At 38.9% G+C, this 72,089-nt stretch overlaps 2 long non-coding RNA genes across 3 annotated transcripts; both read left to right on the forward strand.

The window, feature by feature from the left end:
• The first annotated feature begins 13,904 nt into the window (after nt 1-13,904).
• LOC308619428 lies at nt 13,905-49,903 on the forward strand. Of its 2 annotated transcripts, XR_014016182.1 has the most exons (4): nt 13,905-14,037; nt 44,049-44,270; nt 45,791-45,879; nt 49,479-49,903. It is a non-coding gene; the product is annotated as an uncharacterized lncRNA (long non-coding RNA). The 2 variants fall into 2 exon arrangements; XR_014016183.1 differs by lacking the exon at nt 45,791-45,879 and having other exon boundaries at nt 13,909-14,037; nt 49,479-49,900.
• Nucleotides 49,904-64,698: 14,795 nt separating this feature from the next.
• LOC308619429 lies at nt 64,699-65,687 on the forward strand. The gene is made up of 3 exons (XR_014016184.1): nt 64,699-64,893; nt 65,249-65,309; nt 65,538-65,687. It is a non-coding gene; the product is annotated as an uncharacterized lncRNA (long non-coding RNA).
• The last annotated feature ends 6,402 nt before the right edge of the window (nt 65,688-72,089 follow it).

Raw genomic sequence — 72,089 nt, forward strand, 5'->3', positions numbered from 1 at the left:
TCTGTTGCATGTGAAAATACTATAACCCAGCTGTTGCGGCTAAAGCAGGAGATGGAAGAAGGATACTGGGGCAGTAATAGTGGGATAAAAGAAACTGATAAAGAAGAGAAAAGTCTGTGCGGTCCTTGCTTGTAGTGTGGTCTTTGAAGCAGCATAAATGTCACCTGGAAGAAATCACCTGTTAGAAGTGCAGAATCTCAGGCCTTACCCCAGAATACTGAGTCAGAGTCTGCCTTTTAACGTGATCTGCAGGTGATTCATATGAACATTCCAGTTTAAAAAACTCTTGATCTATGGGCAGCCCTATAGATGCCCATCTAAGTGCTATCAAAGCCAGGGAGACCTATACAATTCAGAGGATATCCACAGCTTCTCAGAAGGCATTTGCAGAGGGCATGCCAGTGGAAGGAATTACACATTCAGTGCTGGTGAAGATAGCAACAAATAGCTAGAGAAATAGAAATTCACAGGAAATCTTTAATTTTTAAAATTTTATTTAAATGTAGTTGACTTACAATGTTGTGTTAATTTCTGCTGTACAGCAGTGACTCAGTTATACATATATCTATTCTTTTCCATTATGGTTTATCACAGGATTTTTTAAAATAAATTTTATTTTATTTAGTTTTTTTTTTAATTTTTGGCTGCATTGAGTCTTCGTTGCTGTGTGCGGGCTTTCTCTAGTTGTGGTGAGCAGGGGCTACTCTTTGTTGCGGTGCATGGGCTTCTCATTGTGGTGGCTTGTTGCGGAGCACAGGCTCTAGGCACACAGGCTCAGTAGTTCTGGCTCGCGGGCTCTAGAGCACAGGCTCAGAAGTTGTGGTGCACGGGCTTAGTTGCCCCGCGGCATGTGGGATCTTCCTGGACCAGGGCTCGAACCCATGTCCCCTGCATTGAATCCCCCAGGCGGATTCTTAACCACTGTGCCACCGGGGAAGTCCCTATCACAGGATATAGAATATAGTTCCCTGTGCTATACAGTAGGACCTTGTTGTTTATCCATTCTGTATATACTAGTTTGTACCTGCTAATCCTAAACTCTCAATACTTCCCTCCCCTACCTCCACTCCCCTTTGGCAACCACAAGTCTGTTCTCTGTCTGTGAGTCTCTGTTTCGTAGATATGTTCATTTGTGTCATGGACAAGAAATTTTTAGAGTTAAGGCAAGAAAGCTCTCTGATTTAAGGACTGAAATGGTGCAGTAGTAGAAAGGAGTTAAAACTCTTTGCAGTATATTTACTTGCGATGAAAAAAGGCACCAAATGATCCAAACAAGGGCAGCATGGCTGAGTGTGAGACGTGGAGCTACTGGAAGCAGAAGGGACACTCAGCACCAGGCAGCAAGACAGGGGTGTGGTCCAGGATAAAGATCTGCTTCTAATCAATTTTTGCTCATAGCTTTTGTAGTGAGGTGGAGTTAACAATAAACCCAGACCATGGTCATCCACGTTAATTCTTAGTAATTTACTGCATATCCTTATCTATTCCCATGTGCACTTAAATTAACTCTTGAATAAACTCTACATAATTTGTTCGTAAATAGGTTTTGTTTCTTCACAAGCGTGGGTTCATTTCCCAGCTTTTATCTGCCGTGTGACTTTGACCACCTGTATCTTAGCCTCACTTGCCTGTTTCTTCAGCTTTAAAATGGGGATAACAGTAGTACTCACCTCAGAGGTTTGTTTGAGAGTTAAATGAATTAGTACATGTTATTTGCTTAAAAGAGCACCTGACATCTAGTTAGGGCTTAATAATTATTAGTTGTGATTATTATAAAGTCTTGAAATAAAAGTATCCATTCAGATACTTAAGGAGAGGCAGCTGAACCAGGAGGATTTAACCAGCACTGGCAATCACTCTGCTAGGACAGGTCACCTCAGTTAGACATACTATTTTTAGATGCTCCAGACCTTAAATATGGATAATAACACAAAAATCAGATAGGATTTTGAGTAGTCATAACTTAAATGTATTCTTATATACCTAAGGAATGAACTCCCTGGAAATGGAAAATCCATTACTTACCTTTGCTTCCAGAAATCTCTTTCATTTTCTTGGGTCCTTTCTATCCTTACTCATAGAAAGTACATGGAAGGCCAAGTCCATACCAGTAGTTCTTGGATAAATAGTGATAGCTGAAGTATTGTGGCTGAATTTCACTCCTTTAAAAATTGACTGAGGAATTGAACTTAATTTGTAGCTGTATTATGCATCTTGATCCATGTGACAGGAATGCTAGAAAATGATGTAGTGAAATTGTAAAATGTTTAGGATCAGCTGGATCTCATTAAGAATGAGCTATTTGTGCTTAAAACCTACTTGAGTGAAAAAATGTTTTTCTCAACTACTTTGCAGTAGTTTTTCACGTGCATTTGGAAGATTTTCCTCTTCCTGCTCCTTCTGCTTTCTTGAGGGGCATTTCTGCAAGGAAATGTCATTATAAACACCATTTGTCATAGGTGATGGCAAGAATCTCCAAAAGCAATGCATTTGAATAGCTCTCCTTGAAGAGGCAGGACAGTGATGGAAAGTAAATAAGTTTGACCCATGTTATAGACCGGATATCTGACAACTTTTCCTTCTGGTCGTGGTTCTGCTCTGACGTTGCTGTCAGCCCCCTTCTCGAAGCCTCTGTGTCCCATCTATGAAATCTGAACTAAAATATAAAATCACATATTCAACCAACTTACAATTCTAGGCCTCTGTGATTAGGACCCTACACAAAGGAATTATGAAAAGCATTTCTAACCGATTAGTTAAATTTCCCCTGGTTTAGGAGAATTGGGGTCAGGGACCAACACGAGACTACCCTGGGGAGACATGCAGGTCTTTTCCTGAATATACTTTACTTGGGTAAATGTAATTTCTGAGAATAATTTCTTTTCTTGATTTTTTTTCCTTCGGTCTGGGGCCATGTTGGTCAGCCTTTTTTTTTTTTTTTTTTTTGCAGTACGCGGGCCTCTCACTCTTGTGGCCTCTCCCGTTGCAGAGCACAGGCTCCGGACGCACAGGCTTAGCGACCATGGCTCACGGGCCTAGCCGCTCCGCGGCATGTGGGATCTTCCCGGACCGGGGCACGAACCAGTGTCCCCTGCATCGGCAGGCAGACTGTGCCACTAGGGAAGCCCGGTCAGCCTTTTCGTAATATGAATTTTTATTTTCAAAATGGACTTTCTCACATCTCTCTCTGTACTACTGAAGATGTTGACAATCTATACAAAACCAGGAGAAAGAGGTCTTTGGGACGCTAATGCATTACACTCAGTCTCTTGGCCCAGGTGGCCCAGGTTTGGTGAGGAGGACATGGCAAAGATGCAAGGAAGTCCTGAGCCAGCAGGGATTACTGTAATTGAATTCCTGGGCAGCCCTTTGCTGCCTTCCAGCCCAGGCACACATCTTTGCCTTTTTTCTATCTTCTGGCTTCCATAAATAATCCGCAAAGTGGACAGTTGGCGGCCAGAAAATCAATTGGCCCTTATATCTTCTCTAATTAATTTCTCATTGCCAAGCATTCGCAAGGCATTTGTAGGGAATAAACTAACTCTTCTACCTGTTACGGTGCTTTTGATAGATGACAAGACATAGATAGATTCAGGGTGGAACAAACAGGTAAAGTTCTATAGCTGAGTACACTCTATCTGGACTTCCTTTTATCTTGTGTAACTGTAGAGGACGATGTTTTCCCAAATACCATATTTTTAATATAAATAATAATTAATTTAAATATGTTATCTTTTTTTAACTCTACTTTTTTAAAACTACATTTGTGTTGTGTGACAGAAACTGTGGGTATTATAAGTAAATAGAAAATAGGGATGACAAAATGAAAAGTAAACTCATAAAGTACATGAACATTCCTAAGGCTTTGAAACATGCCTGTGAGGAGACCAGCAGACACATATATTGGGTGCTCAAGAAATATTTAATGGATGAATGGAATTTTCCAAAACAGTTATTTGTATTTCTTCCCACCGTCAGCTTAGGAGATAACCTATTTGTTTTATACTTGCCAATGTTGTTCAATTCTTTTCCTTTTTTTTAACAATTTAAGTGATATATTCTTACTACACACCTATGAGAATGGCTAAAATTAAAATATTAAAAATACCAAATGCTGGTGAGAATGTAGAGCAACAGGAACTGTCATCCATTGCTGGTGAGAATGCAAAATTGTACAGCAACACTAGAAAACGGCTTGACAGTTTCATATAAAGGTAAACAGATACTTATCATAAGACTCTGCAAGCACACTCCTAGGTATTTGCCCAAGAGGGATGAAGATTCGTGTTGATATAAAAACTCTACACAAATGCTTAGAGTAGCTCTCTTCATAATCACCCTAAACTAGAAACAGCCTAAATGTGGGCTTCAGTGGGCAAGTGAATAAACAGACTGCTGCATTCATGTGATGGAATTCTACTCAGCAGTATAAAGAACAAATTTTTGATGCACATAACAACTTGGATAATCTCAAAGGCACTATGCTGAGTGAAAGAAGCTAACCTCAAAAGACTACATAGAGCATGATTTTCTCAAGGAATCAGAACTACAGTTGACCCTTGAATAATATGGGAATTAGGAATGCCAACCCCCCACAAGTCAAAAATCAGAATATGACTTTAGAGTTAGCCTTCCTCATCCACGGTTTTGCATTGGCAGATTCAACCAACCTTGGATCGTGTAGTACTGTAGAATTTACCATTGAAAAAATAGTCCTATATAAGTGGACCTGCGCCATTCAAACCCATGTTGTTCAAGGGTCATCCGTATAGTGATGGGGAGTAGGTCAGTGGTTGCTAGGGGTTTGAGGCCAAGAGAGTGTGTGACTATAAAGTGAGAGCAATGGGGAGTTTTTTTGGGTGTAATGAAACTGCTCTGTATCCTGACTGTGCTGATGGTTACATGAACCCATACATGTGCTATAATTTATAAAAGTGTACCTCAAAAATGAGCCAATTTTATGGTATCATAATTTTTTTAACAAAATTTTTAATTAATTAATTGATTTATTTTTGCTGTGTTGGGTCTTCGTTTCTGTGCGAGGGCTTTCTCTAGTTGTGGCAAGCGGGGGCTACTTTTCATCGCGGTGCGCGGGCCTCTCACTATCGCGGCCTCTCTTGTTGGGGAGCACAGGCTCCAGACGCGCAGGCTCAGTAGTTGTGGCTCACGGGCCTAGTTGCTCCGCGGCATGTGGGATCCTCCCAGACCATGGCTCGAACCCGTGTCCCCTGCATTAGCAGGCAGATTCTCAACCACTGCGCCACCAGGGAAGCCCCGGTATGATAAGTTTTAAAACAAAGTGAAAAAAATATACATTCTTATTGAAGACTATTAAACAATAGGAAGCGTAAAAGTAAAATGGAGTCTTCACTCCTCACCTCCCTAACTCATACCAGGATGTGTATCCTTTCAGAGCTATCTATGCTGTTCTGACAGGCTGAGAGTTGCTGGGAAAGACATCAACTCAGGAGCCACATGGCCTTGATTTGTCCCAGCCCCTCCACTTAATTGTAGCTTTGTGACTTTGGGCAAGTTACTTAACCTCTCTGTTTCTCATGTTTCTCTTTCTTATGTACAAAATGGTGCTTATAGCTTATTTACATAACAAGCACTGTAAGCATTTGCCATTTTTACTATAGGAACATACGACATGCACACGTAAAATCGGTTTGTATTTGTATCGTTTTGACATCTTTCGTTCATTTGACATTACATAATTAATATCTTTCCATGTCAGTATATAAAGATCTTCCCTACTTCTGGGAATTCCAAAGGCTGCATAGTAGTCTATTATATATATATGAATTAAAATATATTTAATATTACATATTATTTATAAATATATATTTAATACATTCATATTAAATTTAATATTATATATCCTATTTATAATATAATATATTTAATAATGTTCTTATGGATGAAGGCACCCTTTTTAACTTAACCTGGTTTTTTATTTTTGAAAAATTTTCTCTACCAATCGGATCCCAATGTGCTCGCAATCTTCCAGGATTTGTTCACAGTTCATAGTTCACTGCTGGTACCCTTTTCTCCCTTCTCATCCTCTTCTTTCCCTTTCTCCTTCTTTTAAAAATCTTTTCCATAAGTTCCGTGGGCTTTTCGGGAGGCATTGGACGTGATGTGTGTCTTCAGTCCGTCATCTTGAATCAGAAGCTCTTACCCTCCTAACATCCTTTCTTAAACCCATCCTATGAGTCAGGGGAAGTATTGAGGCAGAAGATTGCAGTGCTTAGGGAGAAAACTGAACTTAAGCTGGGAAATTTGAGTGTGAATTCTGCTTAGCCATCCATTAGCTGGCTGAAGGTGGGCATTCACTTCACATTCTCTGGTTCTCAGTTTCAACTGTAAAATGATATGCTTAGACTAGATGAACTCTAAAATTCTGTTACCGGGCTTCCCTGGTGGTGCAGTGGTTGAGAGTCTGCCTGCCGATGCAGGGGACGTGGGTTCGTGCCCCGGTCTGGGAAGATCCCACATGCCACGGAGCGGCTGGGCCCGTGAGCCATGGCCGCTGAGCCTGCGCGTCCGGAGCCTGTGCTCCGCAACGGGAGAGGCCACAACACTGAGAGGCCCGCATACCGCAAAAAAAAAATAACAATAATAAAATAAAATAAAATTCTGTTACCTCCACTTACAAAATGGTGACACTAAGGCTCACAGAAATGATTTGCCAGTGGTCATCCAGGAAGTGAGATGTAGACTTGAGTCTTGAACACGTGTCTTAGGATTTCAAATCACAGGTGCACCAAGCCAACCTGAGCAATGCCACCTCAAGAACTGAGAGTGAAGGGGACACATCTCTCTGAGAGCCATTTCCTACCATGTGTGGATGTGGGCACGTGTGCCCCCACACAGAGGCTGTCCCAGGAGGTCGCCTCGTGGCTCTTATACGCCTGCCCAACAGTGGACAGAGCTGTGTTCTAGAACGTTGCCTGCTCCTCCTCTCGTGGGGTGGGGGCGGGGGTGTAGCTCGGCTTTGGCCCAGCACTGAGAAGCAGCCCTGTACAGATGGTGGTGCGGCTGCGTGCACAGTGGTCGGGCCTCCCAGCACTGGAGAGCATGGTTGAGCTGGTTCCGAACTCGCTCTGACAACATTCCTCTCCTGGCAGCCATGTAATCTCTCGTCCAGCCTTGTGCAAGCAAATGGCTTTGCAGCGGCTCCCCTCAGTCCTGGTGTAAGCAAGGTACAAGTATCAGGGCTGTGCCTTTGTATACATTTCCCTTATTTGGATCTTTCCACAAGGCCTTCCCTAGATGTCAATTTCCTCCTTCCTTTCCACGGATTTCCCTTTGGGTTGTATGAACACGGTTTTCCTTTTTAGTCAATATTAGGATGACTTTTAAAAATTTGCAGCAAAACCCCTAACTCCTCTAAACACACAAACAAACAAGCCAACAGAAAATCAAACCAGCAAACAGACGCATCCTACAAATCCATTAAAAGTGCTTCTTCAACACAATCTCATCAGCCTCTAGTTAGGGGATGGTGTACTTGTTTCTTACGCGGTTTAAGAATTGAGTGCTCGTCTGTTGCCCCACACCTTTAGCTTCTTTGGAACATGAGCTTCTGGAGTGCTGATCTGTCACTTCATTCCTTCTGGCCGCCTCCTTCCTTCTCCTTTACCTGGTTCTGTCCATTCCCTGAGTCTCATGCAATTATACCATCTGGCCGACCTTTTGGTTACTCCAGACCAGCTGTTCTCAACTCTGGCTGCACGTTAGAATCACTTGGGGATTGAATTTGTCTTTGTTGGATTCTAGGTGTGCATATATTTAAACATACCTTAAGTGACCTGTACATAGAGGGGGTAAGAAATGGATAACATCTGTTAAATGGGATCAACTCCTTCCTTTTTCTACCTACCTAATGTAGCTTCTTCCTCTTTTGGTGATTCTCAGAGAGAAAATAGGGGGTTCCCTTGGGCGGTTGTTGGCTTTCAAGCCTTTGATCTGACAATGCATTCATAACTCTCTGGGAGTGTGGTACCCACCCTACAGGCTTATAGTCACTCTTAGAGGTCACAGGATGAACACGAGGTACAGCATGATTTTTCGCTTGCTTTATAATTTTCTCTATATCACTCTTTCATTCATAGTTTAGAAACAGTAGATGAATTATGTAGGCTTTTTAGACTCCTCAATAAAAGGAGAAGGGGAAAGGGAGCTCTAGGTTGAAGAAATTTGCATAGAAAGAAAGTATGCCCCAGTCACTGCACATTTCAAGATATGTGATATTAGTATTTGAAATGTTTTTGAGTCTGGTTCTTTTTAAAATACTTAGGGGCATCCTGGCTGTAAAGACACAAGGCATTTTGCACAGGTTGTATGTTTAAGCTCATGGGAAGAGAGTCATAAAGCCCATCTTCCATATCCACCTTCTGTTGGGTATTGAGAAAACTCTTTTCTCTTCGTCTAAGCACCTGTGTTGAATTTGGTAGCTGTGGTGTTTGGACTGATTCAGCAGTAATTAATCTCCAGGCTAATTATGAGCTCTGTTGTCATTTTGCTAGATGTAATTAAACTGCATAGCTGGAGAAAGTTGGGGATCTCTGGTTTCCAAGAAAACTCTTCCCTGTAACTTGGCAAGGAGCTCAAGAGTGTCAACATAATCAGCCAATTAAATATAAGCTGGAAGCCCGATGTCCTTCAGGATGAGTTTCCATGAAGACAAGTGTATGTTCACAAGAGGCACCTGCTGTTTTACTGCTGCCTTTTTGGAAAGAGCTTGGAGTATTCTAGAGGTTTTCTCTCATTAATCCTCTTGATAGCTTTATTAAACAGGAAGCAGAGCAAACATTTTAGTCCCTTTCAAACAGATGAGATGATTAACATCGTGAAGGTCAACTGCCTTGTCAAAGAGCATAGTGACCACGGGTCAGAAGAAATTTCAGTAATGTATTTCCTTTAAAAATGTGATGATTGTCTACATAGATTTCTATAGCAACCATCAAATACATGATTATACTAGCATAAAGATATGAATTGGTGAATAAATTCTTTAAGTCTTTTGGGGCCAAGGTTCTGTTCCATTTTTTAGTCTAGGGTAAGGAGATACCCTAACAAACGTGGGTGTTGCTGAATCACACTGGCCTTGGCCTTGCTCAGAAGGGCCACTTTGAAGAGATGAGGAAGAAGGTGCATCTGGTCCGTCTTTCCATAAAAATCAGCCCTGGTAACCTGTTTGGCAAATAAGTTGCAGGCTTCCAATGCCTGACATAGGTAGAAAGACATATCGTACTTTGTTATTTTAAACAGGTTTTAATGCTTTACCCTATCTCTGAGCAGACTCTTTGCCTTGGTGTGCACAGAATACATGGTCAAGGAGAAAGCATTTAAAGCATGGGACAGCTACTCTCGTTGCTGTGTTTCCAAAAGCATGTGTGGGTGTGTACATGGGCTCCACCAGTGATACTCAAGAACTCAAGATGATTGGGGGAGGTACATTGACTCATATAGGTAGAGTTTTATACTGTTGGATATTTTTCATAGTTTTATTTATGGCAAGGGATTTCCATTTAAAAGAGTAAGGAATAAGAATGTCCTGTTGAAAATAAATTTATCTACGTAAAACTGTGACCCATATAATTGTTAAATAAATAATGATATGGGTAACGTGTGGGTAGAGGCACAATTATGAAGGTGGCACTCGAATGACTAAGGTTTAGGTCACAGGGGCCTCTATCCGTTCTCTCCTACTCCTGGTAAGAGATTTACCTTCTTGATTCCTTTGCCTCTACAGTAATTCCACTTTGTTAAAGGTGGGTCAGATAAGAAAACTAATGTGTTGTACCATTAAGTCACAAATATGTATTCCGTTGCTATTGCAATAATGAAAAGATAAGGAAAACCACACTTAAACTCTGCCTTGAGTCTCCGAATTAATTTTAGTGCCCAGTCATTTGACTAACAAAAGTTTGGGTCTTACAAACATATGACTTAGTGCCTATAATAACCACAGATTATGATTATTCCCTGAGAGTGTTTCTTCTTTCCCTGCTCTGCTGAAAACAAACAGCCATAGTAAAAACTCGGTTTCTTCCTAACCATGGACAAACTAAATGGCAAGAGATCCAGGCTTTGCATATTGACTTTGGCTTTGGAAAAATAAGGGAAACTCTAAAGGACAATATGCCAGTCCACATTTCCTGACACACACAACACGGATAATCTCACTTACCTTGTGCTAAGTGAAAGAAGCCAAACTCAAAATGTTACATACTTGTTGATTACATTTATATGACTTTCTGGACAAAGTCAAACTATGGGGACAGAAAACTTATTAGTGATTGTCAGGGGGCTACAGGTTGACTTCCAAGGGGCAGGGAAAAATTTTCAGGATGCTGGAACTATTCTCTCTCTTCATTATGGTGGAGGTTGTAAGACTATATCCATTTGTCAAAACTCTTAGAACTGTACGCTAGAAAGGGTGAATTTTACTGGCTGTAAATTATACCTCAATAAACCTGACCGAAGAACAAATAAATGTTCTTAGTGTTCCATAAGAAGAATTACAAGTAAAATATGAAATAATAGTCAAAGCAAAACGAAAAGCCACAAATACCTGCAAATCATTTCTTGAGGGTGGAGAAAATCAGTCTCAAATTGCAAATTGATTTACCTTGATAGACAGCCTCTTAATCTGTATGTCTAGAGTGAAAATATCAAGTGTATCCTTTTATACAAACTGTTTCCATTCAATCTCTTTTTTTGTTCACGACTAGATTCATTTCAGCCCTACTGCTCCTCATAGTTTGAACAATTTATCATGGCAAAGCATGCTTTCTCTGGTCGGGTATTATATTAGTACATCGCTGACAATGATTGCCCTGTAGCAGTTTTTTTCATATAAAACACACTCTACCTTTGGTACAATTAGGGAATGCCTAAGAGTGGAAATGATGGAGAAATTAGGAACATATAAACTTTTGGAGATAACGTACTCCGAATTAGTTCGGAATGGCCAACTTTTAAAATAGTGTGATCAGGTACAGATAAGGTTTGTAGCCCCTCTTACCTTGCATGTCCCCCTGTCCCCATGCTCATGAGATTGTATGGAACATTTTGGCTCCCCTGGGTGTCTTCAGTCTGTGAGTTCCTTAGGAGCAAGAGACATATTCATTTTTGTATCCTATTTCCTAGCACAGTGCTTGTAGGAACTAAAAATTGCTTCTGAATGAATAAGTGAAAACTTATGGCTTTCTAATGATCTTAAATGAATCATTACCATGTAAAAACGGACTTTTGCAAGGAGTTGGGCAAGTGACATGAATTCTGACATGCCAAGATGGACACATGAGGCCATATGTCTGTGATACTATAGGTGTAGCTTTTCTTGGAGGCATGTGGCTGGACTTGAAGTCTTCTTGAAACTTGTTCTAGTTGCTGGTTGGTTAAAGTAAGAACTACTCAAAGCTTTTAATGCATTAATTAAAATTTGTTTAAAGTAGTATAATAATGAAAATTAAGTCATTTAGGAAAAAAATGATGCATTTTTAAAGGTTCCTCTGCCTTGCAAATATAATGAATTATCAAAGGTTACACATATTTTATAGACACTGTTTTCTTTCTTTTTCTTTTTTTTTTTTTGCAGTATGCGGGCCTCTCACTGTTGTGGCCTCTCCCGTTGCGGAGCACAGGCTCCGGACGCGCAAGCTCAGCGGCCATGGCTCACGGGCCCAGCCGCTCCGCGGCACGTGGGATCTTCCCGGACCGGGACACGAACCCGTGTCCCCTGCACCGGCAGGCGGACTCCCAACCACTGCGCCACCAGGGAAGCCCTAGACACTGTTTTTATAGGACTAATTGACTTTCTTTTGAAGCACTGGTATATTGTTGCCAATTCAGATCATTCCATAGTTCAAATAAGAGGTCCCTTTTCCTCATGGCTTTTTAGGGAAGTCTTTTAAAGTAATACATGAAAATCTGATTAATATATAGTCTGGTTTTCATAATTGTATCTGTTGTGATTCAAGGACTGATTTAAGATTTCTATTTCATTTTATTTTTCTTGTTTTGTGGCAATCACAGACAGTTAGCCATGTTCACCTTCTGATACCTATGACACAATTTTCATATCACAGAAGGCAGAACTCACCTTACCAAGCCCTCAGGATTGTTTACTGATTATAGACTCAGTTAATTCTTCTCAAACAGTGCAAACAGTCAAGGTCAGCTCCTTTTTGTTGATTTGTTTCCAAGAGGCCTCGTAGGATACTGCCCACCTCTGTAGCTCCATTTCACAATTGATCTTGGCTGTGTTTCCCTTCACACATTGTATTTATCATCATTTCACTTATCCCAGACTTACTAATCAATACATCAATTAACAAATATTTGCTGAGTTCTTTTTGTGGTGGCACATGATATTTATCTTGCCCAGGAGACATTGCCTTTCCTATGGTAACTACATTTAGGTTTCCCTTTGGGGCGTCTCTCCCTACATCTCTCAGTCATGTGCTTTGGAAGCAGCAGAGCTCCAGCAGTGGGCACATGACTCAGACTGGCCAATCAGTGTAGTCCATTTCTCTGGCCCCAGTGAATTGTGTGGTGATGGGCACACGACATGAAACAGTCCATTAGGAATGAATTCCATGACTTTGGACTAAAACTGTTGGGAAGAGAAGCTGTCTTTCTCCCAGGGTTACTAACCAGGTGCAGTATTTCTGGGGCTATCTTTAATCCCACTATTAGAGGATCTTTGAAGAAGGAAGCCAATATAGAGAAAACCAGACCCAAGGAATGGAGAAAGAAATTCTTATGTCCCTTTAAAAAGCCTGATCCGGGCTTCCCTGGTGGCGCAGTGGTTGAGAGTCTGCCTGCCGATGCAGGGGACATGGGTTCGTGCCCCGGTCTGGGAGGATTCCACATGCCGCGGAGCGGCTGGGCCCGTGAGCCATGGCCGCTGAGCCCGTGCGTCCGGAGCCTGTGCTCCGCAACGGGAGAGGCCACAACAGTGAGAGGCCCGCGTAGCAAAAAAACAAAAAACAAAAAAGCCTGATCCAACTGTGTCTGAAGCTGATATCAGGCTACACGTGTACCTTAGAACATACACAATTTCTGTCCTTCACTAAAAAGGACTACTGATTAAAATACTCACATGTGCAAAGATTCTGAAAAATACAAATTTCTGGTTTCCAAGGGTTTACAATAGATCAGAAAGAATAAAATAGAATCATATCAAGTTAGCATTACTCTTCAAAAGTATGCTATTTTTTCTCTCTATCCCTGAAATTATTCAGGATTGTTTGCATATATTCCTTTCTTCAAAGATAGATTGCAGAGAAGAGAGCCTGGTCTTCTATTCACCTCCTTTTTCTTAATATCTAGCAAAGTGCTTGTACATGGAAAATAGTCGATAAATTTTTATTGAATTTATCTGAAAAGACAACTAATGGTACTCAGGGATTTATGGTAAATGCCAAATGAGTAGTTTAGATCATGACATCCTATTTTATGTTAAATCACATTTTTTGTCCTCTGGGCCAGGTCTTCATTCAGATTGCTACCACTAGATAATTTGTGTTTTGTTTTGCTTTCTTGAGCAAAGCCATGGCTCAATACTAGACAGAGGCAGCTTTGTGGGGATAGAAGAAGGGGAATTGAGAAAGCCTCCAGGGATTTATGTTTTACAAGGAATATGCTCCATTATCAAAATAATGTTAAATTATCTTGTTCACTTAACTTTAAATTGATAAACCATAAAATTTTAATGAGGAAAAGAGAGAGGAAGATTCACTCCCAATAATCAAAAGTATATGCAATAATAACATCTTGATCATAATCATTGTTTTTGACCTTTCCTAGCTCAAATAACTCAGCCACTTTTACATAGTTGCAGTGTAGAACCATTTTGTCACTAGTTAATTAGAACCAAATGCCCTGACAAGGTCTGATTCTTTCTTTATTCTCAGAGCTGTGAATCTTTTTTCTTCCTGGACCAAACTAAAGTGAACTTCGTTCCTGTTTGATATTTATCCAGCTTCAAAAGTGGAAGCACCTGAAGCTACTTTGTTCAAGGTAAGTGAACTAGATATCTGCAGTTAATATTTGTTTCTTTTAAATTTTAATCGATACAGGCATGTGTGGTCTTATATGAGGATGCATATAAAACAATGCTCAAAACAATGCTTTTATTACAGTAGCTAAGATTCACAGAAGGAACTGAAAATGCATGAGTGATATTCAACACCTCTATCTTTTTCTCTTGGGTTATGTCATTCTATAGGATGAAATAATGATGGTTAAAGTTTAATTCATTTCTATGTTTTTTTTAACAACTTTATTGGAGTATAATTGCTTCACAGTGGTGTGCTAGTTTCTGCTCTATAACAAAGTGAATCAGCTATACGTACACATATATCCCCATATCTCCTCCCTCTTGCGTCTCCCTCCCACCCTCCGTTCCCCACCCCTCTAGGTGGTCACAAAGCACTGAGCTGATCTCCCTGTGCTATGCGGCTGCTTCCCACTAGCTATCTATTTGACATTTGATAGTGTATATATGTCCATGCCACACTCTCACTTCACCCAGCTTACCCTTCTCCCTCCCTGGGTCCTCAAGTCCATTCTCTACGTCTGTGTCTTTATTCCTGTCCTGCTCCTAGGTTCTTCAGAACCTTTTTTTTTTTTTTTAGATTCCATATATATGTGTTAGCATACGGTATTTGTTTTTCTCTTTCTGACTTACTTCACTCTGTATGACAGACTCTAGGTCCATCCACCTCACTACAAATAACTCAATTTTGTTTCTTTTTATGGCTGAGTAATATTCCATTGTATATATGTGCCACATCTTCTTTATCCACTCATCTGTCGATGGACACTTAGGTCACTTCCATGTCCTGGCTATTGTAAATAGAGCTGCAATGAACATTGTGGTACATGACTCTTTTTGAATTATGGTTTTCTCAGGGTATATGCCCAGTAGTGGGATTGCTGGGCCATATGGTAGTTCTATTTTTCGTTTTTTAAGGAATCTCCATACTGTTCTCCATAGTGGCTGTATCAATTTACATTCCCACCAACAGTGCAAGAAGATTCCCTTTTCTCCACACCCTCTCCAGCATTTCTTGTTTCTAGATTGTTTGATGATGGCCCCTCTGACTGGTGTGAGGTGATACGTCATTGTAGTTTGGATTTGCATTTCTCTAATGATTAGTGATGTTGAGCATCCTTTCATGTGTTTGTTGGCAATCTGTATATCTTCTTTGGAGAAATGTCTATTTAGGTCTTCTCATTTTTGGATGGGGTTGTTTTTTTGATATTGAGCTGCATGAGCTGCTTGTAAACTTTGGAGATTAATCCTTTGTCAGTTGCTTCAAATATTTGCAAATATTTTCTCCCATTCTGAGGGTTGTCTTTTCATCTTGTTTATGGTTTCCTTTGCTGTGCAAAAGCTTTTAAGTTTCATTAGGTCTCATTTGTTTATTTTTGTTTTTATTTCCATTTGTCTAGGAGGTGGGTCAGAAAGGTTCTTGCTGTGATTTATGTCATAGAGTGTTCTGCCTAGGTTTTCCTCCCTTTCTATGGTTTTATTAGATAACTAACATCATAGGTTTTTCATGAGACGGACCCCTGAAATAAGTTTGAATTTCAGCACCGCCATTTGTCAGAGCTGTTAATTGTAGACAAGTCACTTACCTTTGCCAGCCTGTTTTCTCATCTGTTCCTCATGGAGTTGCTGTGAGGACCAAGTATTCTAATGTACGTGAGGTCAAAGGACAATGGTAGTTGTAGCAAGAGCTACAGATTAGCTGGAGTAGTAATTCTGTACAAGCTTTCCCTATATCCTCCCTAGGAAACTTGATGTAAAGGCAATTCCATTTTTCCCCAATGTTGAATGGGCCATATGTCTGGCTAGGCCCCCTCTTTCTTCACATTCCGCCTGTGTCCCTCAGGGATGTGTATGCGGTTGAACTGGTATCCTTCCAGGATGGACGGAAACTGTTCTTCAGTTCAGGGTACACCTCTAGGAAACATGAGAATGACAAATAATAAAAAAGAACCAGCCCCAAATGCTGTCAAATTGTTAGTACAAAAGTAATGTTGGTTTTCATGTCGCTGAATTTTTTGTTAAAGGAATTAAATTCTAACAAAACTAGCTTTGGTCAAAGAAGTTGACCCAATTTCATACAAGAAATAAGGATGTTACTGGGAATTGAACAGTTTATTGCTAGAATAATAAAGGCGACAAGAGGAAGAATTATGGTCTCTTTTGTTCTCTCTTGAATCCCAGCTAGTAAAGTTGTGCCTGGACTATAAGAGGTGCTCAGTATATAATTATTGAATAAATGAGTGAATGCTGCTAAAAAAAAATAACAGGTGGACTTGGGCTGATTTTTAAGCATGATAAGTGTGCCATGTAAAATAAACTAGATAGAAGCAACATAGTTAAGCCAGGAAGCTGAAATTCCTCTTCTCTGAAGATCTCTAAGAGTAGGTTCAACTCCCATTTCTCCAAGATCCTGTCAGTTTACCTTTTGAAAAGAGGATAGGCCAGATATATTCTGAGGTTGAAAGGCTCTAGAACTCTCATGGGAAGTTCCATATATGTGTGAAAGGTCTTTCGTCATCTTGGAACTTGGAGAGCTTTGCCAGGCACCACAAATATTTATCCACAGTTAGTCTTTTACCCGCAATCATGCCTTAAGACAGATTTTCCTGCTACAGATCCATTTTGCTTCTGACACTCTTTTGTTGCAAGCCACCAGTTACCTGTGTGTGCAGGTGATAATGACCCCAGTGATATTTATTCATAGTTCACTTTTCCTTCACAGAAAGCAGGAAACAGTTCCTCATTAGTATCTGGGCCATATGTAAATAGCTGAATGACATTGTTGCTTTCTGTCCGCAAAGGAGAGAAATTTTGCTCAGGGTTTCACAGATAATACTGATTTTTTTGTGTCCCAGATCATGTTCAGGATATCATCATACATTGTGGTTCTACTTTCCTTTTGAAAATAATGTAGTAGATCAAAGTACTTATTTCTTTTATGTGAATAATACCTTATTCATTTAAACTCCTAATATGAAACAAGAATATTTATTAAAAGATTTCATGGAAATTTGGGGTAGAAAACAGTGCTCCTTTTATAAGCAATTGGAAATCAAATGGTAATTATTTTGAGAAAGAACTTTCTTATTACCATGGTGGGCTACTGACAATTGTTTAGGATAAGGTAACTAATAATTAAGTGACTATATTTGTTGCCCAAATCTCTGAAAATGGACAGGTTTCATGTTAAATGGTCTAATGTATATGAAGCCAAAGCACAATTTTTGTTGTTTTTCTGGTTTGATTACTTAATAGATACAGTACCAGAAACAAACCACAGCCTAGAAGCCCCCATCATAGCTAGAATACGTCTCAGGAAGACATAATTGGAAGATAAGTTTGAACCAATGAAACCCACAGAGCAGAAAGATACCATTACTGATTTAAAGATCATATATCTTATACACTTTAAGATAAAGTTGATGAATCTGAAGGACCCAGATCAGTAAAACCAATTTAGTCACATTGCATATGTAAAGAAAAGACAATGGGTCTAGTGAAACTAAGATGACTAACATAGCAAAAGACTTCAGTGCTCTCTAGTTTGCTTTGAAGGTATAATTTATGAAGATGCTTTAAGGTCATATGTAACACAAATGACAGTATTTCTAGAGATATATTTGTGCTCTGTAGGATTCATGAGTAATAATGCCTGGAGCACTGCAACAAAGGTAGTTGCATGAATTAATGGAGCAATCTGGGCATCAGTCCAATAAAAATGTTGGCTGAATGCTTCCTTGGGGGGAAAAGATGCTGAGAACAGGAGAGTTATAAGCAATTGATGCTGGTTAAATAGAACATCTTCCTTACTCTTTTCAGCTTGCTTCTGAACTAAGTCAGCTGTGTGTCTTTGAGAGAGGAAGAAGAAGACTTTAAGGGGCAAGTTTACTTTAATGCAAAGAGTCAATTTTCAAGTAACGTACTTCTTTTTGGGTAGACTGACCTGAGTATGAAAACCCAGGCTTACTAGCAAGCCCTTAGTTATAAAGTCTCTGCATTTAATGCTGATAGCTCAGATTTATGCTGCACACTTCCTATAAGATCAAAGTACAATATGTAATTCTCAATTTCAATGCAACTACATATTTGAATAAATGTATTTTGTGTTGGGAACAGTGGGAAGAAATGGAGTCAGTTAACCAGGTCTAATAGGAAGAGTTCCCTTCTCTCTTGGCTTGAGGTCTTCCATGGGGACATAAAGAAATAAAAACTCTAGGCTCATAAGAACTTCTGTGTCCCACTTGCCAATCAAAAATAGAAGGCAACTGGTTGTCTTTAAGTGATTGGTAGTGGGCATGGAAGAAAAGAGCATGCTGTGGAATAGCTGGGCTGGGTGGAGTGTCACATGCCTTTTAGAATTGGTCTGAAGGTCACTCTCTCCATTTATAGCCATGGAATGGATGGAGACCAAATTCAGTGTCAGAATGTTTGAAATCCATCCTTATTCTATAACTTTCTAGCCATGTTACTCAGGGCAGGTGGCTTAACTTCTCTGAGGAGAAGTTTAACTTTTTAAATTTACACAATTGGAAAAATAAAACTCTCCTCTGTGTCTTACAATCATTTCCTGAGACGCTATTGAAATAATGTATGCAGATGTGTTTTGCTGGTTGAGGAGAACTATGCCATTGTGAAGTGTGGACATTATTATTCTCTCTAATGGAAAGCTCCCTGAGGGTTTATACCGTTCATAAACCTCTTCCAGCTGCCTACTTTATTCCCCAAACCCTCCTCCTTTGGCTCTTCTTGTTGTTCTAATTACATCCAGGAGGACAACTCCATTAGGAATTAATGAGCTTGAGTACCTTCATTTGCCATCTGCTCCCCTCCCCCTTTTAACAAATGAAGGTGTGTCTCAGCCTCAAGACCTTATGTTGACTGTAGCCAGGCAGATGTAGCCAGAGTGATTCAGATGAGAAAGGTTCTTTATTCCATGGTACCAAGGTCACATTTGGATTTGGTGCTGCTTTTGGAAGCCAGATGACGACTGGAAGGTGAGAAGAGCCTCTGTTTAGAGCCCTGCTATGGAACACACTGGCCCCACTGGCATTCATTTATTCAAGCAGGCGTTTATTCATTCAATTAACGTTTACTGTGTCTGTTATATGCCAGACACTGTGCTAGATGGCAAGGATATAAAGTTGAATGAGACGGACTCTTTTCCTTGAATTGCTCACAGCCTACTGGAGGAGATAAATACATGTATCCAGGTAACTATAGTGCAATATTTGATGTGCTCTAATAGTCCTATAGCACTGAGTCTAGGTTCAGATATAGGGAAAGTTAGAAGAGCTGAATTGCTCTCACAATTGGGGCTTTTCAGAGAAAGGACTGTCTTCTCAGTTGCCTCCATGTCTATTAGCAAAAGGAACTGGTTTGTGGACCAGTAAGTATCTAGCTGATAACCCCCAATTGCACATCTCTCTTTTCCTTTATTCCTATGTCTGCTGTGTCCAGTTTGGGAATCACCTAGGACATAACTGCAATACTGGAAAGATTTGCAAATGTAGAGAATAATAATCTCCCATCTCTATTTATAATAACTGTGTACCATCTATTGTTTAATGAAGAGGGTGGTAATTAGGGTCCTAATAGATAACAGATGGCACACAAAACTGTTACAAGGGTGTGAGTACAGCCCCATAGGAGGGATTGTGCAGGAATCTGGGGCTAGGAGCAGCTGAGCTGAGACAATCTCTATGTCCAAAGGGAAGAAGAGAGGGATCAGTTTCAGGACCGCAGCAGAAAAAGGACCCCTGGAGAATTGGTCTTCTTGAGAGGTACAGTAACCTTCAGTAAAAGGTCATAGTTAGCCCACTTGGAGGCTATCTAGCAGGGAGAAAGCCAGGGAAACAAATCCCCTGCCTTCACTTTCCTCCTCCCTCCCTCCCTCACATCTCTCTGATGCTCTCCATGGCCCAGACCCAGCTAGAAGTCTCAGGGGCTGGGATCCTGTCAACCTCACCCTTCCAGTTCACCAGAGAAGGGTGGAGAGGGGACCTGGGAGGGCAAACAGAAGATAACCACCCAGGAGAGATCAGGATCCTCACCTGTAACATGACTGTGTAAGAATGTAGACTTGCCTGCCCCCAAAAGTTATGTTAATTATGTATATATGCATATATATATGTGTGTGTGAGTGTGTATATATATAACATAACTTTTTATGCACATTTTATTATGCCTATATATACACATATATATGCACATATATACATGTGTGTTTTCTTAAAATAATAGCACACAAGTTCTGTACAGTAAGTCCCCTACATACAAACCTTCAAGTTGTGAACTTTCAAAGATGCAAACATGCATTCTCATGTCCAATCACGTAAGTTCAAGTGTCTGGGGTAAATTGTCACGTGCATGCATCTTCTACGAGTGGTTGTGCTTTTGTGTAGTTTACAGAACTGTATAGAGGACAGTAGTACAGTATCTTTATTTCAAGCCCAGGCTGTCCAGAAGCAATCGTAAAAGCATAGGTAAAGTAGCTGGTACTACTGTACTTTTCAGAGTACTGTACTGTAAGATTAAAAATGTTTTCTTTATTTTTTCTGTTTGTTTTGTATGTATTATTTGTGTGAAAAGTATTATAAACCTATTTCAGTCCCGTACTATATAGCCGAGTTGTTAGTTGGGTACCTAGGCTAACTTTGTTGGATTTGCAAACAATTTGGACTTAAGGAACGCGTTCTCGGAATGGAACTCATTTGTATGTAGGGGACTTATTGTTTAACTTTCTTACTTGAGATGCTTTACCAAACACTCTTTTTCTTTCCTTTTTTAAAATACTTTCTTAGTTATGGAAAATGTCAAACACACACATACATAATAAATCCCTAGATGCCCATTATTTTGCTTTAGTACTTATCAATTCATGACCAATCTTGTTTCATCATGCTCGCGTCCAATCTTCATAATCCTATGATTTTGAAATACATCCCATGTTTGGCTTTTGTTAGGCCAAAGGCATGTTAAAGCTATTTTTTAAAATGAATCCCCTTTCTCAATCACAAATTAAGCATATATTTTTAAGAGCTGAATCATAGGCAGTAATTAATATATTTTAAAAGGTCAGTCAGCCTCTCTTAACCCTAGATTGTTTTAAAATGATAAATGATCGCAAAACACAATGAATAACATGATTTATATAACTGTTTACTGTGTTATAGTTTAAAAATACTGGCTTATACCTTTTTTTTTACCTCTTTTTCTTTTCATTGTTTGGTAGTTAACTAAATTCCTAAATGACGATTTCTTCCGTTTTATTTATCCCCCACCCCTATATTGGGAACCTATCATGGGGTACCATTCAGTATATAGAACATTGTTCCCCTCTGATTTGTAATGTCCCATCTTCCATATATCAGATTTCAATACATGCATGGGCCTGTGTTGGGCACCTCTTTTTATTCTGTTGGTTTATTATTTTTTAAATCATTGTGCCAACATCATAGTTTATAATATACTATAAAGTATCACTTTATAATAATTCTTCATATCTGGCGTTTGGAGTCTTTGGACGTATCCTAGCCTTTCTTGGCCCGCTCTTCCATATAAATAGGTTCAGCTTGTCAAACTCCATGGGGAAAAAATCCTATTGGTATATGGCAGTTGATTTCTAAAATGATCTGAACTACAAAACATATTTGTTGAGAACTTTGAAAGTTTTCTAGAAGTTTATGAACTGAAGGCTTCATGAGGCTTAAGACAAGCAGGAATAAAATATGATTTTCTCTTTGTGCATGTGAAGGCTTGATTAAAAGAAAAAGAATATATTTTTGTAATATTTGTCTGTCAAGCATAGGATCCCTATCTTTTTGTTTAATGTAGTTTTCTACTCACTTTAAGATCTTTCTTTGCAATATGGGCTCTCAGTGACTAAAAAGGCAAGGTTGAGAAGAAATGAGAAATGATTGACAGAAGATCTCAAGAGCTCAATGGTCTCAAAAAATATGCACCATGGACCCAAGGGGCAATGCATAGAAGGAATATATTAATTGGCTGGTGATTTGAAGATATTAATGATGAAGACCATGGCTGCAATACAGCTGAGTCACCAGTCATTTAAAAATGTAGGATCTGAATGCTTAGGAATTGTATTAGTTATCTGTTTGCTGAGTAACAAATGAGTGGCTTAAAACAACCCAGGTTTTATGGGTCCGGAGTCCAGGCACTGGGTCCTCTGCTTGGGGTCTCACCAGGCTCTGATAAACGTGTTGGGTGGACCACATTTTCATGTGGACATCAGCCTGGGGGGGAATGCACTTCCATGCTCATTCAGGTCGTTGGCAGAATTCATATCCTGGTTGCTCCAAGACTGGGGTCCCCAGCTTTTTGCTGATTGTCACTGGAGGCCACCCCAGATCCTAGAGGCAATGCAGTTCCTCCCTGTGGGCTTCTTCGGTGTGGCTGCTTGCTTCAGCCAGCAAGGAGGGTCTCTGGCCTGTAGAAGGCCCGGTGCCTCTTTTATGAGCTTTCACCTGATTAAGGCCACACAGGATAATCTCCTTTTTGATTTACCCTTTTGACTTGGGACCTTTATAACATCTGCCAAACCCCTTCACCTTTGCCATACTCAATTGTTTAGAAAAAAGTCACAGGTCCTGTCTATGCTCAGAGGGAGGTGGTGATCATACAAGGTGTCAACACCAGGCGAACAGAGTCATAGGGCCACGCTAGAGGCTCTTTGCATAGGGCTAAAATAAAATGGCAGAAAAATTGTCATCTGTGGTCACAGTTCTGGCCACCTGGTTCTTTAAAAGGAAAGGGCGTTTCTGGGATGAGACCTGCAGAGGCAGAGGTGTTAGGGTGATGTGGGTGCAGCCCGTTTTGCCTTGTGTTTGTGAGAAGCAGAAGGAACACACATTGGCCTCCCCGAGCTTTCAGGGTATCTGTGCTGTAGGGCTTGGGAGCTTGCTGTGGGCTGTCTCCCCTTCAGAGCAGTAGATGTGGGGACGCAGACACGTGGCTCTGACGGGCAGGCAACACGGATCTCCTTGCAGTCAGCAGCCCAGGAAAGAGTTAAGCCTTGGCTTTTGTTCCTGAGCTAGGAGATTTTGATTAGATGCTTAATTGCTATTGGAACCTCGTGTGTAGGGTACACGCTTAGCGACCTGAGACAGTCAGAGACCGAATTTAGTACCTACTCTTAGGCCTGCTCCCAAGGACGAGAAGAAAAGGAGTTGTGAGGTACATTGTTGGCACAAACGCTGGGTGAACAATCACCTTCCTGGCCCAGCAGCAGTTTCCTGGTGCAGGTGATTCTGTGGCATTTGTGCTGTACAGCTCCCTTCACCTTTCTGGCCCCAGCCTGCAAAAAAATTCTGGCACAGCAGGGAATTAGTGCCTAATGGCAAGAGAAAAGGAAATTAGCATTTCCTAACAGCTAACCAAACACAAAAGCATCCCCCAGCCTTGCACGGAACACCTCTGACCATCCATCCCTCTATGGCCAAGCCCTGCACCTTACAATTTGTGCTTAATTATACAGGAAAAGAGAAATCTGTTTCTCTGGGAGAGCCTCTGAGAACCTGTTGGGGAAAGCTTTCAATTTTAATTACAGAAGAAATACTGGCTGAGGCAATGGTGAGAAGGAATTACCTTTCCTTTTCTTCTGATTTTGCAAAACAGCTGGCAGCAGACACTGGCACATAGAAGGTGTGTAGGAAATGTGGGTCCAATAAATGAATAAATATGTGAATGAAAAAACAAGTGTGAAACACTTACACAAGAATATTCTTCTTTCAAAAGAATAATGAAAAATAATTTCATTCAATAAGAGTCATTCTTAGTTACTGATACATGACTCAGTAGTTCCCATTCAATTTAAAATGTTCCATTTTTTTCTGATACTTAACAAGTCATTAATTGAATGTTGCTCACTTTTAAGGCCAATCTGTGAGACATTATTTATCCTGTCTACTCTAAAGTTCCAGCATCAACGCAGGCGGGGCTTCACCATGTACTGATCATGGGACCTTGGCCTCTCATTGCCTCAGTTTTCTCATTTGTAACATGGGTATAATAATAGGCTTATTTCATAGGCCTATGAGGAGGAAAACCTCATATATATTTGTGTGTGTCTATATATATGTATTTAAACAGTGTCTTAGAATAGTGTCTGGCACATGATAAGCATTACAGAGTATTGACTGCTGCTACTAGTACTGTTATTATGAGAACGAACTGTTGAGAATAATCCTTCATATACTGGTTTATTCCACTCAAGATAAAGGAAACTAATAGAATATTAGAAATCAGATTAAACACAGAAAGCCAGTAAAATATACCAAGACAGAAGATGATGAGAGTGTAAAAGCATAGAAGAAAAAAATACGGTTTTTGTTTTTGTTTTTCTTTTTTAAAGAAGGAAAGAGCCTAGAAATAGGACAAAAACTATTCGTTGGCTATACTGACATGGAGATCGCTGGTGACCTCCATAAGTAAAATTTCAGGACAGTGGGCAAAGAGATTACGGTGAGAGAAGTCAGATGGATGTAACTTATAGAGTAAATGGGACGTGAGGAAATGGAAACAATATATGAAGATAACAATTTTGAAAAGCTCAGACATGAATTGGCTAAAGAAGATATGCAGGGATTAGGGGAGGAGGGAGGCTTTCATGTTGCACGTATAGTTTTTAACATTTTAAGTTGGAGTTACTAGTCTAGAATGAGGTTGAATTTTGGCAAGAATCATTCATAAGGAGTAGATGGGTTGTAGAAAATGCAGTGCTGTGAAGTACTTGAGAAGATGAGAGGAAATGAAATGCTATCTGTAGTGCACATGGACTTTTAACGTTAACTCCTGTAGTAAAAGGGAATACAAAGATCAATGCAAATGCTAATGGATTAATGGATTTGGCAGTGGACTATTTACTGACTTCTGTGTTCTTAATGAGTTATGAAGCACCTCACCGGCTCAGAATGAAGGAAGTAGAGAGGATGGAGGAACATTTGAGGAGGGCAGGTAAAGCTTCTCAGAAAATAGTCCTTAAGGAGAATTAGAAAGAACGTACTATAAGTCAGAGCACTATTTCCAGTCTTGAAAATCCATTTGAAGCTGGTGATTATTAATTTATTGGAATACCAATTTGCCCTGCCACATGATTTTTCTCCAGCTACCTGGATATAAGTTACACAGAGGCAGAAGAGAGTGAGAGATAACAATCGAGAGAAAATACAATTAGTATTTTTTTTACCTTTTTCTACTTCCCCGCTCCAACTCTGGGGAGCCTTCATGGACATGGCTGCCCTCCCAGCCTCCAGCAGCACTCTGTTATCAAAGAATTCAAAGAAATGGAACATAGGTTTCCAACTTATTAATTTAGCAAAATGAAAAATTTTATATAATGTCTTCTGTTGGCAAAGATGTTTGCAATATAATTTGGTTCCATCTTTTCACAAGTAATTTGGCAATGTCTAGCAAGATAAAAATGTTAATAGCTTTTTACACATTAATTCTAATTCTAGATGCTTATGCCAATAAATACTTTATAATCCAGAAAATTATTATATAAAGATGCTCATTGTCATGTCACTTGCAATAACAAAAAATTAGAAACACCTTTAATTGTTAACAGTAGGAAAACAGTTTAGGAAATTATATCCACTTAGTAGAAAATTACACAGTTACTATAGTATAATTACAAGATGATGGAGCAAAATAGAATAATGCTTAATAAAGAAAGAATGAAGAAAGCTGACCTAAAATTGTGTCTTCCTTACGACAGTAATTATGTAAACATATAAATATTTATTAAAACTTAAAACCAAAATAAGGTTTTAAAAGCTCTGTACCAGTAATGGGGATTTTATGTTTCTTTCAAAATATTTTTTAACATAACTCTTATAATTTTGTTTTTTCTACTCCTTTTCTTAAGAATTTCTGATTATTACCTCATTTTTCATTTCATAGTTTCAAATAAAGTCAGCAATTTTATCATCAGAGAAGATTAGACTTATTTGACAGTTCATAATTCCAAGTTATTTGGTTTAAAAAGACCATATACACTTGTAGGTGCTTTCAAAATAAAATTTCGAGAATTTTTTTTTTTTTTTGCTCAGTCTTTCCTAGTATGGAGATTAAGCAAACTACCTAAAATTGCTAGCCATTCTTTTTTCATTTTTGGCATTTTATTCAGTTATTCACAGAAATGATAACCAATGAGTCTGTAGTTGCCTCTGCCAATTTCTTAAATCCTCTATTATCCACAATATGAAACCATACTAATATGAATGCTTCCAGTATTTTCAGAGCTCTTTAGTTATTATACTTGAGCATTCTGTATGAAGTATCTTATGTAAGTGTAAAATTTAGACTCAACTTCTGGAAGCTTTTCATTTCTTAGTTCAAAAGTGAGAGATGCTTAATCCAGCCATATGATTAACAATTACTTGTATAGTAAGAAGCTCCTAAATTATTGTTTTATGGATACCTGGCAGTTTTCTTGCCATTTCTCAGAAGTTCTCTATTAAACATATTCTCTCTCTCTCTCTCTCTCTCTCTCTCTCTCACTCACACACACACACACACACACACACACACACAGTGATTAAAAGCACAGACTTTGGCATTATGAAGTCTAAGGTTCAATTTCCAGTTCTGTAGTTTCTGGGCCACTTCACTTTAGGCAAGTAACCTAATGTCTCTGAACCTTGTTATTTTCATCTGTAAAATGGACATTATAATCATATCAGACAATCCTCAAAACATCCGTAATGATTTTAGAGTTTCAGAGTCAGGTACAAGCAGGCACTCAGTAAATGGCTAGTGCTTTTATCACTTTATTATTATTTAGGTCTTGATTTTCCTTGAGTCTGTGAGTCCCCATAATGAAACGTAATTTCCAGTAGATTAACACCTGTTTTCACCAAAAATTTTAACTGAGTTCATTACTTTCTGTGCAACCCAGATTAGTTTTCTGCCTTTTTTTCTGTGCCGTATGTAGGTGTTCAATAGATTTATTTAATAAATGTATGAATGCATGAATGCATAGATGAATTTTTAAATGCTTCTTTTTGAGAAGGTAGAAGAAATGTGACACAGTAGAACAGATAAGAAAATAGTCCATGGAAAAAATGGCAAAGTCACATATGTGCCCAGGGCCAGCCTAAGAAGAAATGCGTTTTTTTTTTTTTTAAGGGAAAATGTGTTGAATAGCTTATTTTAATTATTTTTAAAAGTTAAGTACAGGGACTTCCCTGGCGGTCCAGTGGTTAAGACTTCGCCTTCCAATGCAGGGGGTGTGTGTTCAATCCCTAGTCGGGGAGCTATGATCCCACATGCCTCGCAGCCAAAATACCAAAACATAAAACTGAAGGAGTATTGTAACAAATTCAATAAAGACTTTAAAAAGTGGTCCACATCAAAAGAAAAGTTAAGTACAAAAATTTGCTGATGATTTACATATTTAGCACCAATAAAATAATGTGAGATTAGCTGTACTAAAACAGAAGGTTGAGCTACATTCGCATTAAGTGACATTATATAGTCTAATTTTGTGGAAAACTTCTGAGATGGCTGATAAAAAGTAAGATGGTGAGTGACCTTTGAGCAGAAAAAGACAGAAAGAGAAATGGCCTTTTCTACATTCTATTGTGCCTCTAAGTAAAATGCTTGGTCATCTAGCTACAAAGCTATATGTCATTTGGCTTTAGGCACCTACTGTGATTTACCTTGTGAAGATCAGATTTTGCCATGGAGAGGATTTGTAAAAGTATCACACATTCCAGTACCATTGGCAACCACAGCTACCAAAAACGCTAATTTAACTTGATGAACCTAATGTCAGATGATAGTATCATTTCTTGTGGGTGTTTTCGGAAAAGGTGGGTAGGAAATGTATAAAAGTGAATACTTTGTTGACTGAAATAACAATTCAACATTTTGAAAACATTAAATACATTAAAGTTGTTATAGCATCAGGCGTTAATATTTCACTGTACTTTAGACATTGCCTACAATCAACGTTTTCTGCCCTTTGAAACAGAATCATGCTTGTGGTATGCATTAATCATATAAAAGATTAAACACTGAAAAGAAATTCAGCCTTTAAAGACAATTTGCTTTGATTTATTCAGTGGGTTCTTCCAAAAAGTTAATACCAAGAATTATTGCTTGTTGAATTGGAGTTACAAATTCTTTCAGGGTTACTTAGTATTTTCTTTAATATCAGTATCAAGGAAGGTAAAGCAAATTTACATATTTTTTAGGAAATACAGGCACATACTCCTAAAACAAGAAACACGATGTTTTTATAGACTTTATTTTTTAGAAATGTTTTAATTTTACAGAAAAATTGAGAAGATAGTATAAAGTGTTTCCATATACACTATACCCATTTCCCTCTATGATGATCCACTTCTATTAGTATGTTACATTGTTACAATCAATTAAAAAATATTGATACATTATCATTTATTATAGCCCATCCATTAGTCCAGTTCCTTAGTTTTTACCTAATGTCCTTTTTCTATTCCAGGATTTCATCCAAAACATCACATTACCTTTAGTTGCCATGTTTCCTTAGGCTCCTCTTGGGTTTGATAGCTTCTCATATTTTCCTTGGATGATCTTGACAATTTTGAGTAGTTAGTTTTTTGTAGGATACCCACTACTAGAATTTGTTTGATGCATTTTTCATGATAATATTGGGATTATGTGTTTTGGGGAGGAAGACCACAGAGTAGAAGGGTCATTCTGTCAGATCACATCAAGTGTACAAAGTATCAATATGCATTATGAATGCTGAGGTCGACCTTGATCACCAGGCTGAGGTAGTGTTTTTCAGGTTTCTCCATCGTAAGATTACTGTTTTCCCATTTTCATGCTGTACTTTTTGGAAGGAAGTCAATATGCTCAGCCCACAACTAAGGAATAGGGAGTTATGCTTCAGATGGAGTACTACATAAACTATTTGGAATTCCTTTGCACTGGAGATTTATCTATTCTCCTGCATTTATTTATGTATCCAATTATTTATTTATATCAGAAGAACTCATGGATTTTTATTTTATACTTTGGGTTATAATCTAATTCTACTTTAGTAGAATTAGTTCCTCAACTTGCTCTAGTCCTGACCCTTGTGAACTCTTTTCAGTTGGCTCTTGTGCCACTCTGAGGTATCCCCATCCTGTATTTTTTTTTTTTTGGAACTTCCTTACTTTCTGACACTATAAGATGGTCTTGTCTATAAATCTTGTATATTTACTGCCCTAGTCCTAGAATCAGCTATTTCTTCAAGGATAACTAGTTCTTTTTAGTGGAGAACGGTATTAGCCAGCAGGATCTGGGTGTAGGGTGTGCTAATTGCTGCTCGGATGTCATTGCTTCTAGATCTTCTCAGCTGACAGAGCAAAGAGATAATATGTGTGTACATGACCCATGTATAGGCACATATCTATAAGTATCTCTCTACATAACCATGTGTATTAAGGTAATATGAAGCAATATTAAGCTAAACATGAACGTATATTGATGTTTCCAACTTTAATCTGTTACCACATAGATCATCTTAGCCTCATCTCTTGCTTATCTTTAAATTTCAACTCCAGCAAAACACTTGGCTTTTAGAAGTATGAAAATCAAATTGTAGCAACTTTGGGAAGCCACATCATCTAGCAGAATAATTCTTAAAGGGCAAGGTGTATATCATCAAATTTTAACTTACAGTCAGCAGTACTTTTTAACATCAGTAGGCCTCCAGACCTCTGCTTCCAAGAAGATGAAGTAGCCCATTTCTCCCAGGTTCTCCCACTTAAAACTAAAACCCTGAACATAACAACAAACAAACATAGGAAGACGCTGAAAGGTGGAAATGAGAAGGCAGACTTAACTAGGGACTTTGGGACTTGAGGAATAACATGGTGATGAGTCCCCTGTGTTTCCTGTTGCTTCCCATACATCCTGGAGAGGGTATTACAGGAACCCCCAATCAATAACCACCAACAGAACAAGAGACAGAAAAGCTTCAGAAAAAAACACAAAACCCTGTTCCCCCTAGCCAAAGTATGAGGAAAGGGGTTGCTAAAGACAGAAGACCATTTGGGCAATAATATACACACTACTCGAGCCAAGTGCCAGTGGAATATACACACTACTCGAGCCAAGTGCCAGTGGAATATTGCACCCATCCCCTATGTCCTGTCGTTTCAGTTGGGCCAAGGTAGGATTTGATCTTCCACACCACCCCACTCCTGCCCTCCAGAAGAGCCAGTGCTCTGATTCCCCACCAGGGTTGTTTCAGTGTGGTCCAGTGGTGAGCTGAGCCTCCACCCCTTTCCATTAGCAAACAGACTTTAAAAGGTGGTGCCTGGGCTTCCCTGGTGGCGCAGTGTTTTAGAATCTGCCTGCCAATGCAGAGGACACAGGTTCGAGCCCTGGTCTGGGAAGATCCCACATGCCACGGAGCAGCTGAGCCCATGAGCCACAGCCACTGAGCCTGCGCTCTGCAAGAAGAGAGGCCGCAACAGTGAGAGGCCCGCACACCACGATGAAGAGTGGCACGCGCTCGCCGCAACTAGAGAAAGCCCTTGCACACAAATGAAGACCCAACACAGCCAAATAAATAAATAAATTTACTTATTAAAAAAAAAAAGGGGGTGCCTGACAGGCTTGTAAACACTGGGCTGCCCTCACACAGTCGTGGGGTCCAATGGTGGGACATAGCGTCCATCTCTCCCTGACATCAATAAGAATAGGATGTTACAGGTTGGAGGGAGTAGGCACCCCACTAACCCCCAACACATGATGTCAGTGAGACCCAGTGGGGTGCTGAATCCCCATAACCATCCTGAGGCAGGGCTAGTTGGCAGTTCTCTTCCTCTTACCTTGGTGTCAGTGGGGCCAGCACGTAGCTGACCCTCTACCCACACCTGGCATCAACAAGAAGGAATGAAGTGGGAGGAAGGACAGCAAACACTTCACTTCTCCCCTCCCCTATGTCAAGAAATCTACTGGGGAGGGCTTCCCTGGTGGCGCGGTGGTTGAGAGTCCGCCTGCCGATGCGGGGGACGCGGGTTCGTGCCCCGGTTCGGGAGGATCCCACATGCCGCGGAGCGGCTGGGCCCGTGAGCCATGGCCGCTGAGCCTGCGCGTCCGCAGCCTGTGCTCCGCAGTGGGAGAGGCCACAACAGTGAGAGGCCCGCGTACTGCCAAAAAAAAAAAAAAAAAAAAAAGAAATCTACTGGGGAGATGAACTTCCACTCCTACTAAAAGGCAACACAATGATACTAATGTTCCCACTTTTGGGGGGAAGGTGTCAGAAGGGCCAGTAGGATAGCTGCACTTCTACTTGATCTGTCTGCAGTGAGACAATGTAAGTGCCCACTTTTGCTGGGGTATCGTCAGTAGGGCCCAATGGAAATCTCTACATAACCCCCCAGTCCTCATACTACACCTCAAATAGGATGATTTCCTTCTAAAAAGTAATAATAAAATTAAATGGGTTACAGAGTCATATAATAACTCACAATGTTTAGAATACAATGGAAAAATACTTATGACACCAAGAACCAGGAAATCACAGAATAAATGAGAAAAGACAATAAACATACACCAACACTGAGATAAAACATCTATTGAAATGATCAGACAAGGATTTTAAATAAGCTGTCACATAAATGCTCCAATTAGCAATTATGTGTTCCTTGACAGAAATGGGAAAAATAGAAAATGTAAACAAAGAACTAGAAGCTATAACAATAAAAACAAATGAGAACAGTAGAACTAAAAAATACAACAATCAAAATCTTTGCTCAAAAAAAAAAAAAAAAACTTTGCTCAAGAGTAGACTGGAGATTACAAAGCATAGAATCATGAACTTAGAAGAGATCAATACAATGTACCAAATGTACAGAGAAAAATAGACTGAGGGGTAAAGATGGGAGAAAGAACAGGATCTCAAGAACCTGTAAACAGTAACAAAAGCACTAACATTCATATCATCAAAGTTCCAGAATGAAAACAGAGGGCAAGTAGGACTGACAAAGTATTCAAAGAAATCATGGCTAAAAAGTTCCCAATTTTTTAGAAGACATAAACACAAATTCAAGAATCTGAACAAACCCAAAGAGGAAAAACGCAAAGATATCCTTGCCAAGACGCGTTACAACGAAACTTCTGAAAAGTAGAGACAAAAAAAATCTCGAAAGTGGACAGGAAGAAACGATGCATTACTTATTGAGAAACACCAATTCCAATGACAGCATATTTCTTGTCTAAAACTTTTTGAAATAATGCAACATAGCTTTCACCATCCATGAATTTCTTGAATCATATTTATGTTTCTAAACTATTTCTTGTATCAGGTGTTCACTTTGTACCAAGTTCATTGTCCTAAAATGGCACATACCAAAGTATCAAGAGGTTCCCTTATTCCTGATAAGCTGTGATTGGATGAAGAAGACCTTGTTACCCTGCCTGTCTGATTTTTATTATAATCAGATGTTAATCTGTACCAGTCTCCATATTCAAAATTCACCTTCAAAATTATATGTTATTTACATGATGGTTGTCTTTATTTCATTTAGCTAGTATCATGACCTTATAAATGCAGTTTTGGTCATTTTCTACTAAAACCTCATATTTATCTGTGTGGAAAAACATCTCCTACTTGTTTGCCCTCTTATAAACTCTTCCTGTAATTTAATCCTCATGAGCTTTATTTCCCCTAATTGTAATTACTTAATATTTTGTAAAACATTTAAGAGATCACTGGTATGCTCTTTTTTTCAATCATCTATACATTTAAACAGTGTGTTGCAATAAGAAATAGTACTGGTAATCAGAAGACCAGAGTCCTAGTTTTACCCGTAAAAATGAACTATATGTGCATTTAAATAAGTTTTATATAAGGTTATATAAGGTTTATTCTGATTCTAAAATTGTTATGATTATTTAGAAAAGTATGTTTGAAATATGGCATTCTTCAAAACCAATAGAGGTTTGAAATCTATTAAAAATCTACAAAGAATTCAACTATTTCACCTTTTTCCCTGATTTGATATTAAACTGTAATCCTTCATCTTTCACTTAACAGCATGCTGTAGCTGCTGTTGACACAAAGACAAAATATAATGTCTAAATATTGTGTACTTGTTTTTTAAATGAATACTTTTGTTTAAAATTGTCTTTTACATAGATTTTTGATTCCCTTTTCACAACTTTTCCATTCCCCATGCTACTGCAATCAATCACTCATGATAGAAAATTATTCTCTTTTCTGTTTGCTAAAGCTCTTTTTAAAATACCAAGTTTCAAATGATCATCAATTCACGAAACTTTGGGAAATGAACCTCATCATTTTCAGAATGAATATTTTGTTTCACTGGCTACCAGGACACCATCCTCTCCTAGATTTCTCCCCTCCTCACTCACCATTCCTTGGCAGTCTCCCTTGGTGATGCCTCCCATCCCTCAATGTCTTTTAGAATGCCCTAAGGCTCATTCCTGGCCCCCTTCACTCTCCATCTACCTTAACTACTCATGAGTTTTAATCTAGTCCCATTACTTGAATGGGAAGATGACTTATGATTCCCCAATTCGTACTTCTAGCCCTAAGCACTCACCTAACCTCCAGACTCCTAATTCCAATTTCCCACTAAATATCTCCAATCTATGCATAATAGACATTTCAAACTTAGCAAATAAAACTAAATATTTTGCTTTGATCCATCCATTGCACTCCCGTTTTTCCTGGCTCCATAACTCATCCAGTTGCTCAGGCCAAAAATGTTAGATTCATCCTTGAACTCTCACTTTCCCACAATTCCTGTGTCCAGTGCATCAGAAATTCTTGCCAGTCTAACTTGAAAATACATCCTGAATCCACCTACCTCTCACCTTACTCTTGCCGTCTTTACTTACTCCAAGCCATCATTGCTTGCCTCATCTAATGCAATAGGCAGCCTCTTCCACAACCTCCTTGCTTCCTCCCCTCTTGCCCCAATCCTTATAGTCTATAACCAATACAATAGCCAGAATAATCACAAAAAAAACATGAATCATATCACATTATTTCCCAAAACCTGTTCCCATCACTTTAGAATAAAAATTAAACTTTTTACCTGTCCCACATGCTTTATTCAGTATTTCTTCTGCCCTACTCTCCAAGCTCGTTTACTACTACTCTTCTCTCACACACACATCCAGATTTTCTTTCTGCAGTGGCTTTCCCAACATCAGGGCCTTTGCACTTGCTATTCCCTAAAACCTGGAAGATTTAAAAAATCTGTAAGGTTCCTCCAAGCAAGATCTTAGAAGGTATTTACATTTCATTTTGTAGAGACATTTGGTAGAAGACATTTTTGCAAAAGATAGATACATTTTACTTTGGCGGCTATTCACACATCTGGCAATTTCCAAGTTGGTTAAATAACAAATGTGAATTGATGAAGCTAAAATAAAAGAACTGTAGTTGGTGAGACCTATGTGTTTTAAACCGTGAACTTTGAGGAATTGTAGACATGCAAACTCCACCATGGTTTCAGTGTTAATGTGTGAGAATTAGCTAAGGTATTTTCCAAATACTCATTACTCTCTAAAGAGCTTCTGAGCAGGAAATCAGAACAGGGCCTGTGGACCTGAATTTTATCTAGTACTACAGTTGATTCTGTTGCAGGTGGTTTTCAGTCAGCCCTTTGAGAGACACCAAGCTGGGGTATTTGCCCAGATATGATTACCAATGGTCATGCAAGTCACCAATGAGATACAATCGAGAATCAACAAATGACTGAAAAGAGTGACAAAAGAAGAAGAGGATCCAGTAAGGATCAGTAGAGACGCTATCCCAAGCACTCTTGGCTAGGAGTTTTACACATCCATTCATATAAATGGATGATAGTTAACAGCCAAATGGCACTGCACATTTTTTTAAGTTGCTGAGTATTAAAGTGTATGGCTAAGCATCATAAGTTTTGTTAAATTATATTTTGGTTGCTATAAAATTAGGTGTACATTGTGTGTCATAGATGTAGGGATACAGATGTGTAAATATATGTCATTGTTTCAGTTCTTCAGCTGCTACTTCATAATGTCTTTGCAACTTCTAAATGAAGGGCCTCTTCAAATATTGTTTAGAAAGGAAAGATACCTGTTCATCCCTGTCCACCTCCCTTTCTTCATCCCCTTCCTTGTCCCTTCCCTTTTTTTTATATCTTTATTGGAGTATAACTGCTTTATAGTGTTGTGATCCCTTCCCTTCTTGAACAAATTAGTCCATTAAGTGAGGTAAAATAACCCTTTGTCAGCATGGGGGAGGTGGGCATTCAAGGAACCAAATGACTTGGCATTGGGTCTCAGAGTCTGAGGAAGGGGAGAGGATGTCTGCATAAGGGAGCCTGGAGTTGACTGCTGAAGTCTGATTCGTGTGAAAGGGCATCCACATGAGGAAGTGGCCTTGGCAACCACTGTGTACAGATTGTCCTAACCCGTGCCAGGTGGAGAAAATGTGTGGATGGGAAAGTGGCAGCTACAAGAATTTACTTAAATACAGGAAGATTGATCAAATAATTAAGGATATTAAGAATATGGTAATCAGTGTTATTTTAATATCTGTGGAGGGAGTTAAAATATGAAAAGGGCAAAAACTAGAATGAAAGGGTGTTGAAAGGGAATGGAGGATGTTAATGTGAACACATGATTTTCAATATAGAGACATTATAGAAAAAACATAGACTATATGTATGCATATGTTTATGAATGTGTTTGTGAATATGTGTAAATGGTTATGAATATGTGTTTTCATATGTGTGTATGTATATATGTACATAAATCCCCTAGCTCTGCCTATTGAGAGTACCTGGGACCACTGCTTCCCAAGAGCAATGAATACACCTAGTGTCCAGATCTTGGTTTCTAAATACAGCTCTCCAACTGAAGGAACTAAAGGTCTTTGGAGAAATGGCTGATTCTAGAACCGCTACAGGGAAAATATAAGATGACCCTAGAACATATTATTGTTTCAAGAAGTAAGGGATCAGCCATAAAAAGAAGCGAAATTGAGTTATTTGTAGTGAGGTGGATGGACCTAGAGTCTGTCATACAGAGTGAAGTAAGTCAGAAAGAGAAAGACAAATACCGTATGCTAACACATATATATGGAATCTAAAAAAAAAAAAATGTCATGAAGAACCTAGGGGTAAGACGGGAATAAAGACACAGACCTACGAGAGAATGGACTTAAGGATATGGGGAGGGGGAAGGATAAGCTGTGACAAAGTGAGAGAGTGGCATGGACATATATACACTAGCAAATGTAAAATAGATAGCTAGTGGGAAGCAGCCGCATAGCACAGGGAGATCAGTTCGGTGCTTTGTGACCTAGAGGGGTGGGATTGGGATGGTGGGAAGGAGAGCGATGCAAGATGGAAGAGATATGAGGATACATGTATAACTGATTCACTTTGTTATAAAGCAGAAACTAACACACCATTGTAAAACAAGTATACTCCAATAAAGATGTTAAAAAAAAAAGAAGGGAGTTATCACAGAATAATTGGGAAACATCAAAGGATATAGAAGCCAAACTGAAGGGGTTTCCACTGGACAAATCTTGAACAATCTCAGCCTCAAAATAAATAATGGCAGAAATATATTATACTCAATTGAATAAAATAGGAGTCTATGAGTTCATACTGATTTAAATACTTAAATTGAGTAAATTATGTTTGATGAGGAACAGGATATTTACATAATTACAAAGTGCCTTACCACAAAAATTATTAATAATGAAGGAGAAAAAAATAACTTTACAATGGAGAAGACTGGGTGATACACCTTAATCAAATGAGTCACATGATATTCCAGTAAGGTTACAGGTTAAAAGTTTGCCAAAATTGTTTGATAGGAAGCAGTGAGAAGAACAGAGCTTCACCACTGTGTTATTCCTGCCAACTACACATATCCTGAATAATCATCAGACAAATACAAACAGCTAAATCCTACAAAATAACTGATCCATATTCTTTAAAACTTTCTAGTTCATGAGATTCAAGGGAAGCCTGAGAAAATTTTCCAGATTAAAAAACTAAAGAGACAGGACAACTAGATGCAACATGTGACACTGGGCTGATCCTTTTATTATGAAGGACATGATGGGGATAATTGACAAAACTTGAAAGGGGTCTGAGGATTAGTAGCTCTGTGGTCATGTGTCAGTGTTAATTTCCTTATTTTCATGATTATATTTGGATATGTGTTTGTAGGAAATACTAGAGGATTTGGGGGAGACATTGCATTGTGTTAGCAACTACTCTCAAATGGTTTGGGAAATAAATTATTTTTATTGTCATTTCAATCTTTCTTTAATTTTCGAGATTGTTAAAAGAAGGCAAAAAAAAGAGGAGTAACCCTCCTTTTCCTGGCGACTGCCATAGTTAAAAGCTCAGTTTACAATGGTGGTCAGTTTTTCAGTCTATTTGTGCTAATTTCTGTTACTAACAACATAGCATCTTATTTTCTATTTGAGGTTTTTGGATTTTTCCGAATTATGCTTTTGCTTTTTATTCGATCAAATGTCTATGAATTTGATAAAGTCCTCGGTATTAACACAAAATCAGTAAGATTCATAAAAATAAAAATAAGTTCTTGGAGAAATTTATAAATTTCTACCTGCATTCAAATTGGAGTAAGTTGGCAAGAAATTTATAAGGGGAAAATACTATAAGGAGCACTCCCATTCAGAAACTCAAAATGGTTGCACGTGTTTATCTTGTAAGAGGTCTGTGATGAAACAGCAGGATGAAGGCTATATGTCCAAACTTAAATGCAATCTTTTAAATCGCCTTTCGTGTCAGGCCATGTAAGAACTGGGCAATTCAAGAAGTAAATTAGAACAATTCTTATTTTCAATAATTTCTTAGGTCAACACTTAGAATAATGAAACACTTATCTTTAACTCCAAGAAATCTGGACAGTTATTAAAGCAAATGTGTTGTCCTACTGGCCTACACCTGGTTACAAACAGCAGTACGACTTCAGAAAACCCTGGACACTGAGTGGGCTTTCTAACTATAGCTTTTTCTTTCTATGAAGGTGCTTTACAAGAATGCTATCTTTTGTGAAAATGTGGCCTTTAGAAAGGGTACACTAAGGTCTGTGACTTTTAGACCTAGAAAAGATTTGAAATATTTTCTTAGCCTGGGAATCCACATTTTAGAGGCATAGAAAGAGAAACCCAATGAAATTAAATATTTTGCCCACCATCAAATGGCAAACAAGTAATAACGACAGCACTCAAGCCTCTGTCTTCTAAATCCATTGAATGCAGCATAAATAGATTTCAATAACTGCTGATTTTCATTGTCCTCAACACTACATTTCTTCTGTGCCTTATCCCTCTTCTTTTAAGAGGGATGACAACATTATCTGCAAACTTTATCTATAACTATTTTTTTTTAATTTTGCTGTTTTGTAAACTTTTTGTTTCTATGTTGAAAACGTGTAAGGACATTTACCTTCTTTCTTGAAACACCTTTGCCTGCATTTATCACATTTTATTGTTGAACTATCGTGTAGCAATAAGTACAAAAGCGCCTCTAGTAGAGGAGATAATATCAGAGGCAACAAGGTGTGTGTATGGGGGGGCGGGGTTAGAGTTGACATACCTTAAGGGAGATGAGGAGAGAGGGAAGAGAATAGAAAGTTTATTTATTTGAAAAAATAGGGCAAGTTAGAGAATTTTGGCTAAACTTAATACAATATAGCTTTCCTTAACTTAAATTCCGGGTTAACTTCCACTCTTTACATTGCCACAGACTAGGGAATAAACAAAGCAAAAAGATTTTTGGTACTACCATTTTGTGTTAATTTCATAAAGATTTCTACAAGACTTTTAAAAAATAAATTGAAAAACGAAAGTCTTGTCTTTAGCTTATTTTCCCTGCATGCTTGCACTTTAATAAGTTGATAAATGGCATTTAAACTCAATAGTTATGATTAATTCTGTCCCACAATTTTTAAAAGCACTGGGGATTGTGTGCGTGTGCATGTGCCCACCTTTACAACCAGTAAAATAAAGTTCTTGATCCAGAAATTATTATCACTTAGACTATTGAATAAAATCAGATATGATAGAGGGGCCAGCTGTTGGTAGGTTTAAAAGTCACCCTAGGTGATTAATTCATGCAGCAGTGTTGCACGTCTCTCTTTAGATGAAGCACTTAGAAGTAGAACCAAGCATGGATCTAATTTCATATCTGAGATGTGTTTTATTTAGAGTTCTTTGGCAAGTGCTTGCTCTATGTGTTTTTATAGTCTTTGGTTGTGCTATAAAAATGTCAAAATTATGAATTAACAGATATGCAAAAGTGAAATCCTAGAAGATAGGATAAACATGAAGTCCTCTAATTATCACTCAAATAAGTTTGGTTGACACAGAGCTGGGAATCAGATAAAGACCTTAATAATTCATAATGCTGAAGTTAAAATCTTCTAGTTACAGTACAAAAGAAATCCTAATTTGTACCACAAGGTAATGAATTCAGTACTTTTCATTTGTTAAACATTTGCTTATTACCCTGCACCGTGCATATAAAACTGTTCCCAAATTTGGAGGGCAAACAGGAAAAACAGACACTCTCTACCCTCAAGTTGTTTATACTGCAGTCAGTGAAATTTCTCTACTTTGAGATCTTTTAATTCCTCAGCTCATTGTAACATCTTCTTCAGATGAATTGTTTTTTATTTGTTAAAACCAATGTTTAGCACTTGAAATAGTTTCTTCAATGTTCCTGATAGTGAAATAGAGTCATCATGGTAATTTCCAATACTAATTATAGAGTTGATAGGAGAAATGCTCAAGATTGATAGTAAAGTGATTTCAATAATCTACAAAATGTCTTGAGGTTTCCCAGATAACAACTTGTCTCCCAGACAAAAATGCACTTATTATTTATCTTCCAAGCTTATAAAAATTTTTGTACTTTAATCATATAGAGATTTTACAACATCTTTTCATTCATATTTTAAGATATTTTGTTCAGTAGATTATCTCATTTAGAAACTATTGATTTATATATACATACTATGTAAATATTAGTATACATTTCCCAATGACTAGATTAGTGCTTTCTTAACTACTTAAATTTGTTTAATTCATATTGTTGTTCTTCAGCATTTCTTTTACTCACTGGAGCCTATCCTACTGACTTCAAAAAGCCTGAAAAATCTGAAAATCCCATTTAAAGTAACTGTATGGAAAATCTTTAAAATAACATATAATAATGGTAGAGAAGAAGTGTATTGAACATTGTGCTGAGATTATTCCATTAATAAAGAGATTAATCAATAATTCTAATATTCAGACATATAATCAAAATGAAAAACAATCATAATACTGAGCAATGACATTTTCAATAAAGGGAGATATTAAATATTGTATAGGAAACTAGAATCTGCAAAGCAGACAAGTTGGCAATGATTATACATATATTTAAAATATGTTGAAACAGTCATAGACAGTTTTTCTTTTTGGCTGAAAAGAGGCATATTGAAGTGTTTAAGCACTACTTCAACTGGAAGAGATATTTAGACACTATACAGAAAACACGATTGCAGAAGAGCAGATATTAGCAGGTGTGTGAATGTGTATGTCTTTTTTGTGTGTGTGTGTGGTACGCGGGCTTCTCACTGCTGTGGCCTCTCCCGTTGCGAAGCACAGGCTCCGGATGCGCAGGCTCAGCGGCCATGGCGCACGGACCCAGCCGCTCCGCGGCATGTGGGATCTTCCCAAACCGGGGCACGAACCCGTGTCCCTTGCATCGGCAGGCGGACTCTCAACCACTGCGCCACCAGGGAAGCCCGTGTATGTCTTTAATTAATGTATTTTCATTCATTCAAAAAGGGAAGAATGCCAAATTTACTTTAAAGGTGGCATTGTGATATGTTAAAGTTCCATTCTTAGACTTTTGCTGCTGTTGCTGTTCCTTTAGTATTCACCAAAGAGTACCGTCCTGTCATTTATCCAAGTTAGAAATCTAGGAGCAATCCTAGGATTCTCATTATAGGGTCCACTACCTTCATGCTCCCCCCTCAATAAGTAACACATTCTTGGCTCTCCTATATAGGAAAGCTGTCTCCAATGTACGCCTGCTCTGTCACTCTCCGGGTCCAGCATCTCTGCCTCAGCCTCCCATTGAAGTCACTTCTAGTTCATTCTGTGCAGGGCCATTTTTAAACCTTCCTCAGTCCTAGGCAATTGCCCTTTTAGAAGCTTTACCCTAAATGTTATCAAATGCATTAAAATGTGCCCAAGTCACATATCCAATATAATTTATAGATAACTATATGAAAGCTGAGTAACATTGCTGTTGTAGTAATATTAGTTGAAAATATTAATTACACAAGTTTTGATCTCCATTTTGCAGATTTGTTTTCATATTCTGGAGCCCTTTTTTTCAGGTTCCAAACAATTTTCTAAGTCCTTCTCAAACTCCTAGTCCCTAGTGAGTGTGCTTTTACTGTCACAGGGTTGAACAGCCCAGACAGCAAGATGTCTGAAGATGAAGACCATCACAGGGATGAGTAAATCAGATACGTGGAAGTTGGAATGCAAAGTGTTTGTAGAAAAAAATATACAAATCAAGGAAGAAATTGCAGTGTCAATTAATATGATGTATATCAGATGATAGTATTAAAAAGCCAGGTGAAAATAAAATAACTTAATAATGTACCTATTTGTCTGATTGTTTACTAGTGATATACTGCTCAGTGTAAGGTGAGAACCACAGATATTATCTTCTGGAAAAAAACCCTTTAAGCCCTAACAGTTTCAGTTTATAAATTTCCTCTCTAATAAATGAGGAATAAAATAATTTACAATAAATTAATTATTTCCTCTTCTGAAGGTACCAATACCACAAATTCAGTCAGAAGATGGATCAAGTTTTTCATACATTTCTCTCATTTCACATTTTTTAAATAAATGAGACTATATTTTGTCTAATGACTACCAGAACAACTATCTGGAAACTGTGACTTCATTATATGTGAGAGAGTATTTTAGGAGATACAGATGTATATTTAGATGGAGATATAAATACATAGCATATATACACAATATTTAATCAGACACAGGAAATGTCGGATAGCTCCAGAGTGGTATACCCTATGTTCTGAGCTGCTCCGAAATGCAGTTCCTTTTTTTTTTTTTTTAACATCTTTATTGGAGTATACTTGCTTTACAGTGGTGTGTTAGTTTCTGCTTTATAACAAAGTGAATCAGTTATACATATACACATGTTCCCATATCACTTCCCTCTTGCGTCTCCCTCCCTCCCACCCTCCCTATCCCACCCCTCTAGGTGGTCACAAAGCACCCAGCTGATCTCCCTGTGCTATGTGGCTGCTTCCCACTAGCTATCTGTTCTAATGGGAGTTCTCTGGGCACAAAGGGCACTATTTTCTGTAATGAGATTAGAAGAAAGGATTTGCTAATAATTGCTTCTATAGCAACTAAAAATCTTGGAATCCCACCTTTCAGCATTTTGAAAATCTTAAAGGGGATGTTGTCAGTAACAAAAAAATTGAAGACTGATTATGTATTTAAATTAATGATTCTTTAAATTCATCTTTTAAATTGATTCATGCTTCTCAGAAAATAAAATATGCTAATCCGTATATCCTTTTTCCACTGCGTAGGGCAACTATATCTAAAAACAAAAATACTATCATTTTACTTTCCTTCACTATATTCCTCCACAACTTGTGTTGTACTTTCATATTTTCTTTTCATTCTGCTAGTGAGATATATATCCATATATGTACGTATACATATATGTTTATATACACATAATATTTAGATTTTAGATATTTGCATTATGCAGGGCAATCCATAAAATGGATAGATGCTTAATTTTAATACCATTGAATACAATTTTCATAATTTTATACTTTAATTATTTTTGGAAGCACAAACCAGAAAGGGTAAAGCAAACTTGAAATGGAAAAAGAAGACCAAGCTGGCATTTTGCATTTCAGACTTTATATTTGGACTACTCAGTGGGACAGATTATAATAACAAAATTTTGCTTTTGCAGGGAGGTCAATCTTTGCTTCTGCATTGCCTCATCTCTTTTAATCCCATCCAGTTTATTTTTCATCTCAGAAACTATATTTTTCATCTCTAGGAACTCAATTTGGGTTATTTTTATATCCTCTGTATGTCTATTTAAGATGTTGACGCTTTCCTTTAAACTTTTTGAACCTATGAAAATTAGTTATAATAACTGTTTGAATGTCTTTGTTTACTGATTGTACCCTTTTTCAGTCTGTTTTCATTAATTAATTTTTCTCCTTGTTATGGGTTATATTTTCCTTCGTCTTTGCATCCCTAGTAATTCTAGATTGCATGTCAGATATTGTGAATTTTACTTTACTGGTTGCAGGGCGTATTTGTATTTTTGTAAATATTTGTAACTTTGCTCAAAGAGGTAGTTAAGAAATAGTTTGATCATTTTGAGGCTTCCTTGTAAGCCTTATTAGGCTGCAAGTGAAACAATTTAGTCTAGGGCTAATTTGGTCCCACTACTAAGCCTATACCCATTGAATACTCTGTGTACTGAATACTCTAGTTGATGCTGCATGTATTAAATTATATCAAAACATATTTTTGTAATCTTAAAGCAATAAATGCAACACATAAAAATATAAAAAATTTTAAAAATTAACTTTTATTAAATAAAACAAAAATGTTTTCTTCTAGTAATTGTAGTATTTTAACATATTTAAATACTGCATCCCTATGAAATTCATTTTGTTAATAAATATGAAAAGAGAATCCACCTTTATTTTTCACAGGTGACCAGGGACTTGTTCAAACACCAACATTTAACTGTATTACACAAAACATTATGCCACTGGTTTTTATGGGTTATCATTATAATTAACAGCTTTATACAACCGTTGTCTTGTGCTGTTTGTTGTTCAATGTCTAAAAGTATTGTTTAATATATATATATTTTTTTACTTTTAGCAGTTTAAGCCAGGAGAGTAAATCCAGTTCCTGTTACTCCATCCTGTCCAGAAGCACAGGTCTTAAGTGAAATTTAATACCAAAGGAACAGTTCCAAATTTTACAACGGATCTATCACTGGTTGTTAGCATATCTTCCCACACCCAAGACACCAAGATACCTTCTACTCACTGTTAAAGCTTTATGATGAGCAAAACTTCCACCACTGTGCTTCCTTAGCATGTGAGTATATTTTTAACTTACTGGTTATATATATTCTCTAATTATCCATTATTTTGTCCTTCTTTTTGATTAGATATTGATATCCACATTTTTTTTCTAATAGCTCACAGAAATTTCTCTCATTAACAACACCAATAGAAATAACAATAAAAATCGCCTTGGGGGACCAAATTTATATCACATTATCAAGTTTTTATTTTGCTCCCATAAATCTTCTGCAAAATACAACCACTGTCTATCATCAGTATCATTAGAACAAAACCAAGTCATTCTAATCTCAAAAGCACAATATTTTATTTAACTTAATAAATTTCACATTATAAAAATTTTCTCATAGCATCATCCTTAATTCCTCAGTATTCACTAATACTGGGGGATTTTTCTTTCAGTTATTTGAGACTAAGGATGATTTTATTCATCTCTACAACCTGGTATATATATATGTACAATGTTTGTCAAAAGGTGGATATTCAAAAAAATTCTTGACTAAATTATGGTAATTCATGTGATCAGTTCTGCAGTTCTTAAAACTTTAAATTACTTGTTAATTCTAAGAGAAAGTCAGATAATTTTTAGAAGGATTTCCAAACCATGCTAAAGTGTCAGCCTTCATTTCCTTCTGTGAGGGAAACAGGAGAGAAATAGATGGTTTTAAAGTTCTCCAAGCTTCTGTGTCCTTTATACATCCACAATTTTAATCCTTATCATTTACAAGATTTGCTAAATTATTTGAGGTGATCCATTCTCTTATTAAAGTTACATATTTTATGTCACATACTGAGCATATTAACAAATAACTTACTGATAAATGACAATGCCCATAACATCAGGTTAATCTGATTTCCATGAAATGAGCTATAACTTCAAGAATATTAATTCATCTAATAAGGGTGATGATTTACATAATGTTGCCTAAAATATTTCTCTTGATTATTTAAGAGAGTTTTCCTAGGGGAAAATAGCTGGGAAGTCTATAGAAAAAAAAAATGACAACCATGATTAATTTAATTCCAGTCTAAAGGACTCCATATATAATGTATTTGAGAAAACCAAGTCACTATTATAGATTCAGATAAATGGTTGTATATCTGAGATATTTTTAATGTAACCCAAATTATAAGAAATAGTTTTTTGGTATAGAAGCAACCACTCTTTTACCTAAAGGAAAATATAAAATCTGAGTTCATTGAAAATTTGCCTCATTGCCCTCTGTTAGTTTGTGCCTGCCCCATCCTTAGGGGCCCAGTTAAGGACTATTCTATCATCCATACATCAGAAGAGAATGTCTGTGTTCTATGTTGATAGTCAGTCTAAACAAATATTTATACAGTTGAGATCAGAGATATAAAATGTCAGTTCCAAATCCACCCATGATGGCACATATACCAGACAGATGACAAAGGTTATAAAGGCCTGTGAAATACTTGAATCATATTTTGCAACCCTTGAAAGAATTCAAGTTGGAGATTAGCAGAAACCAGGCTCAGTTCTGTCCATAATCCCCTTTATCTGTCTTCTAGCCAACAATATGAAAACCTGAAGCCAAGCTGACAAATAGAGTGTGAAGGGCCTTCTACTGCATTTAAGAAAAAACTGAGACTTGCTATAGGTAGAAATTATCTTTTCTATTACTATTATTGTTGATGTTGTTGTTATTCATAGAAATAATGAAAAAAAACCCTAAATAACATTATTCTGCTGGATTCTTTACTATATGCAACACAATAAATTAACTCGCTTCATATTACACTGGGCATATAACATGAAAACATGTGCAGAGAACAGAAATCAGTATCTGTACAGACAAATGCCCCTGTGATAGAGAAATCTATTATTTTAAGTCCAGACAATTAGATCTATTAAGGTGTAAGAGTGTTTCAGTACAGTCCTGCTAAAAGTAAACCTTAAAAGTAAATCGAAAAAAAAAAGGAAAACTGATGCCAGTTAGATACAAAATATAAGATTATGCTATGTATATGGGACAGGATAGAACTCTGAATGCACTCACATGTAGGGAAAGCAATATTAGTGACAAATCAACTAATGTCCTTATTGAGCATAGACGTTCCAAGAAGGGTGAAGAGTACTGTATATTAGATGTAAGACTCATAATATTCAAGTTAGTTGTAAAAGAAACAAGGTAAATGCTTTCGGTCAATAGGATAGGCTGAACTGATATTGAGAATCCTTTCTTGCAATCTGAACACACAGTTTGTTATACTTGTGTTTTCTTTTATATGTTGCTTTTACTTGTAGCAACACATAAAAAGAAAATGAACAAGCTTACAAAAAATGGGGGGGGGGGATCCCCAGTCTCAGGATTTAAGGAGAAAAAACAAATTCAACATTAGAATAGTGAGGAGGAGTTGAAACCAAGAAATTCAAGGGGGCCCTGGAAATAATAAGCCTTGTTTTTGAGGGCTGGCTTTAAATATCTGTTGTCTTATCAGAAAACAGGTAGATGCTGTTGTCTTATCAGAAAACAGGTAGATGCTGGAAAACAATAGAATAATATCTTCAAAGTACTGAGCACATATAGCTGTCCAAATTAAAATTCTACACCTCATTTTAAAAAACTACTCAAGAACAAGAAGTAAAGAAATTTTCATTCATAGACAAAGAGGAATTACCACCCACAAACTGTAACAACAACAACAACAAAATGACTAAAGCAGTAGCAGCAGCTATTGGAATTGTCTGAAGGCATTAAAAAATATTCTGATGCCTGAAGCCAATACTTGGAGATTTTTTTTTTTTAACCAGTGATCTAGGCGGTGTTTCAATAATGGGAGCTTTAAAAAGTTCTCACATAATTCTCATGTGTTTTAGGCAAGATTGGAGACCATTGTACAAAGAATGTTCTTCAGTAAGAAAGAAAATAAGCATAATAAAAAGAAGTAGGAAGGTGCACTGAACAGTGACCAGCAAAGAAATTTGTAATGTTGGAATGAATCTGAATAACGGTTGAGTGTAAAAAATAATAGCCAATGGGGGTATGTACAAAGTAAAACTAAAACACTAGATAATATACTGAAATACTGGAGATCAGATTTAAAATTTGAGGGGTCCATGAACCGCTTAGGAGGAAGATGAGATAATTAGTTTTAGACTTTTTCAAGTTAGAAATATATGTCAAATTTTTCAGAAAACACTAAAAATGAAGACTTCATATATGATTCATAAAAAGGTAGACCATAAAAAGAGAATGAAAAATGTGTTTAAACGAAGTTAGTACCGGGAGGGATGAAACATGGAAAAATAAAGGAGAAATAGATCAATAATCACAATACATTTGATCACAGAGACAATAAAAATAAATTTAAAAATTCCAGTTTATGCTGCTTACAAAAGACATATATAAACTATTTTTAAGATGCAATGCAATACTTCACTCGAAATAATTAATTATATACATGATAAATGATTTTTAAGATTACATATTTGGCATGATGACATGTCTACAAATTTTTAAAACTCAAAGCAATCATGTGTTTTTCATGGATTCATTTGCATATAGTAAAAAGTTCAAGCATGGATTCAAAGTATTTATATTCAATTCATGATACCAGTTATCTAAGAAGAGGAAAAATGGGACTGAAATGAGAATAGAGAGGAGAGAAAAGAAATGTGTGTGTATCTGTGTGTTTGTGTGTGTGTGTGTGAACACACGTACAACAAATGTGTGCTTCTTTCACAGCATGATTCACTGTATTCCATCACAATATTAAGAAGATTTCACACAATATGGGCATCTCTGCAGAAATTAAAATTGTCCCATGCTTATGTGTATTGGGCAATGAGCTCACCTTACTATTTCCATCCATTCTTCAATTAAAATCTAGAAATGTGAATGGGCTGGTAGAATTTAGTTAGTGAGCCAATTATCTTTACAGAACATGCTAGTTATGCACAGCTTTTCCTTGGCTTAACTATGTTTTAAAATAGCAGGCATTCATTTTACGTCTTTAATTGATGGCTATCACACACAATTAGTTTGAAATTTCTTATCAATATGCTTGAAATATACTTGGTTGAATCATTGGAGTAATCTTTTTTGAACTTACCCAAAAGTATGTGTTTAGCCTTCCTAAACACAGTGGCACATTTCCAAGTACAAAGTAGTTGCATTAGAATTATTCCTAATATGAAGACATTCAATATTTGTGGCAACAAATTTTCTCTTGAAAACTTAGCTTCCAGATGGAAGAAAAATAAGGGTAGAAATGTATTTAAAGGCAAATTTGAAGATGAGAAATCAAAATTCACATTCCATAGTGAAAGAAAAAGGGTTAGTAATTACAGAGAGAAAGGCAAATACAATGCAAAAATTATTGGAACATATTTTGCTCAATTACAAACAAACTTACATGGTAAGTTGTAGCTTCCATTATTGCACCAATTTGTAGAGCATATTTTAATATTTTCATTTTGAAAGGAAAATTTTAAAAAGTCATCTATTGTTGTTTTAGAAAGTATCTAGAGTGGTTGAAGTGAAATAACTTTCAGAAAATGTGTTAAAATGGGGCTACAAAAGACTTAGGAGGACATAAGCTTGGTTCTTATTATGGACAGTTTGCAGATCAGCCATGGGGATACACATTATTTCCAGTTTAAAATGAATGATGATTCTATACACATATATATGCATCTTATCATATTGATTATAAACCAAGTAAAATCTCATGAAATCTAAGTATGTTTGAAAAACTTAAACCTATTTTTATGTTTTTCCAAACACTAGAAAATGAAAGCAATTTCTGTTGTTTGTCATTTTCTTTTGGACTCTCTTGGCTTCCTGAAAATGATTATGTCAAGATATTGGAGAAATATTCATAGGAAGCAACAGAGGCCATGAGAATAGAGACCTACACTGCTTCCTCATTAGAAAAAATAAAATAAAAATTCCTGTCTATCCATTTCAAATTACACTCAGGGATGCTTATAATATAGAATTTGAAAGTTGAATACATACTAGTTGTCAAGTAGTCAGCCCCGTTGATTATTCATGCATTCCCTCCTAAGTATGTTGTTCTTAGAATTCAGAGGGGTCCTTTAATCACACCCCCCATCTTGACCACTCACATCTCCAGATTTTCCTACTTCACGGCATATTGGTGTTTAACTTATTAAACAAATATTTGTTGAACAATTACTATGCATGCTAAGCAAAGGGGATCAAAGATGAATGAATATTCATTTGCCTTTAAGGAGACACAGTCTACTGGAGAGAGGCAGAACTGTGAACAGATGACTGCATAAAGAGGCAAAGTCAAGTCTTATTTATTCAGAGGAAGAAGTCCCCGTGATCAAGCAACAAGTAAAATCATTTCAGTGTGCAAGACATGGATTTGTGATTGAAAATGCACAAGCATATTTATTATCCATCATAGATGATCACCTATTATAATCAGTGAGATTTCTTAATGGCACAGCATCTAGAGGAGGACGTCATGCATGAACCTGTCATATTCAGAAAGTAAGGAAGTGGCACAGTGGGAACAATTCAGGAAAGTAAATAAACATGACAGTAGGTTTTAAATCTACTTTACCTGTTCTGACTATTATTAATCTATTTGGGCAAGTGGTAGTTTTCATTGATGTTAGCATTTTTTCATCCACGACTTGAAATCAGACATTAAATATTAATATTATAAAAATATTACAAATGGAATTCATTCACAAATTTATAAAAAGAGATCAGCACCAGAGACCTATTTATTGGAAACAAAGTAGGTAGAACAATGAAACTCATTTATAGTTCCTCCTCAACCAAAGTGGACAGAAGTTTTATATGTAGAGGTCAATCCTGGGCCAGAGGCTATTTAATATTTTCATCAAGTCTAGGATGATAGAAAAGCATGTGGATTTAGTCATTTACAGTTCTCTTTAGTTGATAAGACTGATTAATACTTTGTCAAGATCAAAATTCAACATGACCGTAATATGACCTTGACAAATTGGAGAAGTGGTTTAAAACAATGCAATTTAATAAGTCTAAGGGTCAGGTATGGGCTTTAGAGGGATTGGGAAGGAAATGGAAATTATAATGTAGGTGATACCATGCCAGTGAGAATGCATTTGTGTGTGTAATATAATATGTAACAAATAATATTGAGTATGACTTGAGTCAAGAATATAGCAATAGCTTTTATTTTTTTTCTCTCTCTCACCATGGCATAGTGCTTACTCACTCACAAATATTTCTAATACATTTCCTCAAAATTTCATCATTAAATCCTGTATCCCTGCTGATAAAAGTAATTCTAAGATATATAAATGAAGAGAAGGGTATAAAGGTACAAATAAGTGGGTGAATATTAATGAAATTACTTTGTATTGTGCTTTACAAATACGATTTATGCATTTATCTTGTTACTAACACATTCATTCATTCATTCATTCAGCAATCATTACATATTTATAGAACTTCTACTAGGTCCCAGGCACTGCATTAGGTGCTGGTAATACAAGGTGTGGAAAAGCAAGCATTGTCCATATTTCTTAGAGCCTGCAGTCTAAAGAAGAATTACTAATTGTAGTAAATATAGACAGGGTACTGTGAGCCATGGAACAGGGAGCCTTTCTCACCTGGAAGGATGAGGAAAGGCATCCCTTGTGAAATGTCTTCTTAACTGAAGTATGACGTAGGTAGCCTAAGGGGACAAGGGAGTAAAGGAGTAAGTATTTCTTGCAAAGGGGAAAGCAAGTGTTAAGAATTTGAGCTTCAAAAAAGGAATGCTTCACGTTGATATTACAGTCTCAACAAATACAATTAAATTTCTGGTTGTTAATACATTGCATAAAAGTGGAGGAGTGGATTTCTGCCCAAATTAGGGCATACAGTTAGGATTAGAAATGTGCTCTGTGATATCAGTGACTTTAACATTGCAGTGAGACTGGGAGAAAAAAACGTACAAAGAGGCTATCCTCTGGACCCAATGGCACTGATGTACATCAAGGCTTTTGCTGAAGTAGAAAACCTGCTATTGATATTGAGATGCTCTTGAATGAAACAATGACTTCAAATAAGAGTTCCAAACTGAAACTCAGAAAGACCACCAATCTGACATGACTTAAATTTGAACTGCTTCTCAGATAGGCAATTTATACTTTGGGGTAAATGGAAACTGGGCTTGGTTTCACTCATGATATCAATGACATTTTGCTATTAAATTTGGTTTAATACTTTCATTTTACAAATCCCTAACTTCAGAAACTCTCTAAGGGAAAGTAAGGGGAAAAGGATAGGACTAACTTGTTTAGTTACATTACCTTGAATTTTACATTTAAATTGAGCTGCGCTATCTCCACCAATGCTTGACTAGAAGCCTGCACAGTGAGTAGTTGTAATGGAGGAGATTGGCTCATTTTAATGGCCACATCTGATGGATCTCAAAGAAATTCAGGTAAAACAACTCTCTGCATAGTTCATAGTCAATTATTTATACTTACAGAAAAATGCCAAAGCCTAGAAAACTTTAAATGGTGGATAATCGGCAACATTCACATTTTTCCTTGAGGTTTTCAGGATCGTACAAACACATTTAGGCTTTGAAAGACACGTTTTGGAACTTTACTGGAGGTATTCTAAGAAATACCTTCATGATAAAACAATCTCCAAATATTTTAGGAATAACTAGTATCTCTCCGTAAATAATTCATGCCTTAATTAATTATTATCATTGTTAGAAATTAATACTGAAGTATTTCAGAAAAAGATGACATATTAAGAATGTGACACTGCTTCCATGTCATATAAGAGCATGAGGATATCTCTATTATGAAACTTACTGCATTTTGCTACAACATTTTTGTCTATCTTCTCTTCCAGATTACAAGCTTCTTAAAAAATAGACTGTGCACAGATCTAACTTTCTGGCCTACATTTGCAGCACTGGAGACTACTATTGAAATATTAATTCAAAGGATATTTTAGAAAACATTATAGACAGAACTCTACCATAAAAGAGCATATAAAAATATAGCATATTTTCTGATGTTATTGAATCATCTTAAATATTGGTTAATGCAAATTTCAATCTCTAAGGCACTTCTACAACATACCTGAAAAATGATCGTCATCTTGTACTTGAATGTCCTCACTGAGAAAGAAATTGCCAACTCAAAATCAGTTTGTTTCATTTTTAGGAAGCTCGAATTGTTAGAAAACTCACTCTTAAAATAAGTTAAAATCTCTCTTCCTCAACTTCTATGCATTTTCTTGGTTTTTAAATTAGGGGCAACTTGATCTTTTTTTGATTTGACAGCTCTAACATAGCTAAAGCTGGCGTTCAGGTCCTTTGCCCACTTACCTACTCTTCATAATGATTTTATTAAAAGAAATATATTGTGGTATAATATAAAAAACATACTAACTTGAATGTCCACTTTAATGAATTTTGACAAATGTAAATATTTTGTAACTCTGTTTCCATCAAGGTAGACAATTTTCCTATTACCCCCCTTTGCAGTTTTCCCTTTCCTCTTTGCAGTCACTCTCTACTCCATATTTGATACAGGCAACTGCTGATATGTTTTCTGTCGCCATAGATTCATTTTTCCTTTTCTAGAAAGTCATATAAACAGAAACATAAAGTACATACTCTTGTGTGTCTAGCTTTTTTCTCAGCATAGTGTTTCTGAGATTCATCCTTGTTGCATTCCTCATAATTCTATCCTTCTACTGCTGTATGATATGACATTGTATGGATAGACCACAACTGGTTCACCCATATAAATCTTGTTGGAGATTTTCTGATGCTGGCCATTCTGACCGGTGTGAGGTGATACCTCAATGTAGTTTTGATTTGCATTTCTCTAATGATTAGTGATGTTGAGCATCCTTTCATGTGTTTGCTGGCAATCTGTATATCTTCTTTGGAGAAATGTCCATTTAGGTCTTTTGCCCATTTTTAGCTTGGGTTGTTTGTTTCTTTGATATTGAGCTGCATGAGCTGCTTCTAAATTTGGGAGATAAATCCTTTGTCAGTTGCTTCATTTGCAAATATTTTCTCCCATTCTGAGGGTTGTCTTTTCGTCTTGTTTATGGTTTCCTTTGCTGTGCAAAAGCTTTTAAGTTTCATTAGGTCGCATTTGTTTATTTTTGTTTTTATTTCTCTAGGAGGTGGGTCCAAAAGGATCTTGCTGTGATTTATGTCATAGAGTGTTCTGCATATGTTTTCCTCTAGGAGTTTGATAGTGTCTGGCTTTACATTTAGGACTTTAATCCATTTTGAGTTTATTTTTGTGTATGGTGTCAGGGAGTGTTCTAATTTCATACTTTTACATGTACCTGTCCAGTTTTCCCAGCACCACTTATTGAAGAGGCTGTCTTTTCTCCACTGTATATTCTTGCCTCCTTTATCAAAGATAAGGTGACCATATGTGTGTGGGGTTATCTCTGGGCTTTCTGTCCTGTTCCATTGATCTATATTTCTGTTTTTGTGCCAGTACCATATAAATGCTGGAGAGGGTGTGGAGAAAAGGGAACCCTATTGCACTGTTGGTGGGGATGTAAATTGATACAGCCACCATGGAGAACTGTATGGAGGTTCCTTGAAAAACTAAAAATAGAACTACCATACGACCCCGCAATCCCAGTACTGGGCCTATACCCTGAGAAAACCATAATTCAAAAAGAGTCATGTACCAAAATGTTCACTGCAGCTCTATTTACAATGGCCAGGACATGGAAGCAACGTAAGTGTCCATCATCGGATGAATGGATAAAGAAGATGTGGCACATATATACAATGGAATATTACTCAGCCATAAAAAGAAACAAAATTGATGTATTTGTAGTGAGGTGGATGGACCTAGAGTCTGTCATACAGAGTGAAGTAAGTCAGAAAGAGAAAAACAAATACCGTATGCTAACACATATATATGGAATCTAAGAAAAAAAAAAAAAGGTCATGAAGAACCTAGAGGTAAGATGGGAATAAAGACACAGACCTACTAGAGAATGGACTTGAGGATATGGGGAGGGGGAAGGGTAAGCTGTGACAAAGTGAGAGAGTGACATGGACATATATACACTAGCAAACGTTAAATAGATAGCTAGTGGGAAGCAGCCGCATAGCACAGGAAAATCAGCTCGGTGCTTTGTGACCACCTAGAGGGGCGGGATAGGGAGGGTGGGAGGGAGGGAGACGCAAGAGGGATGAGATATGGGAACACATGTATATGTATAACTGATTCACTTTGTTATAAAGCAGAAACTAACACACCACTGTAAAGCAATTATACTCCAATAAAGATGTTTAAAAAAAAATCTTGGATATTGTGGTCATATCCAGTTTTACCTATTATGAATAATGGTGTTACACATTTTTGTGAACAAATTTGTGTGACCTAAGACTTCATATCTCTTGGATAAGTATGAACTATTAGGTAATTGCTTGGTCATATGTAAATGTATATTTAACTTTAAAGCTTTCATGCTACAAGCCCATTAACAATGTATTCATGTTTCTCTAGGTCCACACCAAAACTTGATATTAACAGTTTTTTAAATTTTAGACATTATAGTGGTACGTAGTGGTATCTCATCATAATTATAATTTGTACGTCTTTGATGGAGCAATCTCTAATATATATAAATAATATATAGTTAATATATATGTTGTATACAATATATGTAAATATTTTAATTAATTTTTTGGAGTATAGTTGATTTACAATGTTGTGTTAGTTTCTGCTGTACAGCAAAGTGAGTCTGTTATACATATATCCACTCTTTTTTAGTTTCTATTCCCATATAGGTCATTACAGAGTACTGAATAGAGTTCCCTGTGCTATACAGTAGGTTCTTATTAGTTACCTATTTTATATGTAATAGTGTGTGTATATATATATAAAATGTAATTAGGCACTTAAAAATAAAAGGAAGACATGCAAATAGCCAATAGGCATATATTCATGGATACATATACTTTACATTTATATATATAAAACATATCCATAAATATATTTTTGCCATTTTCTCCCATTGGATTGTCTTTTTATTTTTGAAGTGTAAAAATTCTTTAATCTGTATATGAGTTCTTTGCCAGATATTGATATTGCAAACATTTTCCAAGTTTGATCTTTCCTGTTGATTTTCTTAATTTTGATTTTTATTCAGCAGAAGTTTCCCTTTCCTCTGTGGCTGTCACTGCCTTGTCAGGGTTGGGTTCTGATCCCTAGTCGTTGGAGCAGAGGCCCTCAGGTCTGTTTCTTAGCTGTGTTTCTGATCTGCGGTGTGAGGTCGGGAGGACTGGAGCACCCCCACTGGGATAGAAGCCATTGAGTATTCCTCCTCTGGAGGTGTTCACCTGTGGGTATGCTCTGTTTTGTCTCCTTTCCGCCCATTGTGTAGGCTTACAAAGTACACTGCTGTTGGTACTGCTCTCAGTCCCACCTTAACCGTGGTTATGGCGGCAACTGGCCCTGGTGACTCAGGCATCATTTTCACCAGGCCACTGGCCCAGATCCACTGAGGTCAGGTCCCAGGACTGCAGTAATTATGTACCTGGACCCCACTATGTGAGATACGGAGGCAGCTCAGACTCTGGCCTGGCCAAACCCCAGCATGTATGTGCCCACAAAACCCACAGCTGCTAAAGCCAGACCTGTCTCAGCTGCAGGAGCACTTGTCCATTGGGATGTTCCCAGGTGCTGAATTTAGGAAGCCATCAGAGGAAGTGTAATGCCATGATTTGCACAGCCATGAGGAGAGATTTCAGCTCTTCTTCCTTAGTTGCATGTTCCCTGGAACTCAGCTGTGGCTTCAGCCCCATCTCTGCATGTGGGCCACCCACTGGCGTCTGCTCCCAAGGCTGCTGGAGCACACGAGCTTGTCAGGCAGGAGGATGTAGAAGCGGCAATCAGGGCAGGCAGGCTGCCCAGGTGAGAGGGTGCTGGGTGGCTATGGGATGTACGAGCCTGTCAGGCAGGAGGGAGTCAAGGTGGCAAGCTGGGCAAATGGGCCACCCAAGCAGGAGAGTGCTGAGGTGATGATGGCTGGGGGCCCGTGAGCCACTCTGGCAGGAGCCCTTCCTAGTGCCTGTGGAGGCAGGGGCCAGTGCGTGAGGAGAGAGGCTGCAATGGGGGCCCCGCCCTTTGTGCATCACGCAGCAGTGGCACTTTGCTTCTCTGCTGGTCTGGGCTTCCTCCAGGAGCATTCCTTGTTGTGGAGCTCCTCACTCCTATCCCCTTGAGCTGTCTCCTCACAGCCAACATCATTCCCCTTCCTGGGTCTGCTCTTCAAACCCCACATTCCAACACTCAGCCCCCGTGTGCACCAGTGGTCCCCAGTGGCCGGGGCATGCAGAGCTGTGGCCAGACCACTTGTGTAGGCCTCACTCTCTCCTGCCTGCCACAGACTGGTTGCTGCACTGTTCTCTGAGCCACCAAATTTCTCCTTCTGCCCCAGCTTCTCTCCCCGCTGCTTCCCCAGATGCGGGGAACCTCTTCTCACCTTCAGCTCCGCTCCCCCACCCAGGGTCACAGGTCACGTCCCACTTCATCTGCTCTTCCTTTTCCCTTCTTCTTTCTTTCGTCCTACCTGCTTACGTGGGGATCTTTCTTGTCCTTTTAGGTGCCTGAGGTCCTCTGCTAGTGTTTATCAGGTGCTCTGGGAGAATTGTTCCATTTGTAGATGTATTCTTGATGCATTTGTGGGGAGATATGAACTCCACATCTTCCTACTCCTCCGTCTTCTTGACTGACTAATCAGCAGTTTGAGTTTTAAAAGGCCACTTTTTCCCCTTTGTTAACCTTGGTTTCAGGTTCTACCTAATTTAGCTAATTAGGCTCAGTCTCAGGTCATTGTGGTCTGTATTTACATTTCTGATTTGTACCGATTTGCGAGACAAAGACAGTTGCTTTTAATTCCCCAAAGAACTGGCCTGTCACCTAAATAATATTAAAAGATTGATTTGCCCAACTACGTTTTCTTTAACTTGCTTTTCTGTATCAGTGAGAAGATTTCCAACTAGACTGAAATTTCAGAATTCTATAGTCTAGAACTTTATGGTTTAATTGATCAGACCTTCTAAACTTGCATAAGGCATTCAACAAAGACCCTCTTTCTGAGTGCACAGGTTAGACCCAGAGTAAAGTCTCCATTATTTATTTTTATTATCCCTTAAATATTAGCTGTCAGTTCTTACTTTATATTGTATAGGCTCAGGTAATCCCACTGGTTTCCTTTAGTATGTTTAATTAATATTTCCTTCATATGCCGTCTTATAATATCAGGCAGGGGAAGAATTCCCCAGTGAAACATGTCTATCCCACACAATATAATTAGGCAAAAGAGAGGTAATTATCTTACACAATGCCCATTTAAACATACCAATTTTTATAAAGACTCTGGGGTCCCCAGAGAGTGGTTGAACCAAGGGACTCAGGCACTTTTGTCAATCTTTTAACTTGATTAATTGGTCTAACTTTTGCCCCAAGTAATTGTTGGTCAGGTATCTCAGTGTAATTTTACGTGTATAAAATTGACATGTAATAAAATATACGTACTTTAAACTGGGGTAAATAGGGCAGACTTGTTTGGGTCTGGCCCTTTAATGTTGATGACAAGTAGGAGATCCCTTTGGCCCATCCAATCTTAGGTAGTATTGTATCCAATCTTTGATTTATCTCATTAATGTCTGTTTTATTTATCCCATTTTAAAATAACCATCTAAAGATTTCTTATTCATTTAGGAGAAGTCCCTTTAAAATTTCCACCTTGTTGGGAAAAAGTTTTTAGGCTTTTCCTTCAGTTTTTTTCCCTGTTACTTAACCTAATTAACAATAATTATTCTAATGTTTTTATTAGCATCTGTAAGACCCATTTAGGGGAAGCAGAGACCACAAATAAGGTTTCCCAAACCAATTTTTTGGGTTTGTTTGAAACTAAAGGAGTTTTTAGGTTAACCATTATATGACTAATTTCCAGCATTTCCGCCCCCCCATAGGAACCAATGAAACAGCTGTTTATAATGAGAGCTCTCTAAAAATTTACCAATTTAGAAGTTTCTCCAATTTGAAGGATCCATCATCTGGCCATAAATGAGGTATACCTTAATAGTGACTCAAACCAATAAGACGCAAGAGGCTTCCCCACAAAAGAGTGTAAAGGATGCTGTCTAAATAAGATGCAGAAAGTTTACTCCCAAAAGTAGTTTAAGAAAGTAATGGTCTTTGTTGTACAGGCTGACACAATGAAGGTTAAGATGGCAAAAAGCCCCTGAGAGTTGTACAGTCAGACAAAAGACTGCTCAGAATCCCAGTCTATTTGACTGGCTGCCAAATGTACACCATATAAGTACTTTTGGATGGTAGTGACCAAGTTCTCAAAACACACACACACACACACACACACACACACACACACACAGAAGAATATCAGAACACTTACATTTCAAAGACACAGGAAGAGAAATGCAAGTTTCCCCTAGAAAGCCTTTTGTTTTTTTGAAGTCAGAATTCTGAAAAGATGTTTTTATCGAGCCAGCTTTTTCTAACTTAACTGCATATGCAATAAAAGAGTCCTATCTTAGTCATTTTTAGGGCAAGATTTTCTTTAAGTCCCAAGTAAGTAAGCACTTGTAAATGTAAATTTTGTATGGACATAAACCTGGCCAGGATATCCGTTGGAGGCTGGAAATCTGTTGTTCCCTTTTCTTTTGTATTGAAAGCTAAGTTCCCCATTCTGAGTTCAATTTGTGAAGATCACTTTTATTTTGACAAACTCTATTAAAGTAGCCAATTCAAGGAAGACAGGTTAGTCTTCCACCTAATTACCCAGTCCAACTTTTACTCAGTGTCTTTCACCTGAGCAAAGTCTCCCCAGTCTTTCAGCTGAGGATAAACCACAGTGTCTACACTGAGCAAGATCTTCCCAGTGTCTTTTAAGTGAGGCTAACCCACTTGAGCAGAAGTCTTCCCAGTGTTTTTCTACTGAGGATAAGCTCTCAGTGTTTAAACTGAGTAAAAATCTTCCCAGTGTCTTTCACTGAGGATGACCCAAGTACTTCTTCTTGAAACCAAGTTTCAAGGATAACCTACTACTCAAGAGAAGAGTTGAACACCACTGAATAAAACTTAGGATCATCAACCAAAACTGGAGATCCAAGAACCAGGAGATACTCACCCAAATTTGTCTGGACTCTCTGAGAAAGCGGACAGGCCCAAGAAGCCTCTGCTGGTGCCAGGACTCTGGATCCTCATAGAGTTCAGGCAAAGAAGAAAAGTCTGCTCTGGGCCCCTTCATTGGTTGCCAAGACTGCTGACTGAAAACTATGCACAACCCAAAAGGAGAATTATGTTTTATTTGGCAGATTTTCTGAGGACTTAAGCCCAGAACACAGCCTGTCAGATCACTCTGAGGAACTGCTCAGAAGACCTAAGGGAGGAGTCAACCAAAACCAGGTAGTCAGAACATCAAAAGGTTACTATTAATTAAAGAAAACTAGACATCTCAAGTTAAGGACTGTAGCACTTTTCTATGTATGAGAAGATGAAAGAATCTGGGCTCCGTGAAATCATTCCTTTGATGTGCACCTTAACTCTAGGATCAGTACCCTGTTTTTCTCCATCCCGAATCCCCTCAAGGTGCACAGTTGAGGGTTCCTGCTTTGACATCTGACTTGATGACTGCAACATCCTTTGTCTACTGATATGGCAGGGAACATTTTTCATCCACGGGTAAGAAATTGAGGAGAAAATTAACATAATTCAAGATATAAAACCATTACAATATTAAAAATTCCCAAATGTCAAACAAACATAAGTACCCTTGACCTGTAAAATGGAAGATGCCAAAGAAGGGAAAAAAAGAAACAATAAAGAAAATGTAGAAAATAAAGCATAAAATAAGATGGCAGAAATCAATAACAGTAGAACAATAATTAAAGAAATCAAGGTAAATGTTATCATAAGATTTTTAAATTTCCAAAAAAAAACCCCATCAAACAAAACATATTGAAAATAAAGTAATAGAGAAAATTTAGGGAGCAAATATGAATGCAAAGAAGACCTGTTAGGTAGTTAGTCAGACGTTAGCAGCAAGGAGGTGACGGTGGTGAGAAAGACAAGAAGAAGAAATTGAGTCACACGCAGCCGTCTGGGGACTCTCCCTTGACCCCACCCAGAACGGGAGAGACTGTGGTCTGGTGGTGGGCAGCTTATCCTGATAAAGAGAGGCACAGTAACACAAGGGGACTTCTCCAGGCTGTGCATGCCCAGACCGGACAGGCGTATAACCTATAGTAAATCCAAACTCATTATACCATAATTACCATAAATTACATGTGGTTTTGCCCCTCCCCCCACCCAGTAGGCATTTCTTGGGGATTCAAGGATGAGAGCATGCGCAGCAGAAAACTTGTTACATAGCTCAGGACTGTCAGTCAAATAATGATCCTTGTCACTCACCCCCGCCTCTCTGCAAAATGCTCCTTAAAAGCGCTCGTAAGGGGCTTCCCTGGTGGCGCAGTGGTTGAGAATCTGCCTGCTAATGCAGGGGACACGGGTTCGAGCCCTGGTCTGGGAGGATCCCACATGCCGCGGAGCAACTAGGCCCGTGAGCCACGACTACTGAGCCTGCGCCTCTGGAGCCTGTGCTCCGCAACAAGAGGCCGCGATAGTGAGAGGCCCGCGCACCGTGATGAAGAGTGGCCCCCGCTTGCCACAACTAGAGAAAGCCCTCGCACAGAAATGAAGACCCAACACAGCAAAAATAAATAAATTAATTAATAAAAACTCCTACCCCCAACATCTTCTTTAAAAAAAAGAAAAGTGCTCGTAAGCCTTTATAGGAATTCTGCTTTCAATTTGCAGAAACAGTACACCCATCCCCCCCGCCATCCCGAGAGTGTACCTTTGCTTCGATATACTTTGCTTTGGGCTTGCTTCACTTCGCTGAAATAGCCTGTTCTCAGAAACAGCCTGCTCTTTCTCTCTCCTTCTCTCTCTCCCTCTCTGAGAGTGTACCTATGCTTAAATCAACTTCGCTTTGTGCTTAAGCTTAACCTGGTAGTTTGCGATCCTTTGCTTACTATCATGGAACCAAGATAGCTGGTCCAGGCCTTCCACTGACCTCCTCGGTTGAAGCTATTTTGTTACAAAGCATGTCCACATGGTGACAGACCTAAGTCTAAATTTTGATAAAAGGTTGAATTAAGGTGAGAATATCATATGGGAGGAAAAGACTGTAGGAAAAATAGTAGATGTAGGAGATATGTTTGTGAAAGTGCACATTCATGGCAATATAGCCAAATAACCTCACATGCCCACGTTCCCACTAAAACTGTATAAAATTATGACCAACAAGCAGAGAATACACATTATTTTAAAGCCCTCATGGGGCATTAAGACATATTTACCATGTGAATCCTTCAGTGAATCTTGTGTTACTGCTAAGGGATGTCATAAGGGGATTTTGTGTAAGACTCAAAGCTCCCTTTCTATATGGTTCAGGCTGGACTTGAAGCTTCAGGGGCCTGGGAGGATGGGGCAGGAAAGTCAAGGCACACTCAGAAAAGAGAATACATCCATAACACACTAGGAATATCTGAAGAGGCTGCTCAAGACCTGGCTCAGCCCCAAGGGTTGACCCCTAGTCCTACTCTTCACCCTACAGCCCTTTAGGGTCAGGACCTTGGCTCACCCTAACCCATTCCTAGCTTCCGGGTATAGAATGAGTGCACATGTCTGAATGTTAATGTTCTCTCAAAATTTACATGTTGAAATCCTACCTCTTAAAGATAGGAGGCGGGGCCGTGCAAAAGTGCTTATGAGCTTTCATGAATGGGATTAGTGCCTTATAAAAGAGACTCCAGAGATATCTCTAGCCTCCTCCCATCATATGAGGATACAGAGAGAAGGCTCCAGCTGTGAACCAGGAAGAGAGCTCTCACTACGAGGTGGCCATACTGGTGACTTGATCTTGGGCTTCACAGCCTCCAGAACTGTGGTAATAAATGTCTGTTGTTTGTAATCTACCCAGTCTATGGTATATTGTTATAGCAGCCCTAATGGATTAAGACCACATATTTCAAAATTTATCTGGAGAGTGGGGACTGTCTTATCATTGCAAACTAAGAAGTTGGGTTGAGACAACATATGAAAGATTTTTTTTTAAGTAGAAAAGTATGGATTATTGGATTTGAAAGTACTAGATTGGCTAAGGAAAATGAGTACGTGTGTGTGTGCGTGTTTGCAGTGTGTCCCAAAAGTTTTTGTGCAGTTTAAAGATTTACTAACTCCAGAGTTATAAACACTACAAACTTACAAAAACATCATTTGAAGGTTTAACTGTTACCAGATGCAAGTCTGTGTGCCTGATGCACAGTGAGGCTAAATACTGAAACATCAGAGTTTGAAGCAGAGAAAGGTTTACACAGTGCCATGCAAGAAGACATGTGGCTCATGCCCAGGAAAAACCCCAAACTCCCTGAAGGCTTTCAGCAAAGCCTTTTTAAAGGCAAGGTGAGGGAGGGGCATGACTAATTGTTGCAAATATCTTGGTGTTGGATCCTTTGTTCTAGAGGCTGGCCAGATGGGTCAGATCCTGGTCAGGTCATGTGTTCCTGTAAACCTCCAAGAAAACAATTATTATTCTCTGTTCTGCAACTTTTTATCTCCATGAATGGGCTCTTAAAAGTCAGAGCCTTAGAAATAGTCTATCCTGTATATTTCAGGCTCTAGGCAACATTGTTTTACAAAAAGTGCAGAGCCAGCCTGGATCACAGGGATGGACAGAGTTAGCTCAGGCAACAAAGCATAAAGATTAAAGTAAAAAACATCTCATGTGGAGGCAGATTTGTTCTTCCCTATTACATAGTTATTTATAATTCTTTCATACTTATGAATTTTGAAAAATAAATTATTTTAATTTTTGTGTGTAGTTCCCTCTGATAGAAAATGAGGCAAAACATACACTATTCAAACTTCACAAAACTAAATAAGTGTAAAAGAAATTCAAGTTCTATCCCTGGGTTTACACAAGACACAAACATGATGCGGGAAAGTTGGAGCTGAGGACAAAGGAAATCCTGAGTAAAAATGTCTGTGAAACAGCCAGTCTTCCAGGGTCAGCTTAAGATGTTCAAGAGTTATCAAGTTGGTGGGCCTCAAGTAAAGGTCTCTAATGGATGAAGGAACCAGGTTCCAGATGGAATGAAGAGAAAATTGGCTAAGGTCTCTCTGACAGGATGAGAGTAGTTGGAAGGAGGGATCTGGAAGCCCCAGGATGGTGCAGGTGTCTGTGGGTCTGGATGGGAAGGAGGGGCAGTGATTCAGCCTATTTCTCTTATTGCCCCTCCCCCACACTCAGGAGCCCTTTGTGACAAGGCCACAGCTCTGTGATGCAGGCCTGGGGTTCTGCCATCAAGTGAACTCCCAGTGCTCTGTTGCCTGAGGGCAGCAATGCAGTTCAGAAGATGGAGAATCTCTTTTCTTTGAAAGACATTTTTGCTATCTGGCTGAGATCCAGCCCAACTTCCTGGGTGATTGATATCATCCTTGGGTTCCTGTGTGGACTGGGGCTCTTCCTAATGTTACTCCACTGCTTCCAGAGTAATCTATTCTTAGCACCACCTAGGAAACATAGAAACATCAGGAAGGTAAGAAACCTTTGGCTTAATCCCAGCAGAGATTCTCTCTTTTTTTCTTATTCTTATTTCCACTTTTCTAAACCACGTAGAGAGACTCCTGAGATGGGAACTCTCAGAAAAGTATAGAACATCATCCTTCTAGGGAAAAGCCAGGCCAGAGAGGGGTTAGAGTGGGCATGAGGATTTCTAGCCTAAGATCTTAGACCAGGAGTTCAGGTATGGTAGAGGGCTCCAGGGCAAGTCCCAAATGCAGTGACTAATGGTTAAGGACTGGATTACTAAGAGTTCAATCTCTGCAGGAAGGCTGACCCCTGAGCCCTGGTTCACCAGCCACCTTCCCACAGCGGGTGTCTCAAGTGAGACCTTCCTCTGTGTTGGGGCTGAGCCCCTGAGAGCCTGAGAGAAGAGGCTGGACTAGAGGTCTGGCCTTGGGAAGCAGAATCCTATCTGACAAAGCTCACGTGGGCATTTAGGTCTGAGAATGTGTGTGTTTCTTGATCAGAGGAACAGTGACAGAAGAAATCTATGGTGATTAAAACTTAAAAAATCCTTCTTGGGCTTCCCTGGTGGTGCAGTGGTTGAGAGTCCCCCTGCCAATGCAGGGGACGCAGGTTCGTGTCCCGGTCCGCGATGATCCCACGTGCCATGGAGTGGCTGGGCCTGTGAGCCATGGCCGCTGGGCCTGTGTGTCCGGAGCCTGTGCTCCGCAATGGGAGAGACCACAACAGTGAGAGGCCCGAATACTCCCCTGCCCAAAAAAAAATAAAAAATAAAAAAACCTTCTTTGCACTCCTCAAAGAAGAAAAACTGAAAAGATTGTTATCCACTTTAAAAATAAGTAAAAGGGGAAAAAACCCCACAGAGTTTTAGTTAAATGTAGAAAGTCATGTTGTTCATGAACACAGCTTGCCTAGATAGAGGACAGTGAGAGTTGGGTGTTAGCCCCTCACTTTTTCTTATCTCTCAGCATCAAGTAAAGCTGAAGGGGAGGAGCAGGAGTAGGAAGAAAAGTGGATCTTTGAAAGGTAAGCCTTTGCCATTCAGCCCTGCGTGACCCGAGAGTTAGCTTCCATCTCTCCTAGTCCTGAGGCCCCAGCTTCACGGTCTCTGAGAATGCCAGTGGCAGAGCTTATTCCTCAGGAAACAGAGCCTGAGCCTAATTAACAGAGCCTAATGAACGTGGAAGCACTTTGCAAAGGACAAACCCTTTTCAAGTGAGACTTACCATCACTGTCAGGGACATGTGGCCTTGGACACTGATACTTGGGCTCCAGAGTCTAATCCTCCAAAGATTTCCCTTAAAGGGCCATTGCACTCAGCCTCCTGAAAGGCTCTTAGGCCTCTGCCTTCACCACCATGACCCAGTCTCCTGATTTCCAGCTTTCAGAGATTGCCTGGAAGAACTGGAGGGGACTCACGACCTGGTTTCACTTCTGCAAAGGTAAAGAATCTTTCCCCTTCTCTCCTGGGTCGTCCTTCCTCCCCGAGCCTCTAATGTGACCCCAGCCCTGGAAGGGGGAGCCATGGGAGGGCGTGGCTAAAGCCCTAGGGTGAAGGAGAGCAGGGGCATTATGAAGTCAGTGTGGGGGCAGAGGAGGGTTCTTGGGCTGCAGGTGCCCACCCCTGCCTGTCCTGTCCAGCCATCCTGGCCCCATCTGCTCTCCTACAGCTGCCTGGGGAGGCTTCCTGGCAAGGGCAACTTTCATCAGCTCTCATGTCCAGACCCTCCTGGTGAGACGTGCAAAGCAGTGCCTGCTGGAGCCTGTGGAAGATACTGCTTGAAGGGTTGGGAACCCTGCATGAACACCTCCTGTAGGGTTTCCTTCCCTGATCCAGACACTCGAGAGGTACTGGAAGCACATATTAAAAGGTTTTCGGTAAAGCACAGGTGGACCCGACCCCTCAAGGTCCTCAAGCCCATAAATCTCTTTAAGTCGAAAAAGTTCCAACCCTCCACCATTCTACAGTTTGCCACTTCCCCTTCAGCCACCTGTGTATCTGGGTCCCACTCAAAAGTCAAGTGTGCTGAGTTCCTGGAGAAACCTCCTCAGGCTCATTCAGGAGAGAAGGTGATAACAGAAGAGTCAGTTCCTACCGTGAAGAGGCCTCTCCTTGCCCCCTCAGCTGTGTGTAAGGAAATCCAGAGTGCCCTGGGAGCGATTCCATCTGCTGACTACCATGGGCCCTCAAAGGCTTCTCTGACTGGACAGGAGGACAGGCCACCTTCTCAGTCCCTCACACTCAGCCTTGTGGGCAGAACCTGGAAGAGTGAGAGTGTGGAAGGGGTCAAGAGGGACAGCCTAGAGCCAGGTCCAAGTTCAGCAATGGTCAGGAATGAGCCAAGAGAGGAGAGTGGTGGTCAGGCCTCACGAGACCCCTGCCATAGGGTAACAGTGATGGAGGTGAACTTCGGATCCCAATCTTTGAGAGGTGAAGAGGCCAGGGAGGCTGTGGAGGCCAAGGAGTCTCCTGCTCTTCAACCACAGTCTAGTGTTATCTTGGAAACCAAAGTGTTGACAAAATCCCAAACCACAAATGTACATATGAGGAGTTTAGAGGTGCCAGGGGCCAGTAGAAGTTTCCTACTACCTAGACTGTCTGTTTTCCAACATCCAGGTGAGCCATGCCTTAACATGGAGGTTGCTAGTGAGTTTAACTCCAAAGTAAAGGTACAGTCAGACAACCAGCTTCAGGACTTTCCCAAACACAGGTTCCTTGCTGCAGACAACTTGGCTTCTCAGGTGCCTCAGTGCCATCCCCAGAGAGTCCCCACCAGAGACAGGTTAGCTTCCCAGGAGCCAAGTGGCCTTATGGAAGCCCAAAGGAGCCACCTAGGGCAGCAGGAGCCCAAAACTTCAAAACTCCAAGACTCATGGAAGAGCCAGAGCAAGATGATTGCCCCTACTTACAAAAGAGAGGACTGTAGGAGGCATAAACCAGGAGAGCATGAAGAAAGGTTTAAAGAATTAGGGACCTCTCAAGCTGGAAGTATGAGCCGCCCTGCCCAGGTCAGGGGAATAACAGACTCTATTGGGAGCAGATGTCTCCAGCTCATGCCAGAGAAGAAACATAACCCTCCAGAAAGCCTCTTCAGAAAAAGGATGAGGCTATTTTTAAAGTGGATTTTCCCCAAGAAAAAAGTCAATGGTCGAGATGCTCTGCAAAAAAAAAAAAAGCCCATATCAGCCACTGCCCAGAGTCACGGATCAGTCAAAAGCAGATCAATCTTGAAGAGTGAGACTGCTGAGGGTCAGGCACGCATGAGAGCTGTTGGACAGATCCCAGAAGAAAAAAGAGCAATTCACCATGGACTTCATGCCACAAAGTTAAATGAACACAAACTGGAATTCCAAGTCCCAGTATGTGGGTGCTTCTGCTACCATAGGCTTACCTCCTACCCAGAGCAAGGGAGAATGATGGGTTCTACAGCCTGTGGTCATAAAGCCACCTCCAAGGGCCAGAGTTGTTCTATCAGGGAAAGGGAAGTCAGACACCAACATAGTTTGAAAAGTGTAAGGTTCGACGATGAGCAGCTGGGCCTAAGGTGCCTCCCATCCTTGCCCCCCAAGAAGAGTTTGTTTCCAGTTAGTACCTGCCAGTATGGGCCAAAGATTCCAGGTGCCCCAGCCCGCCATCAACACTGTCCAAGGCATTGTCATCTTTGGGGAGGTGTCTTGCCTGGTCGACAGTAAAATCCTTCTTTAGTCTTCCCTTTAGTAGGAAAACGTATCTCCAAGTAAAAATTCAGTCCATGTAGAGAAAATGATTTTCTCATTAGCACATCCAAGATATTTAATGTTCCCCAATACATATATATATATATATATATATATATATACATTTTTTTTTTCTAATAAAAACATAGTGTAATGGCTGCTGTCTGTGCTGTGCACTTTGTCTTCTAGAAGGGAGGGGCATGGAGGGAGGTGGACAGTAGCATCACAAGCTTGCTCCTTGTCTCGTGTCCCTTCATTGCACCTTATGATACTGTCATTACACAAACCAAAATTACTCTAACAATGAGATGGGAAAAACCTATGAAACCCACACCCAAGGACCTGGTTCAACCAGTCTTTCTCCTTCTTCTATGCTACTTTGAACTTTATGCAACTGTAGTGGATAGGTTTACACGATAGGGCCGGACATTGCAATTCAGGCTCCAGGAAGTGTCAGAGCCAAGTGGATGGAAGTTTGGGGGGAATAGAGTATGGGCTCTGAGTTCAGAAACAGGAGAAATCTTGCCCCTGGATCTCTTGGTAGGGAATATCCAACATCTGCTCTTAAGAGTTCCTTCTCTCTCTGCTGAAGGCTGGGATTGAGATATGCCCTATGAACCCCTTTTAGCTTAGGCATAATAAAATGTACAGCATCACCCTCCCCCACCTCTGTTTTTCCTAGACTTTAGAGCAGCAACAAGGATGGCATTTCCAGCTCTGTGTGTGTAGGTGGGGGGAGTATCAGGGAGGCTGCTGAGGGCTGTGTTGAGTGCAGTCCCATATAAATGAATGGCTATGTTCATGGGTCACCTACCTTCCACTCTATGTTAACCCCAGAGAAGGAGTTTTGGATGAATGGAATAGGGGTGTGACTGTGGGTAGTAACTATCTGATGGTCAAACACTGTGAATTTAGGGTGGGATGTAGGTGTAGAAAAATCCCTGGATCGAAGGAAGGAGGCAAAGTGGTACCAGATTCCCATAAATGTGCAGTTGTGAAAGAGCAGCCCCCTGACATACAACCACCATCTAAAGGCCTAAAGGGGAGGAAAAGTTAAGGGTCCAGTAGCTCATCATGGCCCCACCCCAGGGTCTCTACCCTATTCCAACTCTAAGATCACAGACCTAGAGAAACCACCTTTAGGTCAAAACAGAAGGTCAAACTTATAGAAGTAAAGCAAATCAGGGAAGGTTAATCTCTTAACACTATATTTAATAAGCTTACACATCCTCACCTCTTGACTTTTAGGAAGGATAAGTTAACAATAGGTGTAAAAGCCAGGACTAGGGAACTTGGGATGTGACTCCTAGTCTGGTGACCTTCACATAAACACATGGCCCAAGGACTGCTCCAGGGGAGAGGTGGGGACTGGCCTGTGATTGTGTAGTAAGCCTTGCCTGTCTCCCAGTCCTTGATCACCCCAGAGCCTGGCAGGTGAAGAAGCAATCAGACAGGATTTGTGGTGGTGTGGAGGTGACCTGTGCAAAGTGGATGGGGCAGGGTGCAATCCAGGGGTGTTCCACTGATCTGCTTCTGGCACAGCTTTTCTTGTCTCCTGACCCCCATCCATATGGAAAAGCAGGGAGACGAGGAAGAATTTCTCTAGAGTGATTTGGTGCTTCCTGCCATGTGCAAGGCTCATGGTGGACACAGCTCCAGGTGGTGTCTTTCTCATTGTGGAGATTTCTGTTCTAGCTGATGCCCCTGATCCAGATGACAACAGAAATGGACCCCATCTCCCATCCCTGTCAGGCCCCTCAACACGTGGAATTGCTGTGACCTGGGGTGGAGGGGGCAGAGTGAGCACAGGACTGCTCACACCCCTGGTTTCTCCCTGGAGCCAGGCCCTACCTCTGGGCCCCAATTCCCAAGGCAGCCTCCAGAATAGGCAGAGCAGTGAGAGTGGAGCCAGGACTTGTGGGAGGGGTCGGTACCCAGAGGAAAGAGATGACAGGGCTGGGACCTGAGCCTGGCTGCTGCTGGGTGCTCTCAGGGGCACCCAGAAGTGAGTTCTGGGAATATGGGGAAGCTGGACTTGGACCCCTCTGGCTCCTGCTGGGAAGGTGCCACAGACAGGTGATGCTGATGGAACAGCAAGAAAACAGAAAGAAGCAAGTCCCTTTGCCCTTCTCTTGCTGCTCCGTCTTCCATAAGGTACAGTAAGACAAGAAATTGAGAGACCAAAAGAAAAAAAGAAATGGAGAGACCCAGAGACAATACACAAAGACTTCACAGACACACCTCCCAAGAGAGACTTCTCACGCAAACACCTTTCTCAGAGATCACATACTGACACCTCACACAGGGACCTCATGTTGCTTCACAGACCCTCAGACAGAAACCTAGCCCAGATTTAACAGATTTCCCAGAGATACCTTCCAAAGGGACCGCATACAGAGACTTCACACAGAGATCTCACCCAGAGACAACACACAGAGACTTGGCACAAAGACCTCACAGAGACCTCACATCTATTCTTCAGTATCCATTGACAAGTCTTTCTTAGTGAAAATGAAACCACTTAGCAAACTGGCAGCATGATAAAGATATTATCAGTTGTGCCCCTCTGAGATCCACCAGACACTCACTGTCAGCATTACTCTAAATGGGGAAATGTTTGAGAAGTTTTGTTCTTTTGTAATGTCACTTCCTCTGAACAAAGGAATTATACATTCCAAATGTAGATTTTCAAATTTCATTCTTAGGTGTTCATTAGCTTGAAAATCACATATTACATTATTTTATTTTTATTTATTTTAGAAGAATGAAGAAAATAATGTTTATTTCTTAGAAATGCATGTAGTACTCTATTTTTTTATTTTAAAAGATTTTTAGTGGAGTATAGTTGAGTTACAAATTTGTGTAAGTTTCAGGTGTACAGCAAAGAGAGCCAGTTATACATATACATATGTCCACTTTTTTAAAAGATTCTTTTCCCATAGAGGCCATTACAGAGTATTGAGTAGAGCTCCCCGTGCTATACAGTAGGTTATTATTATCTATTTTGTATATAGTCGTGTGTATATGTCAATCCCAATCTCCCAATTTATCCTTCCCCCCTTATCTCCTGGTAACCATAAGTTTTCATTTGTACCCTTTTTTTAGGAGAATCACAAATGTTAAGCACAACTAAAACACTGTCAGTCTCCAGTGAGAGAAAATATTTGTCCAGTTTTAGTTATCATCCAGTCAAATGGTATCTGGCACATTTTTTACTTTATTGAGGACAAAGCTTAAACTTGAGATGGCTTACTTGTTTCCTTTGGGAACATAAGAAAAAACTGCAACAAAGGTACTCTAGGAATGAAATAAACCAAGAAAGAAGCATCCGGACTCACATTCACTTCCCAGAGGGCTGTGTAACTAGCACATTATTTTGCACATAATAGCTTGTATTAGGTTTGTGAGGTTTGCTTTATTTTTTAACAGGCCAATAATCATGTGAGGATTTTTCACAAGTCAAATTTCTGCTTTTAAATTTTACATTCTGGCAAAATTATGCTTCTGAATATTATTTTATTTCTTAAAATGTGGTAATGCCCTAAAATGATATTACACAATCATAACGTTCAGCTAACATACTTAAAAAGATGGGCTATTAAGGATTCATTCTTAAATAATTCTATGAAATGCACATTTTCTAAGACATGCAGTTAGGATCCATTTTATATTCATTATAGGGTTAACACATTGCTTAAAAAATGTTTGAAAGATTATAAAATATATGACTTAGCCTATGGTTGACATTCTACATGCTACCTCATAAAATTACTGAGGGAAGGATGTCTTAATATCTGAATTGAAGGTAGTGTACATTTAATCTACATCTGGCTTATAACAATGAATAATGAAAGGCTTTCATTTATTATATATCTCACACTTTCCAAAGGGTACACTTCTAAAAGACTACTGATTTCTCACTGCGAATAAGCAACCTATTGCACTTGCCTTGGTAAAATCTATCTTAATGACAGCTGGTTGTCTCCCAGATTATCCATTGGTATTACAGCGTCACGGTCTTTTAAGAGGAGCAGGGCTGACACGAGGACTCTTTGGGCTTATTTCTACAAGAAATTTAGTTTTTCTATTCTCCTAATTAAACAATGTATAATTATTAATTTTTCCCTTTACTCCTTTATGTCGTTGAATCAGAAAGCAATGGACTCTGGTCCCGTATGTCATCTAAGACTCTATCAGATCACTTTTGTTTCAATAGTGCAGCTTACTCAGGTAAGTTTACTGATCAGAACCAAATGGGATCAATTAGGAAAAAGTTCATACAGGAAAATATCCTTTTCAAAGTTGACTATTTTAACACAGTTAAATAAGCGATTATTTTTTAATCCTTTGAGTTAAGATTGTTCAGGGTGGCCAAGAAAGTCTGGAAACATGAAAAATGTCCATAAAAGCACTTTATTACTATAATACGTTGAATGTGTTGCTCCTCATTATTAATTCACAGTTCATTAAGCTGGGCAAAATTACAATGAACAATGTGCATTAAA

Source organism: Mesoplodon bidens (genome assembly GCF_964165515.1).
Source record: "Mesoplodon bidens genome assembly, chromosome: 6".
Taxonomy (NCBI): Eukaryota; Metazoa; Chordata; class Mammalia; order Artiodactyla; family Ziphiidae; genus Mesoplodon; species Mesoplodon bidens.